At 44.4% G+C, this 72089-nt stretch overlaps 1 protein-coding gene and 1 long non-coding RNA gene across 3 annotated transcripts; one reads left to right on the top strand and one right to left on the bottom strand.

Moving 5' to 3' along the window:
* Nucleotides 1-13129: 13129 nt before the first annotated feature.
* LOC115194709 (E3 ubiquitin-protein ligase TRIM39) lies at nucleotides 13130-40977 on the bottom strand. 2 transcript variants are annotated; one of them, XM_029754611.1, is made up of 14 exons: nucleotides 40838-40977; nucleotides 40562-40715; nucleotides 40244-40362; nucleotides 33489-33665; nucleotides 31110-31201; nucleotides 28288-28383; nucleotides 24546-24779; nucleotides 23938-24085; nucleotides 19194-19235; nucleotides 18878-18904; nucleotides 17860-17924; nucleotides 17572-17682; nucleotides 14546-14761; nucleotides 13130-13651 (listed from the first exon to the last, which is right to left on the bottom strand). In XM_029754611.1, exons 1-14 carry the CDS (start codon nucleotides 40893-40895, stop codon nucleotides 13457-13459), a joined length of 1734 nt encoding a protein of 577 aa, XP_029610471.1. In that variant the 5' UTR covers nucleotides 40896-40977; the 3' UTR covers nucleotides 13130-13456. The 2 variants fall into 2 exon arrangements, with proteins under 2 accessions (XP_029610471.1, XP_029610472.1); XM_029754612.1 differs by lacking the exon at nucleotides 13130-13651 and adding an exon at nucleotides 13988-14288.
* Nucleotides 40798-41082, top strand: LOC115194710 (uncharacterized). The gene is made up of 2 exons (XR_003878458.1): nucleotides 40798-40907; nucleotides 40948-41082. It is a non-coding gene; the product is annotated as an uncharacterized LOC115194710 (long non-coding RNA).
* Nucleotides 41083-72089: the final 31007 nt, after the last annotated feature.

Below are 72089 nucleotides of genomic sequence, written 5' to 3'. Positions count from 1 at the left end.
CCTCCTTCCCTCTCTCTCCATCTGTCTCTCATCTCTCCCCCTCCTTCCCTCTCTCTCCATCTGTACCTGTTACTCTCCCTCCTTCTCTCTCTCTCTCCATCTGTACCTGTTTTCCCCCCTCCTCTCTCCCCTCCGTCTGTACTGTTACTCCCCCCCTCTCTCTCCCTCCATCTGTACCTGTTACTCCCCCCTCTCCTCTCTCCGTCTGTACCTGTTACTCCCCCTCCTCTCTCTCCCTCCGTTGTACCTGTTACTCCCCCCTCCTCTCTCTCTCTCATCTGTACCTGTTACTCCCCCCTCCTCTCTCTCCCTCGTCTGTACCTGTTACTCCTCTTCCTCCTCTCTCCATCTGTACCTGTTATCCCCTTCTCTCTCTCCCTCCGTCTGTACCTGTTACTCTTCTTCTCTCTCCCTCCATCTGTACCTGTTATCTCCTCTCCTTCTCTCTCTCTCTCCATCTGTACTGTTACTCTCCTCTCCTCCTTCTCTCTCTCTCCAATCTGTCCGGTTACTCTCCTCCTCTTCTCTCTCCTCTCCATCTGTACCTGTTTCTCCCCCCTCCTCTCTCTCCCTCCGTCTGTACCTGTTACTCTCCTCTTCCTCTCTTTCCCTCCATCTGTACCTGTTACTCTCCTCTTCCTCTCTCTCTCTCCATCTGTACCTGTTACTCTCCTCCTCCTTCTCTCTCTCTCTCCATCTGTACCTGTTACTCTCCTCTTCCTCTCTCTCTCCCTCCATCTGTACCTGTTACTCTCCTCCTCCTTCTCTCTCCCTCCATCTGTACCTGTTACTCCCCCCTCCTCTCTCTCCCTCCATCTGTACCTGTTACTCTCCTCTTCCTCTCTCTCCCTCCATCTGTACCTGTTACTCTCCTCTTCCTCTCTCTCCCTCCATCTGTACCTGTTACTCCCCTCTTCCTCTCTCTCCCTCCATCTGTACCTGTTACTCTCCTCTTCCTCTCTCTCTCCCTCCATCTGTACCTGTTACTCACCCTCCTCTCCTCCTCTCTCTCCCTCCATCTGTACCTGTTACTCCCCTCTTCTTCTCTCTCCCTCCATCTGTACCTGTTACTCTCCTCTTCCTCTTATGATTGCTTTCTGGAACTCTGGCAAGGCTTTTCTTTAGTGTAAAGATTGACAGTTTATCATACTGTATCTTGATCTTTTTTAATCTACGGGGAATAATCATCACCACATTCTTAACAGTTGCAGGCAGTAAAATATATTTACTGTGGTACATGTCTTTCTGATAAATGTTTATTTATTGAACCTTTATTTATCTAGGCAAGTCAGTTAAGAACAAATTCTTATTTATAATGACGGCCTACACCGGCCAAACCCAGATGACGCTGGGCCAATTGTTTGCTGCCCTATGGGACTCCCAATCACAGCCGGTTGTGATACAGCTTGAAATCGAACCAGGGTCTGTAGTGACGCCTCTAGCACTGAGATGCAGTGCCTTAGACCGCTGCGCCACTCAGGAGCCCCAAAATGATGTATATAAGAGACGATAGTTCTGCCAACACCGCTGCGTGACTTAACTTTACCTGCAAACACAATATCTGTGTGTATAGATTACAATCAGAGTCACCTTGAGCAGGAAGTTCACTTGGTGGTCTTTCTATATATCAATCTGTGCCGGCCCCTTAACTACATACCCTATAGTGGCAGCAACCTCACAGAGAGACAGGAGAAGGATGGAGGGAAGATGGGGAGGAGAGGAGGAAGAGGAGAAGAGGAGGAGGAGAGGAGGGGGAGGAGGGAGGAGAAGGAGGAGGAGAAGGAGGGGAGGAGGAGAGGAGAGGAGGAAGAGGAAGATCCTTCTCCTGTCTCTCTGTGAGGTTGCTGCCAGAGGAGGAGGAGGAGGAGAAGAGGGGGAGGGAGGAGGAGAGGAGAAGAGGGAGAGGGAAGAGGGGGAGGAGAGGAGGAGAGGAGGAGAGGAGAAGGAGAAGAGGGGGAGGAGAGGAGAAGGGGAGGAGGAGAAGAGGGGGAGGAGAGAGAAGAGGGGGAGTAGAGAGAAGAGGGGGAGGAGAAGGAGGGGAGGAAGAGGGGAGTGGAGGAGAAGAGGGGGGGGAGGAGAAGAGGGGGAAAAGAGGAGGAGGAGGAGAGGGGGAAAGGTAAAGAGGAGGAGGAGGAGAGGAGGAGAAGGGGGGAGGAGGAGAAAAGGGGGGAGGAGAAAAGGAGGAGAGGTACACTACAAGCTGAACCTATAGAAGGTGAAGGTAAATAAACAGATAAATATTGGCGGGTTATTTACAATGTCTCTCTCTCTCTCTCTCTCTCAATCCATGCATCCATGATTAGAGTGTGCTTGAAATGTAAACTACACTAGCTAAACACAGTGTGTTATTCCCCAGAGTGCGTCTAGTCATTCAGGTCGAGAGAGAGAGAGAGAGACTATATTATGGGTCTATAATTTGAGTCTAATACGGGGTCTATAATATGGGGGGCCCTCACCTCCTCCCTGTAGGCAGTCTTGTTGTTGTTGGTAATCAAGCCCACTACTGTTGTGTCGTCTGCAGACTTGATGATTGAGTTGGAGGTGTGCATGGCCACGCAGTCATGGGTGAACAGGGAGTACAGAAGGGGGCTGAGGATGCGCCCTGTGGGGCCCAGTGTTGAGGGTCAGCGAAGTCACTGGGGCCGTCAGAAAGTCTAGGACCCAATTGCACAGGGCAGGGTTCAGACCCAGGGTCCTCCAGCTTAATGACGAGTTTGGAGGTGTTAAATGGTGTTAAATGCTGAGCTGTAATCGATGAACAGCATTCTTACATAGGTATCCTCTTGTCCAGATGGGACAGGGCAGTGTGCAGTGTGATGGCGATTGCATCGTCTGTGGATCTATTGGGGCGGTATGCAGATTGGAGTGGGTCTAGGGTGACAGGTAGGGTGGAGGTGATATGATCCTTGACTGGTCTCTCAAAGCACTTCATGATGACGGGAATATAGTATGGGGGAAGAATCAGTGTGGAAAAAGATACAAGGGACAGTTTATTTGTTTTATTCTTGTCGCACAGAAGCATTCCTTTGTGTGTGTGTGTGTGTGTGTGTGTGTCTGTGTCTGTGTCTGTGTCTCTGTCTCTGTGTCTGTGTCTGTGTCTGTGTCTGTGTGTGCGTGTGTCTGTGTCTGTGTGTGCGTGCGTGTCTGTGTGTGTGTGTGCGTGCGTGCGTGCGTGCGTGCGGTGTGTTTGTGTGTGTGTGTGTGTGGTATTCCAGTGGAATCTCAGTGGCTCAGTTCGTTATCCGTTGATACCCGTTGGTCTAGTTCCATCCGGCGAGGGTGACAAAGTGTACGTGTTGTATGCGTGGATGAAAGAGGGTGTGTGTGTGTGTGTGTGTGTGTGTGTGGTGTGTGTGTGTGTGGTGTCACAAGCATTGATTCATAGATGAATGTGACCGTTGTAACTGGGTGACTTTTAGTTTCGTGTTTTTTTTGTTGATGTATCACATTGGAGAGGCCCTAACCGGTTGTCACCCCACCGGACTAAAATAAACACTGAACTCAACCCACGCCACAAGATAGAACGTCCTGAAGTCTTTAATAAATAATAAACTGATTCTACTGGTAGTAGAGGCACAAAGCATCACAGAACTCGGGCTAATCTTTTCTGAGACTGGGCTGGATCAGGGGTCAACAGGGTCAACAGTTCAACAGGTCCAGTGTAGCAGTAGGTACAGTATATATCTGCATCTATAAGTTCCACTTCTACATTGGCAACAAAACCACGTTTCGACTGCAATGCAACTAATCCTTCCAAATTGTTACACGACTGTTCAGAATCTATAGAATATAAAGATCTTCACGGACTGAATTAAGAAAGGTGTCATTCGATTATTTGCAGTATATCGTCATTTCATCCCTCCGTCACACAAACACACGAAGGGGGGACACACAGCAACAGAGTAAAGGATGTTCAAACAGAGTCAAAACAACGACATAATGTGAACCATATTCTCCATTGCAACAGCCTGGCCCTGACACAGTTTTGTAAAGGAAACAAGTGAACATTTGGTCGGTGTCACCAGATCCATATCTGAATGAATCATAGACCTCTAGGCTATGTTTCACAATCACACTACAGTTTAATACAATAGAGTACAGGACAGTACAGTGGAGTAGAGTTGAATTCAGTACAGTACAGTTTAATACAGTACAGTAGAGTACAGTTTAATACAGTAGAGTACAATTTAATACAGTAGAGTACAGTTTAATACAGTACATTAGAGTACAGTTTAATACAGTACATTAGAGTACAGTTTAATACAGTAGAGTAGAGTACAGTTTAATACAGTAGAGTACAGTTTAATTCAGTAGAGTACAGTACAGTTTAATTCAGTACAGTACAGTTTAATACAGTACAGTACAGTTTAATACAGTAGAGTACAGTTTAATTCAGTAGAGTACAGTTTAATTCAGTAGAGTACAGTACAGTTTAATTCAGTACAGTACAGTTTAATACAGTACAGTACAGTTTAATACAGTACAGTTTAATACAGTACAGTACAGTTTAATACAGTACATTAGAGTACAGTTTAATACAGTAGAGTACAGTACATTTTAATTCAGTAGAGTACAGTACAGTTTAATACAGTACAGTACAGTTTAATTCAGTAGAGTACAGTAGAGTTGTATTCAATAGATTATAGTAGAGTACAGTTTAATTCAGTAGAGTACAGTAGAGTTGTATTCAATAGATTATAGTAGAGTACAGTTTAATACAGTAGAGTACAGTAGAGTTGTATTCAATAGATTATAGTAGAGTACAGTTTAATACAGTACAGTACAGTTTAATACAGTACAGTTTAATACAGTACAGTACAGTTTAATACAGTACATTAGAGTACAGTTTAATACAGTAGAGTACAGTTTAATTCAGTAGAGTACAGTACAGTTTAATACAGTACAGTACAGTTTAATACAGTAGAGTACAGTAGAGTTGTATTCAATAGATTATAGTAGAGTACAGTTTAATTCAGTAGAGTACAGTAGAGTTGTATTCAATAGATTATAGTAGAATACAGTTTAATTCAGTACAGTACAGTACAGTTTAATACAGTAGGGTACAGTGTAATTCAGTAGAGTACAGTAGAGTTGTATTCAATAGATTATAGTAGAGTACAGTTTAATTCAGTGGAGTACAGTAGAGTTGTATTAAATAGATTATAGTAGAGTTGTATTCAATAGATTATAGTAGAGTACAGTTTAATTCAGTAGAGTACAGTAGAGTTGTATTCAATAGATTATAGTAGAGTTGTATTCAATAGATTATAGTAGAGTTGTATTCAATAGATTATAGTAGATTTGTATTCAATAGATTATAGTAGAGTTGTATTCAATAGATTATAGTAGATTTGTATTCAATAGATTATAGTAGAGTACAGTTTAATTCAGTAGAGTACAGTAGAGTTGTATTCAATAGATTATAGTAGAGTACAGTTTAATTCAGTAGAGTACAGTAGAGTTGTATTCAATCGATTATAGTAGAGTACAGTTTAATTCAGTACAGTACAGTACAGTTTAATACAGTAGAGTACAGTACAGTTTAATACAGTAGAGTACAGTAGAGTTGTATTCAGTAGATTATAGTAGAGTACAGTTTATTTCAGTAGAGTACAGTAGAGTTGTATTCAATAGATTATAGTAGAGTACAGTTTAATTCGGTACATTACAGTGGTGTTTAATTCAGTAAAATGAAGTACAGTAGAGTTTAGTAGAGTACATTAGAGTAAAGCAGGGTACAATACAGTACACATTACTTTAATGTAGTGTACTCTACTGAGCTGTACTGTAATGTACTCTGCTGTACTGTAATGTACAGTATTCTGCTGTACTGTACTATGCTGTCCAAACATGTGAAACATATGTCTATGTCTATGTTTGGGCCAAATATAGACTGGTCCAGACCGAATGTCTGTGGATGTTAAAATCAAGGCAGGTCCAGACGACACAAAAAAAAGACGTCCCAAAGACGTTGGTAAATGCTTAGTGGGAGGACAAGGTTCAATTGACAATAATGTCTGAAGTCTTGTGAATGAGCAACGTTTCCAAATGAGACTGTACAAAACAGTCTCTCTCCTCTCTATTCAAACCTGTTCTCTAGCAGGGTGGAACACAGACAGACAGACAGGCAGACAGGCAGGCAGGCAGGCAGGCAGGCAGGCAGGCAGGCAGGCAGGCAGGCAGGCAGGCAGACAGACAGACAGACAGACAGACAGACAGACAGACAGACAGACAGACAGACAGACAGACAGACAGACAGACAGACAGAGATGCCTGTCTAGTTTCTGAGTGAAAACCAGGGTGTTTGTAAGAGATGAGAGATGATGCGTGACTTACTTTGCACACAAACATCACATACAGACGCAGACACACAACACGCTGGCTGTGATGCTGTGTGTTTTAGTCAATCCAGGTAGCATTTCAATGTCCTGTCTTTCTGTTAACCATGGCAGCCAGCATTACAAATAAAGACATGTGTAGAAAGATACCAATCCTCTGTTTCTGTGGATCCTTTCCCCTTGGTGGAATTTTCCTGTCAGTCAAGCCAACTTTTTCAACTGATTTCAAGCTCTAGGTGAGCAAAATAAATAGTGTTCTGGACAGACGATAACCAAAGAAGTCAGATAAACAGGGCCAGACGGTTTCTATTCTGTCCTCAGCCATGTTTCCAAGGAAACGTATGTTCTATTGACAACCGTCTGGAACTCGTCGTTGTTTCCCTGTTTGCTACTGAAAGATACAGAATTGTACTTATTATTAAGTCATAGGACCAAATTCACTGCAATATCAAATATATTATCACCAGAGGAGGCTGCTGAGGGGAGGACGGCTCATAATAATGGCTGGAACGGAGCGAATGGAACGGCATCAAACACCATGGAAACCGTACGTTTGATGTATTTGACTCCATTCCACTCCAGCTGTTACCACGAGCCCGTCCTCCCCAATTAAGGTGCCACCAACCTCCTGTGGTCATTATAACTATACAGAACCATCATGGACCCAGTGTAACATGAGAGGCCCATCTCTGCGTAATAATGGTTGCATCGCTGGCGCTTGCCAGATCTCACAACGCCTGGATGGGTATTTTAGGTCTCAGCTAACCACATCATATGTTATAGCAATCTGTCAGTCGATGACACAATTAATGACGTGCCACGCAACCATTGGTTGATACTGTAATGACCTGACTAGATCATGAAGGAACAATTGTCCAGACAGAGGATGGAGTTAACGAATGGACGGTTTATTAACCCAACTTCCCCCAGGCTACTGTTTGGCCGTAGCCCACGCCAAATAAATGAAAGGTACACTACAAACCAACCGTGACCTTCTCTTGTGAAGCCCAGACGTAAGAGAGAGAACAATGGCTAAACCTGGTCTTAACTTCCAATGCTCCATCCCCCTGCCCAACCCCCCTTCACGCCACTCCGCCAACCACCAGGCTGCCCGGGGTCAGAACAATCCAGGCATTCCCGTGATTGGCAGATAGCAGGTTGATTGGCATGACCCCGCGAACACTGGTAAGTACGACACAACCCACTAATAGCCTAACACATAACCCACAACTGTCTGTGCGGGTCGCTACAATACATTCGACGTCTGAGCAGGGGGAACGCGCGACCATAATGTGTCCCATGCAGAAAAACAACCGGGAACTCGGAAATCTCTGACTTCCGACTTCAATGTGTTCAAGACAACTGAGAACTCAGAAAACAAATTGTCTCCGACTGGGGAAAAAAATCGTTTTGAACGGTCATCCATTTCACTCATCTTTCTAGAGCTCCGACTTTTCCGACCTGAAAGATCACCGACGTCATGATTTGTCCCCCCCCCCCCCCGAGGTCTCTATTGTCTTGAAAGCACTACGAGTGCAAGAGCAGCATGCCTAGCTCCATCTACTGGGCCGTGGGTTATCGAGCGCTCTGTCCATCATGCGCGCTCATAACTTATTGTTTCAGCATCTCGAAAAATATCATCAACACGGGCGCGCGCTTTCTCCGGACGGACGGACGGGCAGACTGGGGAGAAAGGCACAACCGGGCGTGTGCGAGCTCTGTACAGGGCAGACCAACTGGACAGGGAAGTGGGAAGCAAACGTAACGACATCACGACGACTTGAGGGGGCAGTGGATTCAGAAAAACAACGACAAACGGTATATATATATTTTTTTATAAACTATACCACTACCCGAAAGAACAATTGGCAAGTGGGAGCTGCAAAGGGGCAGGGCCTCCAGCACAGGCAGACCTCTATCTAAGGCACTGCATCTCAGTGCTAGGGGCGTCACTACAGACACCCTTGTTCGATTCCGGGCTGTATCACAACCGGCCGTGATTGTGAGTCCCATAGGGCAGCGTACAAGAGTTAGGGGTTTGGCCTGGGGTAGGCCGTTATTGTAAAATAAGAATTGGTTGTTAATAACTGACTTGCCTAGTTAAATAAAGGTTCAATAAAAGTGCCTGGCTTTTCATCACTGGAAGCCACCTGCACCCATGCTGTATTTCATCAGATCTATTTCTAAGTGCCTAGTACCCCCTCTAGTGGTCAGGTATCAGTACTGCACATTTCTGCCCGATAGGTTTACTGTTCTCCTTGTCTGTGTCCCTCCCTGCTTTAACTGTTATTCAGAACGTGTTCAGACAGGCTGTAGGATCAGACAGAAATACCGTTCAGAAATCACGGAGGGAGAGCGACTCCCCTTACAGAACAGAAATTGTTGGACACATATATCATGTCAAATCAAATTGATCACATCACATACACATATTTAGCAGATGTTATTGTGGGTGAAGCGAAATGCTTACGTTTGTCTCATCTCAGATGTAAGTAGGAAAGAAGACCTATTGATAACGATATATAGTGAGAGTTTGTGGTTGTGTTAGATTGAAGGCGTGTTTAGTTGTGAAACTGTTCAAGCATACTCTATACTCTATTCATATACTCTATTCATATACACAAAAAGAGAGGGAAAGCAGATAGAGGGATTGTTGTTTCCTTTTCTTTCTAAATCAGTGGAGGGCAAACACGCAGGCACACACACACACGTAGGTGTGTATATTGCGATATGCACACATTGACTGTTAAGCTAATGGTAAACTTATCTTCTACAGTGACTGATTGATGTCTGATCTGTATAGAAAAAAATACATCTATTTGTATGTTTAGTGTGTGTCTAGATGGCCAACAACTTCTTATCTGTGGTGGGGGAGTCTGACATCTAGTGTTCAATAACGTAAAGTGTAGTAGAATTCTCCTCACTTTCCATTGGTATTAGTGCATTATGCTGCATTCATGTCCTAGTTGGAAACTAGGAAACTCGGAAATGTCAAACTTGCTAACTGGCTGTAGTTATACACGTTCAGTTAGCAAGTGTCAGAGTTTCCTAGTTCCCACTAGGACGTGAACTCGGCATAACCGAGGGTGGGCGGGTTTATAAAGAGAAACAATACCTTCCAAAAAAAATGGTTCGATTTATATCTACGTTGAGGTTTTCATTTCATTATTTTAGTCTCTGGCATTTAGTGCATAAAGCCTAAGCTTGTCATAAGCTAGCATGTCACGGTAAAGTCTATACCAGTTGTATTCAATCAATCAATCACATTTATTTATAAAGCCCTTCTTATATCAGCTGATGTCACAAAGTGCTGTACAGAAACCCAGCCTAAAACCACAAACAGCAAGCAATGCAGGTGTAGAAGCACAGTATTCAGCGCATGTGACAAATAACATTTGACTTGATTTGATTTAGGGCCTAACTGTACACAGGCCAAATAACACGCCAATCATCCACAAACAAGTTAATGCCAATCCATGGAGGCCCCAAAAAATAAAGTCTGAGTTTGGATCCCCACTATTCTTCCTGGGGTCCAGCAACATTAAGGCAGTTAAATAAAATAAAAAATATTACATGACATTACATTTCATAACACTTTTCACAACACATTAAATGTGTTCCCTCAGGCCACTACTCTACTACCACTTATCTACACTACAACATCCATGTGTACATGTGTGTAGAGTGAGTGTCTTATCATGTGTACAGTGGCTTGTGAAAGTATTCACCCCTCTTGGCATTTTTCCTACTTTGTTGCCTTACAACCTGGAATGAAAATTGATTTTTTGGGGGTTTGTAATCATTTGATTTACACAACAAGCCTACCACATTGAAGATGCAAAATATTTTTTATTGTGGAACAAGCAAGAAATAACACAAAAAAAACAGAACTTGAGCGTGCATAACTATTCACCACCCCCAAAGTCAATACTTTATAGAGCCACCTTTTGCAGCAGTTACAGTTGCAAGTCTCTTGGGGTATGTCTCTATAAGCTTGGCACATCTAGCCAATGGGATTTTTGCCCATTCTTCAAGGCAAAACTGCTCCAGCTCCTTCAAGTTGGATGGGTTCCGCTGGTGTACAGCAATCGTTAAGACATACCACATATTCTCAATTGGATTGAGGTCTGGGCTTTGACTAGGCCATTCCACGATATTTATATGTTTCCCCTTAAACCACTCGAGTGTTGCTTTAGCAGTATGCTTAGGGTCATTGTCCTGCTGGAAGGTGAACCTCCGTCCCAGTTTCAAATCTCTGAAGACTGAAACAGGTTTCCCTCAAGAATTTCCCTGTATTTAGCGCCATCCATAATTCCTTCAATTCTGACCAGTTTCACATTCCCTGCCAATGGAAAAACATCCCCACAGCATGATGCTGCCACCACCATGCTTCACTGGGGATGATATTCTTGGGGTGATGCGAGGTGTTGGGTTTGCGCCAGACATAGCGTTTTCTTTGATGGCTAAAAAGCAAAATTTTAGTTTCATCTGACCAGAATACCTTCTTCCATATGTTTGGGGAGTCTCCCACATGCCTTTTTTTTCTTTAAGCAATGGCTTTTTTTCTGGCCACTCTTCTGTAAAGCCCAGCTCTGTGGGGTGTACGGCTTAAAGTGGTCCTGTGGACAGATACTCCAATCTCCGCTGTGGAGCTTTGCAGCTCCTTCAGGGTTATCTTTGGTCTCTTTGTTGCCTCTCTGATTACTGCCCTCCTTGTCTGGTCCATGAGTTTTGGTGGGCGGCCCTCTCTTGGCAGGTTTGTTGTGGTGCCGTATTCATTCCATGTGTTAATAATGGATTTAATGGTGCTCCTTAAGATGTTCAAAGTTTTGGATATTTTTTTATAACCCAATCCTGATCTGTACTTCTCCACAACTTTGTCCCTGACCTGTTTGGAGAGCTCCTTGGTCTTCATGGTGCCGCTTGCTTGGTGGTGCCCCTTGCTTAGTGGTGTTGCAGACTCTGAGGCCTTTCAGAACACGTGTATATATACTGAGATCATGTGACAGATCATGTGACACTTAAATTGCACACAGGTGGACTTTATTTAACTAATTATGTGACTTCTGAGGGTAATTGGTTGCACCAGATCTTATTTAGGGGCTTCATAGCAAAGAGGGTGAATACATATGTACGCACCACTTTTCAGTTTAAAAAAAATATATTTATTGAAACAAATTATTTTTTTAATTTCACTTCACCAATTTGGACTATTTTGTGTTTGTCCATTACATGAAATCCAAATAAAAATCCATTTAAATTACAGGTTGTAATGCAACAAAATAGGAAAACGCCAAGGGGAATGAATACATTTGCAAGGCACTGAATGTGTGCCTGTGTGTGTTTCTTCACAGTCCCTGTTGTTCCATAAGGTGTATTTTTATCTGTTTTTTTAAAATCTGATTCTACTGCTTGCATCAGTTACCCGATGTGGAATAGAGTTCCATGTAGTCATGGCTCTATTCAGTACTGTGCTCCTCCCATAGTCTGTTCTGGACTTGGGGACTGCGCAGAGACCTCTGGTGGCATGTCTTGTGGGGTGTGCATGGCTCTCCGAACTGTGTTGTAGGAGTTTAGACAAACAGCTCAGTGCATTCAGCATGTCAATACCTCTCACAAAATCAAGTAGTGATGAAGTCAGTCTCTCCTCCACTTTGAGCTATAAGAGATTGACATGCATGTCATTAATGCTAGCTCTCTGTGTACATTTAAGCGCCAGCCGTGCTGCCCTGTTCTGAGCCAATTGTAATATTCAGAGGTCTCTCTTTGTGGCATCTGACCACACTACTGAACAGTAGTCCAGATGGGACAAAACTAGGGCCTGTAGGACCTGCCTTGTTGATAGTGCTGTTAAGAAGGTAGAGCAACGCTTTATTATGGGCAGACTTCTCCCCATCTTAGCTACTGTTGTATCAATATGTTTTGACCATGACAGTTTACAATCCGGGGTTACTCCAAGCAGATGAATCACCTCAACTTGCTCAATTTCCACATTATTTATTACAAGATTTAGTTGAGGTTTAGTGAGTGTTTTGTCCCAAAGAAAATGCTTTTATTTTTAACTTATTCCTTGCCACCCATTTTTAAACTAACTGCAGCTCTTTGTTAAGTGTTGCAGTGATTTCACTAGCTGTAGTAGCTGACGTGTACAGTGTTGAGTCATCCACATACATAGACACACTAGCTTTACCCAAAGCCAGTGGCATGTCATTAGTAAAGCTTGAAAAAAGTAAGGGGCCTAGACAGCTGCCCTGGGGAATTCCTGATTCTACCTGGATTATGTTGGAGAGGCTTCCATTATAGAACACTCTCTGTGTTCTGTTAGACAGGTAACTCTTTATCCACAATATAGCAGGAGGTGTAAAGCCATAACACATACGTTTTTCCAGCAGCAAGCTATGATCGATAATGTCAAAAGTTTAATTCAATAAGAGAAAAAGGTGTGAAAGGAGAATTGAAAATAAAGAGAAGGGAGGACCAGAAAAGTAATGTTTGGGAAAGATTTGGTGAAGTGGTAAAAGAGGATGATAGCAGTGCTGGATGTGTTGTGATGTGATGTGATGATTGTGAGGCGCTGTACAAATTCAACAGTCACAAGAAGGGGACTGTGACGGGTCAAGGGAACTGTAGCCTACTGTTCAGATGGGTTAAATGGAAAATTAAATCTGGACATTGACTGTAGGTCTATAACCTCTCACATAGCCTTAATAATAACTCCTGCAGAATTAAGCATTTCTTGCAGTAAAATTATTCACCAAATGTAGGCTAAATGTTGACTCGGGGAACAGGAGTGGAGAAATAAGATTTATTTATTTCAGCATCTTGAGAGTTCAGTTAGATACCTTCTATAGAGATGCTTAATTAGCGTCATAAAAGCTGATAGTAATTCAACCACATAAAATATGGATCCAAGACAAACTGAAATCTTAATCATTCATTCTATCGATATATGACATTATTCTGGTGAGCAATGATTTATTTAGTGTTCTAGGGGAAACATAACGACAATACAAAGAAGATAAGCTGCATGTATCTAACGTCGGAAATTATAAACAGAAACATATCTAAATCAGGCAAAAAAAAAACATTTTCTATATTAGTGGGTTAGAGTCAGGGCCTCAGATGTTCACTTCATCACAATCATCGGGCTGTAGTGGATGGGTGTCCATGAGCAGCACTGGCGTGATGACGAGGGCGCCGTCGTTCTTGCCTGACTTGTTGGTGCAGGGACTGAAGAACGGGAACACAGACTCACAGAAGGACGCCAGGAAGGTGTAGATGTGGAGCTTAGCGTCCACGTTGTAGAACGATACCTGAACAGGGGAGAGGAAGGAGAAGTTAGTCCACGTTGTAGAACGATACCTAAACAGGGGAGAGGAAGGGGAAGTTAGTCCACGTTGTAGAACGATACCTAAACAGGGGAGAGGGAGGGGAAGTTAGTCCACGTTGTAGAACGATACCTGAACAGGGGAGAGGGAGGGGAAGTTAGTCCACGTTGTAGAACGATACCTGAACAAGGGAGAGGGAGGGGAAGTTAGTCCACGTTATAGAACGATACCTAAACAGGGGAGAGGGAGGGGAAGTTAGTCCACGTTGTAGAACGATACCTGAACAGGGGAGAGGGAGGGGAAGTTAGTCCACGTTGTAGAACGATACCTGAACAGGGGAGAGGGAGGAGAAGTTAGTCCACGTTGTAGAACGATACCTGAACAGGGGAGAGGAAGGAGAAGTTAGTCCACGTTGTAGAACGATACCTAAACAGGGGAGAGGGAGGGGAAGTTAGTCCACGTTGTAGAACGATACCTGAACAGGGGAGAGGGAGGGGAAGTTAGTCCACGTTGTAGAACGATACCTGAACAGGGGAGAGGGAGGGGAAGTTAGTCCACGTTGTAGAACGATACCTGAACAGGGGAGAGGGAGGGGAAGTTAGTCCACGTTGTAGAACGATACCTGAACAGGGGAGAGGGAGGGGAAGTTAGTCCACGTTATATAGTAAGATAGACAGGGAGAGAAGAAAGAGGTGTGTGTGTGTGTGTGTGTGTGTGTGTGTAGTCAAGGAGGGTTGCACAATTTCCAAGTATTTCAGAAATCCTGGATTTCCTCCTCATTCCCTCTTGATTCCGGGAGTCTTCAACTGGGATTTCTGGAAAACCTTGGAGTTTTTGCAACAACAAAAAACTGACGAGTACGAATGTGTGACATCCTACCTGCCCTTTCTCATAATCCACATACACCCCGATCTTCTGTGGTCTGAGGTTGAGAAGCAGCTCGGTGGTGGGATCTGTCCGGAACGCATAGTTGTGTTTATCTCTGAGGCTGAGGAACCAGTAGCCGTTGCTAGGGGATACCGTTATCTTCCCCTTCCTGTTGATGGAGCGGCTGGCCACGCCCAGATCCCAGTCAGTCTTCCCGCCCACCTCCACCTGTGAAAAGGTGTACTCACTTTTGAGGATACAAGCTCATGTCCATAGTACAAATATGATGAAAATATGGAATATTATATACGGTGTAGTTCCTATTCAACAAAAGTGGATGAACAGGGATTGAACGGATTGATATGCTTTCTAAATATAGTGGCAATCAAATTTTAAAATTACTAACTATAAGATTTTACCTTCCTTATAACTGTAAAATACATACTTGTATGTTTAGTGTTTGAGAAAATTGATCTATTTTCTAAAGCTCTCTCTTGATGAAAACTTCTGCCCCCACCCTTCTGATCATCAGACAGGGCTCTAGCCTGTCTCCCTGAACTCGTACAGGACAGGGCTCTAGCCTGTCTCCCTGAACTCGTACAGGACAGGGCTCTAGCCTGTCTCCCTGAACTCGTACAGGACAGGGCTCTAGCCTGTCTCCCTGAACTCGTACAGGACAGGGCTCTAGCCTGTCTTCCTGAACTCGTACAGGACATTAAACTTGATATCAAACCATTTCTGTTTGTCATAGAACAACCTTCTTAGCTTTCCAGCACTATGCTGCTTGTGAGTCTGTGAAGTGTCCTTCCGTCACAAATTGACAGTCTGACCAGAGAATGAAAGTGTAGGGCCAATGGCTGCTTATATGTAACCCAATACCCCAGGGTCTTCCAAGATGAATTCAATGGCTGTGAACATGTATCTCAATACTGCAGAGTCTTCCGAGACACATTCAATGCGAGCTGGCAAGCAGGGCTCTCAGACAAAACTGTTGTGAATTGAATTGGCTTAAGAGAAGGTGATTTATAAGCAAATTACCTTGATAAAACGAATTATAACAAAACTCTCCAGAATCGGCGAGTTGACATTTAGTTAAGAGTATTATTAAAAAAAGCTTTACAAATAAAATCCTGCCCTATTCTATCCTAAAATAGAACAAGAAATAGACATAAACGGAGAAACTTAAAGGTAAAATTGAAAGATTTTAAACTGCTAAATGATGATCCAGGACCAACACTGCTAAATGAGGATCCAGGATCAACACTGCTAAATGAGGATCCAGGACCAACACGGCTAAATGAGGATCCAGGATCAACACAGTTAAATGAGGATCCAGGATCAACACAGCTAAATGATGATCCAGGATCAACACTGCTAAATGATGATCCAGGACCAACAGCTAAATGATGATCCAGGATCAACACTGCTAAATGAGGATCCAGGATCAACACGGCTAAATGATGATCCAGGATCAACACTGCTAAATGATGATCCAGGATCAACACTGCTAAATGATGATCCAGGACCAACACTGCTACATTTACATTTACATTTAAGTCATTTAGCAGACGCTCTTATCCAGAGCGACTTACAAATCGGTGCATTCACCTTATGATATCCAGTGGAACAACCACATTACAATAGTGCATCTAAATCTTTTTTTTTGGGGGGGGGGGGAGGGGGTTAGAAGGATTACGTTATAGTTTTTTGCTAAATGATGATCCAGGACCAACACTGCTAAATGATGATCCAGGACCAACAGCTAAATGATGATCCAGGATCAACACTGCTAAATGATGATCCAGGACCAACAGCTAAATGATGATCCAGGACCAACACAGTTAAATGAGGATCCAGGATCAACACAGTTAAATGAGGATCCAGGACCAACACTGCTAAATGAGGATCCAGGATCAACACAGTTAAATGAGGATCCAGGATCAACACAGCTAAATGATGATCCAGGATCAACACTGCTAAATGATGATCCAGGACCAACACAGTTAAATGAGGATCCAGGATCAACACAGTTAAATGAGGATCCAGGATTAACACTGCTAAATGAGGATCCAGGATCAACACAGTTAAATGAGGATCCAGGATTAACACTGCTAAATGAGGATCCAGGATCAACACAGTTAAATGAGGATCCAGGATCAACACTGCTAAATGAGGATCCAGGATCAACACAGTTAAATGAGGATCCAGGATTAACACTGCTAAATGAGGATCCAGGATCAACACAGTTAAATGAGGATCCAGGATTAACACTGCTAAATGAGGATCCAGGATCAACACAGTTAAATGAGGATCCAGGATTAACACTGCTAAATGAGGATCCAAGATCAACACTTAAATGATGATCCAGGATCAACACTGCTAAATGATGATCCAGGATCAACACTGCTAAATGATGATCCAGGATCAACAGCTAAATGATGATCCAGGACCAACAGCTAAATGATGATCCAGGATCAACACTGCTAAATGATGATCCAGGATCAACACGGCTAAATGATGATCCAGGATCAACACGGCTAAATGATGATCCAGGACCAACACGGCTCAATGAGGATCCAGGACCAACACGGCTCAATGAGGATCCAGGACCAACACTGCTAAATGATGATCCAGGATCAACACGGCTAAATGATGAGCCAGGATCAACACGGCTAAATGATGATCCAGGATCAACACTGCTAAATGATGATCCAGGATTAACAGCTAAATGATGATCCAGGACCAACAGCTAAATGATGATCCAGGATTGACAGCTAAATGAGGATCCAGGACCAACAGCTAAATGATGATCCAGGACCAACAGCTAAATGATGATCCAGGATCAACACTGCTAAATGATGATCCAGGACCAACACGGCTAAATGAGGATCCAGGATCAACACGGCTAAATGATGATCCAGGATCAACACGGCTAAATGATGATCCAGGATCAACACTGCTAAATGATGATCCAGGATCAACACTGCTAAATGATGATCCAGGATCAACACAATGTTTAAGAAAATGTTTAACCCTACCTCCCAATAGTGTTGACCTGAGGAGAACCCTTCTCGACCCAGAACACACACGACACGGTCAAACCTCTCAGGGTTATGAGGTACCGGCTGGTGACAGTCTCCACATTTGACCTATAGACAGTGAGCAGGTCAATGCTTTTCACAACATTATTTGAGTGAGTCACTAGAATTATCATGAGGTTACTCCTACACCTTGATCATTAGGGCAGTTTGATCAAGGTGTAGGAGTAACACCCCCCCCCCCCCCCCAAAGTAACATCTAATTGAAATATGTGACATATAACTAACCATTTTCCCGTTATCTGAGAGGATGAGCCTGGGGTGGGCGGTGCTTGAGTCCATAGTCACGTCCACTGAAGGAGGGAGAGGAATAGAAATGGAGAGAGGGAGGAACGAGAGGAGAAGAGATGGAGGAGTGGAGAGAGGGAGGCAGAGAGCAGGAGGACAGAGAGGAGAAGAGATGGAGGAGTGGAGAGAGGGGTGGAAAGAGGGAGGACAGAGAGGAGAAGAGATTTTAATTTCACCTTTATTTAACCAGGTAGACTAGTTGAGAACAAGTTCTCATTTACAACTGCGACCTGGCCAAGATAAAGCAAAGCAGTGCGACACATACAACAACACAGAGTAACACATGGAATTAACAAGCGTACAGTCAGTAACACAATAGGGAAAAAAAAGTCTATGGCGATGGAGGGATTGAGAGAGGTTAGGAGAGAGTGAGGACAGAGGAGAAGAGGGAGGGATTGAGAGAGGTTAGGAGAGAGGGAGGACAGAGGAGAAGAGGGAGGGATTGAGAGAGGTTAGGAGAGAGGGAGGACAGAGGAGAAGAGGGAGAGATTGAGAGAGGTTAGGAGAGAGGGAGGACAGAGGAGAAGAGGGAGGGATTGAGAGAGGTTAGGAGAGAGGGAGGACAGAGAGGAGAAGAGGGAGGGATTGAGAGAGGTTAGGAGAGAGGGAGGACAGAGGAGAAGAGGGAGGGATTGAGAGAGGGGTGGAGAGAGGGAGGACAGAGAGGAGAAGAGGGAGGGATTGAGAGAGGTTAGGAGAGAGGGAGGACAGAGGAGAAGAGGGAGGGATTGAGAGAGGTTAGGAGAGAGGGAGGACAGAGGAGAAGAGGGAGGGATTGAGAGAGGTGTGGAGAGAGGGAGGACAGAGAGGAGAAAAGGGAGGGATTGAGAGAGGGAGGACAGAGAGGAAAAGAGGGAGGGATTGAGAGAGGGGTGGAGAGAGGAGAGATAAATGGGAATACAATGATGAGTAACTTTTTAAAGTATACCTTTGTGATGACCTATCTATCTCTACATACCTGCATACTCTTGTACACTCTTCACCTCTTGAATAAAGGAACAGAAGAAACCAAATTAATAAACATCAATATTAGAATTACATTATTCAATTGTAATCTTTATCTCATATACTTATAATCTATGTTATTGTTATTTACTGCTGCTCTTTAATTATTTGTTATTCTTATCTCCTACTTTTAAAAAAAATAATATTTTCTTAAAACCTCATTATTGGTTAAGGGCTTGTAAGGAAGCATTTCACTGTAAAGTCTACCTACACCTGTTGTATTCGGAGCATGTGACAAATACCATTTGATTTGATCTGTAGATACTCACTGGGCTGTGGTATTGGAGATGATTCTAGTGGAAGTTGTACGCCTGTAAAGAAAACACAGGTAAACAGCTCAAACAGGTGAGTAATATCCCACGAATTGACCTGCATTTTAATAACAGCTATTTCATAGATCTGAAAGGGGTAGGAGGTAAACAAATCATGGAACAAAATAAAAAGCCACCTGAAGACCGAAGCATGATTCCTGTGTGAATGGTTCTCTGCTTCTCTACAGGTATCAGGTCAGTGTGAATGGTTCTCTGGTTCTCTACAGGTATCAGGTGTGTGTGAATGGTTCTCTGCTTCTCTACAGGTATCAGGTGGTTCTCTACAGGTATCAGGTGTGTGTGAATGGTTCTCTGCTTCTCTACAGGTATCAGGTGTGTGTGAATGGTTCTCTGCAGGTATCAGGTGTGTGTGAATGGTTCTCTGCTTCTCTACAGGTATCAGGTGTGTGTGAATGGTTCTCTGGTTCTCTACAGGTATCAGGTCAGTGTGAATGGTTCTCTGGTTCTCTACAGGTATCAGGTGTGTGTGAATGGTTCTCTACAGGTATCAGGTGTGTGTGAATGGTTCTCTACAGGTATCAGGTGTGTGTGAATGGTTCTCTACAGGTATCAGGTCTGTGTGAATGGTTCTCTACAGGTATCAGGTGAGTGTGAATGGTTCTCTGGTTCTCTACAGGTATCAGGTGTGTGTGAATGGTTCTCTACAGGTATCAGGTGTGTGTGAATGGTTCTCTGCAGGTATCAGGTGTGTGTGAATGGTTCTCTACAGGTATCAGGTGTGTGTGAATGGTTCTCTGCTTCTCTACAGGTATCAGGTCAGTGTGAATGGTTCTCTGTAGGTATCAGGTGTGTGTGAATGGTTCTCTGGTTCTCTACAGGTATCAGGTGTGTGTGAATGGTTCTCTGCAGGTATCAGGTGTGTGTGAATGGTTCTCTGGTTCTCTACAGGTATCAGGTGTGTGTGAATGGTTCTCTACAGGTATCAGGTGTGTGTGAATGGTTCTTTACAGGTATCAGGTGTGTGTGAATGGTTCTCTACAGGTATCAGGTGTGTGTGAATGGTTCTCTGGTTCTCTACAGGTATCAGGTGTGTGTGAATGCTTCTCTACAGGTATCAGGTGTGTGTGAATGGTTCTCTACAAAAGAGAGATAGAGGATAGAAAGAGAGGAGAGAAAGAAGAGAGAGGAGAGGGGAGAGAAAGAAGGAGAGGAGAGAAAAAGAGGAGAGAAAGAGAGGAGAAAAAGAGAGGAGAGTGTCATGACGTGGCCCTCTTTGGATATAGCAAGCACCAACTCTCTCTCACCACCTCTCTTTTCCCCCTACACCCAGGCTCTGTTATCTCAGGTCGTAAATTCCTGGAGGAGACTCTCTTCCCCCCCGCCATGCAGTATAGAGAGAGGGTCCACAGTAGAACAAAGGAACTTCTACTACCTCACAGAACTTGAGAACTGAACAATATCCATGTTTTGGAGAATGTGTAAACGGTCGGTGGAGAATCCAGCTACGACCCGGTCCGTTTTGTCTAATGTTTGTGACCTCATGAGAGACAATACAGCCACATTACCATAACTCTGTTTATACAAGAGTCTCCGTTATGAGATTTGCATCTAATTATTGTATAAAATGAATGAGTAAAGATGAAACTATTTGTGAAATGATGTAATGTGATTTTAAACTGTTTAATGAAAGATGGTTTAATTTGAAAGGGAATTGGATTAAGTCATTGGCCCGCCCCCTGAGCACAGACATTGATCTGGCGTCATGGGACAGCCCTTTTCTGCTGTTCCGAATATAACCCCCACCTGGAGAAGCCCACTTCAGACCAAGCGTACCTCGATTACCGAGAGGGCTAAGGTTTGAGTAGAGACCATGCATTCCTCGGTTGTTGAATTCCTAACCAAACCACGTGGAGCATTGGCTACACTGGTGGAAATGGTTCAACTCTGAGACTATCGATACCGACAGAATAAGAGCAAATCTTCGATACTAATTACTAATCTGCAGCTACAATTTATGTCGACTGAATGCGAAGACCGACAACCGCCGAAACATCTATTCTATAAGAACATTTCTGAATGGGTCCTCTGAAGTATCCATTCTAACCACGAAAGACTCCAGGGACGCAAAGAGAAGTTCAGATGAACTTTCCAACAGGAAGACGGACCATTCTAACAGAGATCATGACGACACATTGAGCGTAAATATATACACTGCTCAAAAAAATAAAGGGAACACTTAAACAACACAATGTAACTCCAAGTCAATCACACTTCTGTGAAATCAAACTGTCCACTTAGGAAGCAACACTGATTGACAATAAATTTCACATGCTGTTGTGCAAATGGAATAGACAACAGGTGGAAATTATAGGCAATTAGCAAGACACCAACAAATAAAGGAGTGGTTCTGCAGGTGGGGACCACAGACCACTTCTCCGTTCCTATACTTCCTGGCTGATGTTTTGGTCACTTTTGAATGCTGGCGGTGCTTTCACTCTAGTGGTAGCATGAGACGGAGTCTACAACCCACACAAGTGGCTCAGGTAGTGCAGCTCATCCAGGATGGCACATCAATGTGAGCTGTGGCAAGAAGGTTTGCTGTGTCTGTCAGCGTAGTGTCCAGAGCATGGATGCGCTACCAGGAGACAGGCCAGTACATCAGGAGACGTGGAGGAGGCCGTAGGAGGGCAACAACCCAGTAGCAGGACCGCTACCTCCGCCTTTGTGCAAGGAGGAGCAGGAGAAGCACTGCCAGAGCCCTGCAAAATGACCTCCAGCAGGCCACAAATGTGCATGTGTCTGCTCAAACGGTCAGAAACAGACTCCATGAGGGTGGTATGAGGGCCCGACGTCCACAGGTGGGGGTTGTGCTTACAGCCCAACACCGTGCAGGACGTTTGGCATTTGCCAGAGAACACCAAGATTGGCAAATTTGCCACTGGCGCCCTGTGCTCTTCACAGATGAAAGCAGGTTCACACTGAGCACGTGACAGACGTGACAGAGTCTGGAGACGCCGTGGAGAACGTTCTGCTGCCTGCAACATCCTCCAGCATGACCGGTTTGGCGGGTGGGTCAGTCATGGTGTTGGGTGGCATTTCTTTGGGGGGCCGCACAGCCCTCCATGTGCTCGCCAGAGGTAGCCTGACTGCCATTAGGTACCGAGATGAGATCCTCAGACCCCTTGTGAGACCATATGCTGGTGCGGTTGGCCCTGGGTTCCTCCTAATGCAAGACAATGCTAGACCTCATGTGGCTGGAGTGTGTCAGCAGTTCCTGCGAGAGGAAGGCATTGATGCTATGGACTGGCCCGCCCATTCCCCAGACCTGAATCCAATTGAGCACATCTGGGACATCATGTCTCGCTCCATCCACCAACGCCACGTTGCACCACAGACTGTCCAGGAGTTGGCGGATGCTTTAGTCCAGGTCTGGGAGGAGATCCCTCAGGAGACCATCCGCCACCTCATCAGGAGCATGCCCAGGCATTGTAGGGAGGTCATACAGGCACGTGGAGGCCACACACACTACTGAGCCTCATTTTGACTTGTTTTAAGGACATTACATCAAAGTTGGATCAGCCTGTAGTGTGGTTTTCCACTTTAATTTTGAGTGTGACTCCAAATCCAGACCTCCATGGGTTGATAAATTGGATTTCCATTGATTATTTTTGTGTGATTTTGTTGTCAGCACATTCAACTATGTAAAGAAAAAAGTATTTAATAAGATTATTTCTTTCATTCAGATCTAGGATGTGTTGTTTAAGTGTTCCCTTTATTTTTTTGAGCAGTGTATATTGATTGCAATTATTCCCGAATGAGTGAGCGTTCATGTGCAAAGGATTAGCATTTCAATCATTATAATTATCAACTGTGTAGTGTCTTCTCAGTCCACACCCACTTCCCTTATCATTTCCTTGTAACCATATATATTGTTGTTTGTTTATGCATTTCTGTGATTATTTAGTTAGTTAGTAAATAAATGATTAAGACAATTGATGTATGGATGATTCATAGCGAAGACTGGGTTCGTGCAGATAACCAACAACTTTCGACGTTTGGAATGAGACTAACGTGAGGTAAAGAATGATTCATTAATTAGAAGACTAATTGGTCAGATATTAAAATATCTGAAAAGTTATATTAGGAAAATGATAACTTTGTAATCTGAAGATTTTCCTTGGTGCCCCGACTTCCTAGTTAATTACATTTACATGATGAGTTTAATCACGTAATAATAATTACAGAGAATTGATGTGATAAAATAAGTCTTCACTTTAATGATACCAAAGATACGACAAGAGAAAGAGAGAAGAGAAAGAGAGGAGAGAAAGAAAGAAGTGAAAGAGAGGAGAGAGAGAGATACAAGAGTGGAGAGAGAGATGAGAGAGAGATAAGAGAGAGAGTGATGAGAGGGAGAGAAAAAGAGAGAGAGATGAGAGAAAGAGAGAGAGAGAGATGAGAGAGAGAGAGAAGAGAGAGAGGAGAGAAAAAGAGAGAGAGATGAGAGAGAGAGAGAGAAGAGAGAGAGAGGAGAGAAAAAGAGAGAGAAGATGAGAGATAGAGGAGAGAGAGAGAGGAGAGAGAGAGGAGAGAAAAAGAGAGAAGATGAGAGATAGAGAGAGAAGAGAGAGGAGAGAGAGAGAGGAGAGAGAGAGAGATGAGAGAGAGGAGAGAAAAAGAGAGAGAGATGAGAGAGAGAGGAGAGAAAAAGAGAGAGAGATGAGAGAGGAGCAGTACTCACCAAACTGAACCATCTTGCTGATCTGTTCCTGGAAACGTTGGACCAGGACAGACAGCGAAGTATAGATGGGCCTCGTTCCCAGGTCAGGGTTCACCGACACCCCAGACCAGTCTCTGATTGGTGGAGGGGTGCAGAGTGCAGGGTAGCTCTGAGGGTGGGGGCGAGCAAAGAGTGTATGTTTTTCATTGAGTGGAAATAACCGTTCCTGGCTGACTACATTGCAGATTCATGACAGATTTCACAACACCTGAATAATGTGTTATATAATGTGTTATATAATCAAACCACATCATATGATACTGCAGTAGGTGACATGGTGATTATATGATACTGCAGTAGGTGACATGGTGATTATATGATACTGCAGTAGGTGACATGGTGATTATATGATACTGCAGTAGGTGACATGGTGATTATATGATACTGCAGTAGGTGACATGGTGATTATATGATACTGCAGTAGGTGACATGGTGATTATATGATACTGCAGTAGGTGACATGGTGATTATATGATACTGCAGTAGGTAACATAGCGTACAGTGTAATCTGGAATACGACCATCTTAATCTTTAAACGTGTATCCGTTTCCCTCCCTCCATCCTCTCACCTTGATACAATGAACGTAGTCGTCTGATTGGGCCAGCTGGGAGAGGGTGTGGCTTCTCTTCCTGAGCTCAGTCACTTCCTGTTCCAGCTGACGAATCGCAGCGTCCGCTTGGTGCTCTGCCGACCGCTTACTAATCTCAATCACCTCCATGAGCTCAGCCTGCGACCTCTCAACCTCACACACCAACGCACTGAACACACACATAACGCCTGCTGTCTCACGTTCCACTGAAAGCTGGGGAAGGGAGTGAGAGCGCGCGTTAGAGTTTTAGGGCTCTATTTTAACAAACCTAACGCATTGGTCAACCTGTTTGCAGTCCACATTGTTCTCAGTAATTGCATGGCTTCCATGATGAAATATAAACATAGCTATTTCACTGATATCGGGGCTAGGCCTACTGTAAACTGCATTATGGCTGAGCGTGGACACGCCAAACGTTGTCAATCAGCAAGATTACATTCACTGAAAAGAGAGGGAATAATCCGAATCAAATTGTAAACAAAACAAAAGACTATGTCTAAATACGTACATAAATAAATAATAAATAAATTACAGGCACTATAATTGCTTCCCGTGGGCATATAATATTAAAACAACGTAGACTACGGAGGGTTTTTTACGTACATTCAACCTTTTTACAGTAGCTGGAGAATGATCCAATAGGAAGAGAAAGGGAGAATGTCAACTCACTGTTATACTGCTCCCCATTATAATGTTTTAGAGACATGTTGGAACCATTTTACAGATCGCATTCACACTTCTCCAGAAGTTGTATTGTATGCAGACATTCTCCCTATAAAATCATTTTAAGTTTGGTTTTAATAAAATTAAAACGAAAAACAAGCCGTCTTTATTTTTTCTAATATATTTTTTTAACAATAAATAAATGTGAAATATAATGATATCTCCATGATAAAAAAGACCCGACGCATTGCTGTTGAATCAGCCTTCATTATAGTTGGCCTAGGGTAAGGGTAGCCTACGAAGGGCTAGGTTTAAAAAAAATTATAATGAAATGGAAAACAAACAATTGTTACAGGAACATAACTTCTAAATATGAGGTTCACCGGTATTCACCGAGGTTCTCATCTCTTGTTTTATGATGGGCATGGACACATGTAGCCTATAGCTTCTTCGGAAAGTATTCAGACCCCTTCCCTTTTTCCACATTTTGTTACGTTACAGCCTTATTCTAAAATTGATTAAATTATATTTTTTCCTCGTCAATCTACACACAATACACTATAATGGCAAAGCGAAAACAGGTTTTTGGAAATGTTTGCAAATGTTTTAAAAAACACAAATACCTTATTTATTTAGGTATTCAGACACTTTGCTATGAGACTTGAAATTGAGCTCAGGTGCATCCTGTTTCCATTGATCATCCTTGAGATGTTTCTACAACTTTATTGGAGTCCACTTGTGGTAAATTCAATTGATTGGACATGATTTGGAAAGGCACACACCTGTCTATATAAGGTCCTACAGTTGACAGTGCATGTCAGAGCAAAAACCAAGCCATGAGGTCGAAGGAATTGTCCGTAGAGCTCCGAGACAGGATTGTGTCAAGGCACAGACCAAAAAATGACTGCAGCATTGAAGATCCCCAAGAACACTGTGGCCTCCATCATTCTTTTACATTTTTTATTTAACCTTTATTTAACTAGGGAAGTCAGTTAATTAAGAACAAATTCTTAAATGGAAGATGACCAGATCTCTGGTCTGATGAAACCAAGATTGAACTCTTTGGCCTGAATGCCAAGCGTCACATCTGGAGGAAACCTGGCACTATCCCTACGATGAAGCATGGTGGTTGCAGCATCATTCTGTAGGGATGTTTTTTAGCGGCAGGGACTGGGAGACTAGTCAGGATCGAGGGAAAGATGAAAGGAGCAAAGTACAGAGAGATCCTTGATGAAAACCTGCTCCAGAGCGCTCAGGACCTCAGACTGGGGCGAAGGTTCACCTTCCAACAGGACAATGACCCTAAGCACACAGCCAAGACAACGCAGGAGTGGCTTTGGGGCAAGTCTCTGAATGTCCTTGAGTGGCCCAGCCAGAGCCCGGAGACTTGAACCCGATCTAACATTTCTGGAGAGACCTGAAAATAGCTGTGCAGCGACGCTCCCCATCCAACCTGACAGAGCTTGAGAGGATCTGCAGAGAAGATTGGGAGAAACTCTCCAAATCCAAGTGTGACAAGCTTGTAGTGTTATACCCAAAGAAGACTCGAGGCTGTAATCGCTGCCAAAGGTGCTTCAACAAAGTACTGAGTAAAGGGTCTGAATACTTATGTAAATGTGATATGTCAGTTATTTTTTATAATACATCTGCAGAAATGTCTAAAAAACTGTTTTTGCTTTGTCATTATGGGGCATTGTGATGTCATTATGGGGTATTGGTATGTAACCTAGTGGTTAGAGCGTTGGACTAGTAACCGAAAGGTTGCTAGATTAAATCCCCGAGCTGAAAAGGTAAAAATATGTCATCCTGCCCCTGAACAAGGCAGTTAACCCACTGTTCCTAGGCCGTCATTGAAAATAAGATTTTGTTCTTAACTGACTTGCCTAGTTAAATAAATAAAAAAATATTATGGGGTATTGTGATGCCATTATGGGGTATTGTGATGTCATTATGGGGTATTGTGATGTCATTATGGGGTATTGTGATGTCATTATGGGGTATTGTGATGTCATAAAGGGGTATCGTGATGTCATTATGGGGTATTGTGTGTAGATTGATGAAGAGAAAAAACGATTTAACCTAGTTTAGAATAAGGCTGTAATGTAACAAAATGTGTAAAGTCAGAATACTTTCTGAATGCACTGGACATCATGGAGGGGTTTTACTCACGTCCAAAGCATGGCTACAATAATGTAGGTCTGCCTACAATAAATAGATTAAATAGATCACTGTTTTGCCCCTCTCAAACTTTCTATTTTATTAAAGCTTTGGTTAATAAGATTGCTTTCCAAGCGGTCTCACGAGCCAAACACTTTATCAACGGTCTTGACAACTTGATTACATTGAAAAACAGCCTTCTTTAAGAGGAGGGAGGCTTGTTGTTGAAGTCAAATAAAACGAAATGGGGGAAAAAAAAACACATAACCGTTTTATGTTTCTCAAGAATACATGCGACAAAAGCACATTACTGTTGTTCTATTTGGGCAGTGAGTGTCACGGCTGGATAGGCCGCGTTTCCGCTGTCAAACCATAACCAACTGCGCTACCGCTAAAACCAGCTTTTGGTTGATCTTCAATATCCCTATCAGCCTGAAATTAGCACCTTGGATCACATTTTTAAGGACACGTATCAAATATTTCCAGCCCTCCCATCTGAGCGCTGATTGGTGCGTTGGGCTGGAAAATGTTTGTTTTTACATGACAAAATGGAAAACTAAAGTGTGTTTGACAAGAGCGCCACCTTAACGCCGTAAAGAGAGCCCTTAGAGAGAGTTGAGGGTAAACGTTCAGGGTTAAGTTACATCGTTTAAGGTATGTGTTGTAGTAATCAATGGACTTTTGAATGGGGATGGGGGGGGGTGAGGTAGCCAGGGTTAAGGATCAGGGGCTAAAGATCACCGTCCATCCCCAGGGTTAAGGATCAGGGGCTAAAGGTCACTGTCCATCCTCAGGGTTAAGGATCAGGGGCTAAAGGTCACTGTCCATCCTCAGGGTTAAGGGTCAGGGGCTAAAGGTCACTGTCCATCCCCAGGGTTAAGGGTCAGGGGTTAAAGGTCACCTGTAGTTTAGCCAGTGATGACCTTATCTCCTCTAACTTCCTCTGTCTCTGTAGAATCAGCTGATGGATCTCTGCCTCAGACACATGTAGCTGGGTCTGGCGCACACACACACACACACACACACATACACAGAGGAGAGAGGAGGAGAAACAATGTGTGAATACATCTACAAACACAGAAGAACCCAATACTTGCCAAAACGTATCCTGCAGTCCCCTCACCACTTGATGCTGGTGTGGGTTTTTGAGGCAGACACCTTCTATATAACTGGTACCGTCTATAACACCTTACCTCTGATTAGACAGACACCTTCGATACACTGTGTGCACAATTATTAGGCAAGTCAGTATTTTGACCATATCATCATTATTATGCATATTTCCCAACTCCAAGCTGTATAAACTGGAATGCTTATTGGATTTAAGCATATCAGGTGATGTGTATTTGTGTAATGAGGGAGGGTGTGGCCTAAGGAGATCAACACCCTATATCAAGGTGTGTATAATTATTAGGCAGCTTCTTTTCCTCAGGCAAAATGGGCCAAAAAAGAGATTTGACTCTGAAAAGTCAAAAATTGTAAAAAGTATTTCAGAGGAATGCAGCACTCTTGAAATTGCTAAGATATTGGGGCGTGATCACAGAACCATCAAATGTTTTGTTGCAAATAGTCAACGGGGTCGCAAGAACCGTGTTGAGAAAAAAAGATGCAAATTAACTGCCAAAGATTTGAGAAGAATCAAACGTGAAGCTACCAGGAACCCGTTATCCTCCAGTGCTGTCATATTCCAGAACTGCAACCTACCTGGAGTGTTCAGAAGTACAAGGTGTTCAGTGCTCAGAGACATGGCCAAGGTAAGGGAGGCTGAAACCCGACCACCACTGAACAAGACATGTTGAAACGTCAAGACTGGGCCAAGAAATATCTGAAGACATATTTTTCAAAGGTTTTATGGACTGATGAGATGAGAGTGAGTCTTGACGGACCAGATGGACGGACCAGATGGATGGGCCCGATGGATGGGCCTGATGGATGGGCCTGATGGATGGGCCTGATGGATGGGCCTGATGGATGGGCCTGATGGATGGGCCAGATGGACGGGCCAGATGGACGGACCAGATGGACGGGCCAGATGGACGGGCCTGATGGATGGGCCTGATGGATGGGCCTGATGGATGGGCCTGATGGATGGGCCTGATGGACGGGCCTGATGGATGGGCCTGATGGATGGGCCAGATGGACGGGCCAGATGGACGGGCCTGATGGATGGGCCTGATGGATGGGCCAGATGGACGGGCCAGATGGACGGGCCTGATGGACGGGCCTGATGGACGGGCCTGATGGACGGGCCTGATGGACGGGCCAGATGGACGGACCAGATGGACGGACCAGATGGACGGGCCAGATGGACGGGCCAGATGGACGGGCCAGATGGACGGGCCAGATGGACGGACCAGATGGACGGACCAGATGGACGGGCCAGATGGACGGGCCAGATGGACGGGCCAGATGGATGGGCCTGATGGATGGGCCAGATGGATGGGCCAGATGGATGGGCCTGATGGATGGGCCAGATGGACGGGCCAGATGGATGGGCCCGTGGCTGGATCAGTAAAGGGCATGGAGCTCCACTTCGACTCAGACGCCAGCAAGGTGGAGGTGGCGTACTGGTATGGGATGGTATTATTAAAGATGAGCTAGTTGGACCTTTTCGGGTTGGGGATGGACTCAAACTCAACTCCCAAACCTACTGTCAGTTTTTAGAAGACACTTTCTTCAAGCAGTGGTACAGGAAAAAGTCTGCATCTTTCAAGAAGACCATGATTTTTATGCAGGACAATGCTCCATCGCATGATTAGAAGTACTCCACTGCGTGGCTAGCCAGTAAAGGCCTTAAAGATGAAAGAATAATGACATGGCCCCCTTCCTCACCTGACCTAAACCCTATTGAGAACTTGTGGTCCCTTGTTAAACTGAGGAATTACGGTGAAGGAAAACAGTACACCTCTCTGACCAGTGTCTGGGAGGCTGTGGTTGCTGCTGCACAAAAAGAAACTGACAGACTCCATGGATGGAAGGCTTATGACGGTTATTGAAAAGAAGGGTGGCTATATTGGTCACTGAATATTTTTTTTAAATGTCAGAAATGTTTATTAATACATTTTGAGTTGTTTGTTTATTATTCTCACTTTAACAGAAGAAAATAAACAAGTGAGATGGGGAACTTTTCGTTTTTCATTTAGTTGCATAATAATTCTGCACACTAATAGTTGACCAATAATTGTGCACACATAGATATTCTCCAAAGAAAGCCAAAACCTCACTTTTACTTTCTTAAATATTCAGGTTTGAGGTTTATTAACATTTTGGATTGCCCGAGAGCGCTGTAGTTGTTCAATAATAAAATTCATCCTCAAACATACAACTTGCCTAGTAATTGTGCACACAGTGAATAACTGGTAGCATCTATAACACATTACCTCTGATTAGACAGTAACCAGAAAATGAATCAGGTAAAACCTCACCACTTTGATGCATCTCTCTCTCCCTCTCTACCTCTATATCTATCTCCCTTTCTCCCTCTATCTATATCTCTCTGTGTGTGTATATATATATATATATATATATATATATATATATATCCCTCTCTACCTATCTCTCCCTCTACGGCTATATATCGCTCTACCTCTATATCTGTCTCTCTATCCCTCTATATATCTCCCTCTATCTATATCTCTCTGTATTTAAATATATATATATGTGTATATATATATATATATATATATATATATATATATATCTCCCTCCCTCCCTACAACCCACCTTAGTGTCCATCCACTCCCTCTCTATGGTGCTGGGATCCTGATGGTCTGTGTCCTCTCCTCTTCCTCCTCCTCCTCCTTCTCCTCCTCCTCCTAGATTAATATTTACATACAGTTGAAGTCGGAAGTTTACATACAGCTTAGCCAAATACATTTAAACTCAGTTTTTCACAATTCCTGACATTTAATCCTAGTAAAAATTCCCTGTCTTAGGTCAATTAGGATCACCACTTTATTTTAAGAATGTGAAATGTCATAATAATGGTAGAGAGAATGATTTATTTCAGCTTGTATTTCTTTCATCACATTCTCAGTGGGTCAGAAGTTTACATACAATCAATGAGTATTTCGTAGCATTGCCTTTAAGTTGTTTAACCTGAGTCAAATGTTTCAGGTAGCCTTCCACAAGCTTCCCACAATAAGTTGGGTGAATTTTGGCTCATTCCTCGACAGAGCTGGTGTAACTCAGTCAGGTTTGTAGGCCTCCTTGCTCGCACATGTTTTTTCAGTTCTGCCAACAAATTTTCTATAGGATTGAGGTCAGGACTTTGTGATGCCCACTCCAATACCTTGACTTTGTTGTCCTTAAGCCATTTTGGAAGTATGCTTGGGGTCATTGTCCATTTGGAAGACCCATTTGCGACCAAGCTTTAACTTCCTGACTGATGTCTTGAGATGTTGCTTCAATATATCCACATCATTTTCCTTCCTCATGATGCCATCTATTTTGTGAAGTGCACCAGTCCCTCCTGCAGCAAAGCACCCCCACAACATGATGCCACCCCCGTGCTTCACGATTGGGATGGTGTTCTTCAGCTTGCAAGCCTCCTCCTTTTTCCTCCAAACAACTGTTTGGTCGTTATGGCCAAACAGTTCTATTTTTGTTTCATCAGACCAGAGGACATTTCTCCAAAAAGTACGATCTTTGTCCCCATGTGCAGTTGCAAACCGTAGTCTGGCTTTTTTTATGGCGGTTTTGGAGTGGTGGCTTCTTCCTTGCTGAGCGGCCTTTCAGGTTATGTCGATATAGGACTCGTTTTACTGTGGATATAGATACTTTTGTACTTGTTTCCTCCAGCATCTTCACAAGGTCCTTTGCTGTTCTGGGATTGATTTGCACTTTTCGCACCAAAGTACGTTCATCTCTAGGAGACAGAACGCGTCTCCTTCCTGAGCGGTATGACGGCTGCGTGGTCCCATGGTGTTTATACTTGAGTACTATTGTTTGTACAGATGAACGTGGTACCTTCAGGCATTTGGAAATTGCTCCCAAGGATGAACCAGACCTGTGGAGGTCTACAATTTTGTTTCTGAGGTCTTGGCTGATTTTTTGTTTTTTTTCCCATGATGTCAAGCAAAGAGGCGCTGAGTTTGAAGGTAGACCTTGAAATACATCCACAGGTACACCTCCATTTGACTCAAATTATGTCAATTAGCCTATCAGAAGCTTCTAAAGCCATGACATCATTTTCTGGAATTTTCCAAGCTGTTTAAAGGCACAGTCAACTTAGTGTATGTAAACTTCTGACCCACTGGAATTGTGATAAGTGAAATAATCTGTCTGTAAACAATTGTTGAAAAAATTACTTGTGTCATGCGCAAAGATGTCCTAACCAACTTGCCAAAACTATAGTTTGTTAACAAGAAATTTGTGGAGTGGTTGAAAAACAAGTTTTAATGACTCCAACCTAAGTGTAAGTAAACTTCCGACTTCAACTGTACATAAATACAATAATATACAGTATTATAAAGAACAGCACACCTCCATGCTGGTCTAATGGTAGTGCCTGTAGTCCATGTGTCTCTGGAGGCAGCTGTTCCATCCCCTATTACCCCACTCACTTTCTATATAATATCTATCTACCCATCTACATAGAGTATCTACCTATCTACATACAGTATCTATCTGCCCATCTACATACAGTATCTACCCATCTACATACAGTATCTATCTATCTACATAGAGTATATATCTACCCATCTACATACAGTATCTATCTATCTACATAGAGTATATATCTACATACAGTATCTACCCATCTACATACAGTATCTATCTATCTACATACAGTATCTACCTATCTACATACAGTATCTATCTACCCATCTACATACAGTATCTACCTATCTACATACAGTATCTATCTATCTACATACAGTATATATCTACATACAGTATCTACCGTAAAATCATTTGTCATTAAAACTAGAACATTCCCTAATATTTATTTATTTATTTATATATATATATATATATATATATAAATATTAGGGAATGTTCTAGTTTTAATGACAGATGATTTTACAGTATCTACCGTAAAATCATCTGTCATTAAAACTAGAACATTCCCTAATATATATATATATAAAGATAGCCCACCTCCAGCCCCCTGGACACCTCTCCACCTCCCGCTGCCCAACCGAGACACCCCGGACATGGACTTAAACTGCTCTGTGATCTCCCTGAGGGTCCGGTTAATCTGGAGGTCTGGACGTTTCTTAAAGGTCTCTTTGCAGAGGGGACACTGGCAGAGCTTAGCACCGTCCCAGTACCGACCTGGATCAGAGGACAGAATAGAACACATCATTTATTCACCCGTCTGAACATAAATATCATCACCATGACAACATACCACATGTTGAGCCCACTAGGATCATGTAGGGGTCATAGGTAACTTGGAAAGGTCAGCAACATCCCCGCTTGCTCTAAGGTTCACTGGTGTGTGTGTGTGGTAGGAAGCCTAGCGGTTGCTGGTTCGAATCCCCGAGCCAACTGTGTGAAAAATCTGTCGATGTCCCCTTGAACAAGGCACTTAGCCCTAATTGCTCCACTAATGATAATGTCGCCGGAGTAGATGGCTGTCTATTTACGGGCTCCTAACCAATTGTGCTATTGTGTGTGTTTTGTTTTGTAGTTGCGATATTTGTAACTTATTTTATACACAATGTTTCTGCCACCGTCTCTTATGACCAAAAAGAGCTTCTAGATATCAGAGAAGTTATTACTCCCCTCGTACTGAACAAAGATTTCTTTAACGAGTCGGATGTGTCATGACTGTCCTGATCAGGTCAGGGTACAGGAGACCACCACCCTACAGATTATCTCCCAAACCCCCAACAGAGGAGGAGAGATCTAGGGGTCTGAAGATGTGGGGGTTTTATGACACCTCACGCCCATAATAAAACTTAGGCCACAGAGAAATTCCTTTGTCCTAACAATGGAGAACTGGCCTCAGAACATTAAACATGCAATAAAGGGACTTTGGAACAATGGTTTCCGTCAGCCACAATGGTGGTTATGACGAAAAGTGGAATATTAAAATGTATGTAACTTTTGTATTTGTTTTTAAAGGTTAAGAGATGACGTTATTATGAAAACATTGTACCTTTAAGAGTTTTCCCAGTATATGCCTGATGTTTATACATTGTACGCTGTTTGGAAAATATCCAAATCAAACAGAATGTTTTGGTAAAGATGAAATGTGAAGTTAGTGTCTAAAATCGGATTTTTAGCCAAATCTAAGCCTTGCCCCTTTACTTGGTCCGCCCAGAGAATTGCCCTAAAGGCGGTTACACCCACTTCTGACCCGAGGGTATAAGACAGGAGAGTGAAGAATTAACATAGAAGACTATTGACCCCAAGCTGCAGCTAAGGTCTAACAAAGTCGACGAACCCCAAAACGAAACACAAGGTTGAAGACAAAGAAATATTTTTCTACACGAGCTACGGACGAGTAGCTGTGTCTAAGCGGGTGAATTCAAGCCGAACCACCCAGCCTCCACTCTCCATTGAATCGTGGTATCGACACCATTCGAGCCGAAGCTGTGAGCTCTGAGCTACAGAGCTGTCTGTCCTCAGAAGACCCCTTTCCGATCAAGGGTGAGGATCAGACCACTTAGCCAAGAAGGACACTGACATCGTGAGGACAACCAGAGAGTTGCGCCGGAGAAGAAGTGCGTCATTTAGAAGCCTAAACGACCCACGCGGAGCTTCCCACCTGAGAACTCCAACACGTAATTACATCATTATATTCTGACCCATAAGAGCGGCAGTTCGGGGCAAGGCTAATTTTAAATAAGCATGGCTGACAAATGAACCCAAATGTATATTTCTCTCGTGTACTTCCTTTCTTTCTCTCTCTTTAAAATCCCCATTTTGGGTAACAAGCGCCATAGTGTGTTGGCCCGTTATACTAAGTCCTAATCAATAGCTAGACTGTGTTTTGTGTATGTGCATTTTTATCATCATTTTAGCTTGCTAGTAAATAAATAATCAACTAAGATTGGTGTGGTAAATTCAGTGGTAAAGCCCGGGTCCGTGCAGATTCCCGGATTATACGACTTTCAGATTATGAGACTGTAGAGGAAATTGATTAATTTAGCGACTGTTGTAATCGATATTCTGATATCCTTTGAGTTAATTTGGGAAATAGAAACTCAATCAAAACAATGTTCCCATGGTGCCCCAGGTTAATGAGTTAATAATTGCTTGATTCATTGCTTAATTCATTTAATCACGTAATTATAAACCGTTAATCATTCGATGAGCAACAGTCGTCACATTAACTAATACAATGTCACGACAGATGCGAAGGATTTACTTCAGACGCCGGACACCGGCCCAAATCCCTGTTATTCGCATGAAGAAGATACGGCGATACAGCTGGCTGGGTTTGTGGGTAACCCACCTCTACCTTCTGTACTATTAGCCAATCATTGGATAATAAACTGGATGAGCTCCGACCAAGATTATCCTACCAATGGGACATTAAAAACGGTAATATCTTATGTTTCACGGAGTCGTGGCTGAACGACGACATGAATAACATACAGCTGGCTGGGTTTACGCTGCATCGTCAAGATAGAACAGCTGCCTCCGGTAAGACAAGGGGTGGTGGTCTGTATCTATTTGTCAATAACAGCTGGTGCACGAAATCTAACATTAAGGAAGTCTTGAGGTTTTGCTCGCCTGAGGTAGAATATCTCATGATAAGCTGTAGACCACACTATTTACCAAGAGAGTTTTCATCTATATTTTTTGTAGCTGTCTATTTATCACCACAAACCATTGCTGGCACTAAGACCCCACTCAACGAGCTGTATAAGGTCAAACAGGAAAATGCTCATCCAGAGGCGGAGCTCCTAGTGGCCGGGGACTTTAATACAGGGAAACTTAAATCCGTTTTACCTCATTTCTACCAGCATGTTAAATGTGCAACCAGAGGAAAATAAAACTCTAGACCACCTTTACTCCACACACAGAGACCTGTACAAAGCTTTCCCTTGCCCTTCATTTGGCACATCTGACCATAACTCTATCCTCCTGATTCCTGCTAACAAGCAAAAACTAAAGAAGGAAGCACCAGTGACTGGCTCAATATGGAAGTGGTCAGATGAAGCAGATGCTTAGCTACAGGACTGTTTTGCAAGCACACCCTGGAATATGTTCCGGGATTCTTCCGATGGCATTGAGGATTACACCACATCAGTCACTGGCTTCATCATTAAGTGCATCGATGACGTCGTCCCCACAGTGACCGTACGTAAATACCCCAAACAGAAGCCATGGTTTACAGGCGATTCGAGGCAAGCAACACTGAAACATGCATGAGAGCATTAGCTGTTCCGGACGACTGCGTGATCACTCTCTCCACAGCAGATGTGAGTAAGACCTTTAAACAGATCAACCTTCACAGACGGATTACCAGGACGTGTACTCCGAGCATGCGCTGACCAACTGGCAAGTGTCTTCACTGACATTTTCAACCTGTCCCTAACTGAGTCTATAATGCCAACATGTTTCCAGCAGACCACCATAGTCCCTGTGCCCAAGAACACCAAGGTAATCTACCTAAATGACTACCGACCCATAGCACTCACGTCTGTAGTTATGAAGTGCTTTGAAAGGCTGGTCATGGCTCAGATCAATACCATTATCCCAGAAACCCTAGACCCATTCCAATTTGCATACCGCCCCATCAGATCCACAGATGACACAATCTCTATTGCATTCATACTGCCCTTTCCCACCTGGACAAAAGGAACACATACGTGAGAATGCTAAATATTGACTACAGCTCACCGTTCAACACCATAGTGCCCTCAAAGCTCATCACTAAGCTAAGGACCCTGGGACACCTCCATCTGCAACTGAATCCTGTACTTCCTGACGGGCCGCCCCCCAGGTGGTAAGAGTAGTAAGAGTAGGTAACAACACATCTGCCACGCAGATCCTCAACACAGGGGATCCTCAGGGGTGCGTGCTCAGCACTCAGTCCCTTCCTGTACTCCCTGTACTCCCTGTTCACTCATGACTGCACAGCCAGGCATGACTCCAACACCATCATTAAGTTTGCTGATGACACAACAGTGGTAGGCCTAATTACCGACAATGATGAGACAGTCTATAGACAGTCTATAGGGAGAAGGTCAGAGACCTGGCAGTGTGGTGCCAGGATAACAACCTCTCCCTCATCGTGATCAAGACAAAGGAGATGATTGTGGACTACAGGTAAAGGACGGCTGAGCACACCCCCATTCTCATCGAAGGAGCACGTTGAGAGCTTCAGGTTTCTTGATGTCCACATCACCAACAAACTAACATGGTCCGAACACACCAAGACAGTCATGAAGAGGGCACGACAAAACCTATTCCCCCTCAGGAGACTGAAAAGATTTGACATGGGTCCCCAGATCCTCAAAAAGTTCTACAGCTGCACCATCGAAAGCATCCTGACTGGTTGCATCACCGCCTGGTATGGCAACTGCTCGGCCTCCGACCACAAGGCACTACAGAGGGTAGTGCGTACTGCCCAGTACATCATGGGGCCAAGCTTCCTGCCATCCAGGACCTCTATACCAGGCGGTGTCAGATGAAGGCCCTAAAAATTGTCAAATACTCCAGCCACCCTAGTCATAGACTGTTCTCTCTGCTACCGCACGGCAAGCGGTACCGGAGCGCCAAGTCTAGGTCCAAAAGGCTTCTTAACAGCTTCTACCCCCAAGCAATAAGACTCCTGAACAGCTAAACAAAATGGCTGCCCAGACTATTTGCATTGACCCCTTCCCCCATTTTTACACTGCTGCTTCTATCTGTTTATTATCTATGCATAGTCACTTTACCTCTACCTACATGTATATATTACCTAAATTACCTTGACTAACCTGTGCCCACAAACATTTACTTTGTGCAGATACCCCCGTTATATATCTCCGCTACTGTTATTTAATTGTTGTTCTTTAATTATTTATTTTTGTATTTTCTTTTTTCTTTTTCTTTTTTTATTGTTTATTTAGTAAATACTTTCTTAACACTTATTTTTTTCTTAAAACTGGATTGTTGGTTAAAGGCTCGTCAGTAAACATTTCACTGTGAGGTCTACTACACCTGTTGTATTCAGCATTTCACTGTAAGGTCTACTACACCTGTTGTATTCAGCATTTCACTGTGAGGTCTACTACACCTGTTGTATTCAGCATTTCACTGTTAGGTCTACTACACCTGTTGTTTTCAGCATTTCACTGTAAGGTCTACTACACCTGTTGTATTCAGCATTTCACTGTAAGGTCTACTACACCTGTTGTATTCAGCATTTCACTGTAAGGTCTACTACACCTGTTGTATTCAGCATTTCACTGTAAGGTCTACTACACCTGTTGTATTCAGCATTTCACTGTGAGGTCTACTACACCTGTTGTATTCAGCATTTCACTGTGAGGTCTACTACACCTGTTGTATTCAGCATTTCACTGTGAGGTCTACTACACCTGTTGTATTCAGCATTTCACTGTAAGGTCTACTACACCTGTTGTATTCAGCATTTCACTGTGAGGTCTACTACACCTGTTGTATTCAGCATTTCACTGTAAGGTCTACTACACCTGTTGTATTCAGCATTTCACTGTGAGGTCTACTACACCTGTTGTATTCAGCATTTCACTGTAAGGTCTACTACACCTGTTGTATTCAGCATTTCACTGTGAGGTCTACTACACCTGTTGTATTCAGCATTTCACTGTAAGGTCTACTACACCTGTTGTATTCAGCATTTCACTGTAAGGTCTACACCTGTTGTATTCAGCATTTCACTGTAAGGTCTACTACACCTGTTGTATTCAGCATTTCACTGTAAGGTCTACTACACCCGTTGTATTCAGCATTTCACTGTAAGGTCTACTACACCTGTTGTATTCAGCATTTCACTGTGAGGTCTACTACACCTGTTGTATTCAGCATTTCACTGTAAGGTCTACTACACCTGTTGTATTCAGCATTTCACTGTAAGGTCTACTACACCTGTTGTATTCAGCATTTCACTGTAAGATCTACTACACCTGTTGTATTCAGCATTTCACTGTAAGGTCTACTACACCTGTTGTATTCAGCATTTCACTGTGAGGTCTACTACACCTGTTGTATTCAGCATTTCACTGTAAGGTCTACTACACCTGTTGTATTCAGCATTTCACTGTAAGATCTACTACACCTGTTGTATTCAGCATTTCACTGTAAGGTCTACTACACCTGTTGTATTCAGCATTTCACTGTAAGATCTACTACACCTGTTGTATTCAGCATTTCACTGTAAGGTCTACTACACCTGTTGTATTCAGCATTTCACTGTAAGATCTACTACACCTGTTGTATTCAGCATTTCACTGTAAGGTCTACTACACCTGTTGTATTCAGCATTTCACTGTAAGATCTACTACACCTGTTGTATTCAGCATTTCACTGTGAGGTCTACTACACCTGATGTATTCAGCATTTCACTGTAAGATCTACACCTGTTGTATTCAGCATTTCACTGTAAGGTCTACTACACCTGTTGTATTCAGCATTTCACTGTGAGGTCTACTACACCTGTTGTATTCAGCATTTCACTGTTAGGTCTACTACACCTGTTGTATTCAGCATTTCACTGTGAGGTCTACTACACCTGTTGTATTCAGCATTTCACTGTAAGATCTACACCTGTTGTATTCAGCATTTCACTGTAAGATCTACACCTGTTGTATTCAGCATTTCACTGTAAGATCTACACCTGTTGTATTCAGCATTTCACTGTAAGATCTACACCTGTTGTATTTGGTGCATGTGACAAATAAGATTTGATTTGAAGTACAACTACCTACCTATGCAGGCCATGCAGAAGGAGTGTCCACATGGAGTGGAGGCGGGGTTTATGAAGATATCCAGACAGATGGAACAATGGAACTGGTCTTCAGACAGGAAGCTACGAGAGAATGGCATTCTGGAATTGGGGGGGGGGGGGGTGTTAGGGAGAGAGAGAGAGAGAGAGAGGGAAAGAAGGGAGGATGGAGGAGGGTGAAGAGAGAGAGGAAGGTGGAGAGAGAGAGTGTGTAAGTGAAGTGTGTTAGTGTTTGTGTGTAAAGGGCTCCACTCTGCATGTAGTTGTGTTGATGGGTCAGGTAAAACCCAGTTTAACACACCTGCAGTAGACCGTCAGTCCTTGGTTCTGGCTGTCAGCTGCCCCACTCAGGGTGAACCTTCGTCGGGCTAGCGCCGCAGCAAGGCTTGGGGTGGGGAGCGAGGAGGCTACGGAGGAAGTTTGGGGTCGTTCAGCAGACATCGGGATAGGCACTCCTTGAATTAAAGGTATTAGTGTAAAAAACATTATACAACAAGATTTCCTGCATTGGATCTCAGAGGATAACACTTAAAACATGAATTAAAACACATATTTAGTCAAATAAATCATATCTAACCCTGGGGTTCAGATTTCTTTGGGGTCGGGACCCCCGACTTCGAGGACCGTCTTCGCATCTCAGTGAAGAGGTGGCCAGGTAGGCTTACAGGTGGCCAGGTAGGCTTACAGGTGGCCAGGTAGGCTTACAGGTGGCCAGGTAGGCTTACAGGTGGCCAGGTAGGCTTACAGGTCGTCCTGTTTGTCAAACGCTCCTCCTCCTCCTCTTCCTCCTCCTCCTCCTAGATAAATAGATACATACCCCAATACAATACCATACTGTAAAACCAAGGAGACCACACCTCCATGCCGTTTAACAGCACAGAGAACGCATGCACACACACACCTACTTCCTTATCTTCTCTACCATCTCTCTACTCCCTCTATAGTCAGATGAACTGGTTATCCTTACTGACAGATTCTCACTCTACTCCCTCTATAGTCAGATGAACTGGTTATCCTTACTGACAGATTCTCACTCTACTCCCTCTATAGTCAGATGAACTGGTTATCCTTACTGACAGATTCTCACTCTACTCCCTCTATAGTCAGATGAACTGGTTATCCTTACTGACAGATTCTCACTCTACTTCCCTATAGTCAGATGAACTGGTTAACCTTACTGACAGATTCTCACTCTACTTCCCTATAGTCAGATGAACTGGTTAACCTTACTGACAGATTCTCACTCTACTCCCTCTATAGTCAGATGAACTGGTTATCCTTACTGACAGATTCTCACTCTACTTCCCTATAGTCAGATGAACTGGTTAACCTTACTGACAGATTCTCACTCTACTTCCCTATCGTAAGAGGAACTCGTTGATAACATTTTTATGCCTCTGCGTGCAGTATGAGGGAAGTTAGAGGTACTTTCGTGAGACAATACTAACTAGCATTACTAACTTACTAGTATTACTAACTAACTAGCATTACTAACTAACTAGCATTACTAACTGACAAGCATTACTAACTAACTAGCATTACTAACTGACAAGCATTACTAACTAACTAGCATTACTAACTGACAAGCATTACTAACTAACTAGCATTACTAACTGACAAGCATTACTAACTAAGTAGCATTACTAACTGACAAGCATTACTAACTAAGTAGCATTACTAACTGACTAGCATTACTAACTAACTTGCATTACTAACTGACTAGCATTACTAACTGACAAGCATTACTAACTAACTAGCATTACTAACTAACTAGCATTACTAACTGACTAGCATTACTAACTGACTAGCATTACTAACTGACTAGCATTACTAACTGAAAAGCATTACTAACTAACTAGCATTACTAACTGACTAGCATTACTAACTGACTAGCATTACTAACTGACTAGCATTACTAACTAACTACCATTACTAACTGACAAGCATTACTAACTAACTAGCATTACTAACTGACTAGCATTACTAACTGACTAGCATTACTAACTAACTAGCATTACTAACTGACTAGCATTAGCACAATGACTGAAAGTCTACGTTAAAAATCAATGATCATATATGACCATAATCAATATTTTGAAAAACAGCTTTACCTGTGCCGTACTCAATCACAACCAATCATGTTTTTATCTTATGTAATAGGAAATAACACCTCTCTCTTTCTCTATCTCTCTCCACCTCTCTCTTTCTCTCTCTCCACCCCTCTCTCTCCACCCCCTCTCTCCATCTCTCTCTCTACCTCTCTCTCTCAATTCAGTTCTATTTCATTTCAATATAAGGGCTTTATTGACATGGGAAACATATGTTAATATTGCCAAAGCAAGTGAAGTAGATAATAAACACAAGTGAAATAAACAATAAAAATGAACAGTAAACATTACACTCACAGAAGTTACAAAAGAATAAAGAAATTACAAATGTCATATTATGTGAAAATAGTTAAAGTACAAAAGGGAAAATAAATAAACATAAATATGGGTTGTATTTACAATGGTGTTTGTTCTTCACTGGTTGACCTTTTCTTGTGGCAACAGGTCACACATCTTGCTGCTGTGACGGCACACTGTGATATTTCACCCAATAGGTACGAGAGTTTATCAAAATTGGGTTTGTTTTCAAATTCTTTGTGGATCTGTGTAATCTGAGGGAAAATATGTGTCTCTAATATGGTCATACATTTGGCAGGAGGTTAGGAAGTGCAGCTCAGTTTCCACCTCATTTTGTGGGCAGTGTGTACATAGCCTGTCTTCTCTTGAGAGCCATGTCTGCCTTCGGAGGCCTTTCTCAACAGCAAGGCTATGCTCACTGAATCTGTACATAGTCAAATCTTTCCTTAATTTTGGGTCAGTCACCGTGGTCAGGTATTCTGCCACTGTGTACTCTCTGTTTAGGGCCAAATAGCATTCTAGTTTGCTCTGCTTTTTTGTGTCAAGTAATTACTTGACACATTGGAAATAATTATCATTTTGTTTTCTCGTGATTTGGTTGGATCTAATTGTGTTGCTGTCCTGGGACTCTGTGGGGTGTGTTTGTGTTTGTGAACAGAGCCCCAGGACCAGCTTGCTTAGGGGGCTCTTCTCCAGGTTCATCTCTCTGTAAGTGATGGCTTTGTTATATTGTAGAAGGTTTGGAAATTGCTTCCTTTTAGTTGGTTGTAGAATTTATGGGCTCTTTTCTGGATTTTGATAATTAGTGGTTATCAGCCTAATTCTGCTCTGCAGGCATTATTTGGTGTTCTACAAAAATATACTTTGTGTACAACGTAGAATTCTGCATGCAGAGTCTCAATTTGGTGTTTGTCCCATTTTGTGAATTCTTGGTTGGTGAGCAGACCCCAGACCTCACAACCATAAAGGGCAATGAGTTCTATAACTGATTCAAGTATTTTTAGCCAGATCCTAATTGGTATGTCGAATTGTATGTTCCTTTTGATGGCATATAAGGCCCTTCTTGCCTTGTCTCTCAGATCGTTAACAGCTTTGTGGAAGTTACCTGTGGCGCTGATGTTTAGGCCAAGGTATGTATAGTTTTTTTGTGTGCTCTAGAGCAACAGTGTCTAGATGGAATTTGTATTTGTTGTCCTGGCGACTGGACAGAATCTGTGCAGAATATCTAGGTGCTTCTGTAGGCCCTCCTTGGTTGGGGTCAGAAGTACCAGATCATCAGTAAACAGTAGACATTTGACTTCAGATTCTAGTAGGGTGAGGCCGGGTGCTGCAGACTGTTCTAGTGGCCTCACCAATTCACTGACATACTGTATATGTTGAAGAGGGTGAGGCTCAAGCTGCATCCCTGTCTCACCCCACAGCCCTGTGGAAAGAAATGTGTCTTTTGCCTATTTTAACCACTTGTTGTTTGTGTACATGGATTTTTTAATGTATGTTTTTCCCCCAACACCACTTTCCATCAATTTGTATAGCAGGCCCTCATGCCAGATTGAGTCAACAAAGCATGAGAAGACTTTGCCTTTGTTTTGTTTGTTTGTCAATTGGGGTGTGCAGGGTGCATACGTGGTCTGTCGTACGGTAATTTGGTAAAAAGCCAATTTGACATTTGCTCAGTACATTGTTTACATATTTTATCATTTAATTGAGGATCCCATCAACGCCACAGGCTTTTTTGGGTTGTATTTTGTCATGTAGTTGAAGAATCCAGTGGGTTCTGGCCATCTTTAATAGTTGATTCTAAGATTTGTATTTGATCATTTGCATGTTTTTGCTGTTTGTTCTTTGTTACAGGGCCAAAGAGATTAGAGAAGTGGTTTACCCATACATCTCCGTTTTGGATAGATAACTCTGATAGGGGTGTCACTTACCTCAACCCAGAGTCTCTCAGAGCATTCACAGTGGTATGCTTGCTCTCTCTCTCTCTCTCTCTCTCTCTCTCTCTCTCTCTCTCTCTCTCTCTCTCATTTCAATTCAATTTAAGGCTTTTATTGGTATGGGAAATATATGTTTACATTGCCAAAGCAAGTGAAATAGATAGATCCATCTCTCTCGCTCCCTACTCATTTGAAGCTCTGGTGCAGGTAATGTAAGTTCTGAAAACTCCAGTCCAATCACCCCCAGGATAGAAAACAGTCTCATCTTTGGAGAGGTAGAACATTGGCTATGAAAAGTCAACTGACATTTACTCCTGAGGTGCTGACCTGTTGCACCCTCTACAATTATTTGACCCTGCTGGTCATCTATGAACATTTGAACATCTTGGCCATGTTCTGTTATAATCTCCACCCGGCACAGCCAAAATAGGACTGGCCACCCCTCAGAGCCTGGTTTCTCTCTAGGTTTCTTCCTAGGTTCCTGCCTTTCCAGGGAGTTTTTCCTAGCCACCGTGCTTCTACATCTGCATTGCTTCCTGTTTGTGGTTTTAGGCTGGGTTTCTGTACAGCACTTTGTAACATTGGCTGATGTAAAAAGGGCTTTATAAATACATTTTATTTATCTTTTTTTTATTCTGTAACAATTCTGAAACTCAAATTGTAGAATTAGATTACCTGCAAGGCCAGTTAAGTTGTTCAGCTGTTGGTAGGTTGGTTGTTCTGTTGTTGGTAGGTTGGTTGTTCTGTTGTTGGTAGTTCTCCCTCTCTCTGTCTTTCTCTTCTTGTCTGTCTATCTCTCACCTCTCCATTCAGGTTTATGGACAACTGAGTGTGTGTGTGCTGCACGCTGTTCTGCTTTACCTCCCTACCCAACCTTCTGCCCCACCCACTTACCTGTCCACACCCCCGCCCCCTTAAATGTGGCCTAACCTGTTTGACCAGGGCTGAAGTTCACGTGTGTGTGTGTGTGTGTGTGTGTGTGTGTGTGTGTGTACTCTGGGGGTTACCTTTGACCTAAAGGAAATGAATGGAATTAAATTGAAGGAACCATAACAATTATGGCTAATATGTAAATCTAATATGAATATATTATAGACATGAAATAAACACAAAATATGTTTTTATATGACAAGTATAAATTCCATATCAACAAGTGGTGGGTCAATGACTTGGTTCCCACAGGGAACAGAGCCAGGACCTTGGGAAGCTGCTCTCTGTCTGGGTACAGATGTCTACCTGAGTCTTTACGTAACAGTTGGTAAACTTATCTCTCTTCCTGAAACTGCTGGGTCATTAGTAGGGAGGTATGTCAGAAGTTAACAATGAGAGAGAGAGTGAGAGAGAGAGAGAGAGAGAGAGAGAGAGAGAGAGAGAGAGAGAGAGAGAGAGAGAGAGAGAGAGAGAGTGAGAGAGAGAGAGTGAGAGAGAGAGAGAGAGTAGATGTACCAACTGGTTGCCCTCTAGGTTACAGAGAGCTGGTAGTCCCATCCACCACACTACCAGGTGGTATAGAGGAGATGGACCCACTGGTTGCCCTCTAGGTTACAGAGAGCTGGTAGTCCCATCCACCAAACTACCAGGAGGTATAGAGGAGATGGACCCACTGGTTGCCCTCTAGGTTACAGAGAGCTGGTAGTCCCATCCACCACACTACCAGGTGGTATAGAGGAGATGGACCCACTGGTTACCCTCTAGGTTACAGAGAGCTGGTAGTACCATCCACCACACTACCAGGTGGTATAGAGGAGACGGACCCACTGGTTACCCTCTAGGTTACAGAGAGCTGGTAGTACCATCCACCACACTACCAGGTGTGAAACAGGGAAGGGACTCAGGGGGTTTGCTAATTTGGTATAGAGCAGACCTAATTCACTCTATTCAATTAATCAAAACAGGAACATTTTACATTTGTCTAGAAATGAATAAGGAAATGATCTCAGCAGAGATAAATGTCCTCCTGTGTGCTACCTATATCCCCCCACTAGAATCCCCATACTTTAATGAAGACAGCTTCTCCATCCTATAGGGGGAAATCAATCATTTCCAGGCCCAGGGACATGTACTAGTCTGTGGCGACCTAAATACCAGAACTGGACAAGAACCGGACACTCAGTACACAGGGGGACAAACACCTACCTGGAGGTGACAGCATTCCCTCCCCCATATGCTCCCCTAGACACAACTACGACAACATAACCAACAAAAACGGGTCACAACTCCTGCAGCTCTGTTAGATGCTGGGTCTGTACATAGTCAATGGTAGGCTTCAAGGAGACTCCTATAGTAGGTACACCTATAGCTCATCTGTTGGCATTAGTACTGTAGACTATCACTGACCTCAACCCAGAGTCTCTCAGAGCGTTCACAGTCAGCACACTGACACCCCTATCAGAACACAGCAAAATCACAGTCTACCTGAACAGAGCAATACTCAATCATGAAATGATAAAATATACAGACAACAAATTCCAATTGGCTATACTAAAACTCTTTAACATCCTCTTTAGCTCTGGCATCTTCCCCAATATTTGTAACCAAGGACTGATCCCCCCCCCCCCCCCCCCCCCCCATCCACAAAAGTGGAGACAAATTTGACCCCAATAACTACGGTGGGATATGCGTCAACAGCAACCTTGGGGAAATCCTCTGCATTATCATTAACAGCAGACTCGTACATTTCCTCAGTGAAAATAATGTACTGAGCAAATGTCAAATTGGCTTTTTACCAAATTATCGTACGACAGACCACGTATTCATCCTGCACACCCTAACTGACAAACAAACAAACCAAAACAAAGGCAAAGTCTTCTCATGCTTTGTTGATTTAAAAAAAACCTTAGACTCAATTTGGCATGAGGGTCTGCTATACAAATTGATGGAAAGTGGTGTTGGGGGGAAAAACTTACGACATTATAAAATCCATGCACACAATCAACAAGTGTGTGGTTTAAATTGGCAAAAAAACACACACGTCTTTCCACAAGGCCGTGGGGTGAGACAGGGATGCAGCTTAAGCCCCACCCTCTTCAACATATATATCAATGAATTGGCGAGGGCATTCAAAGTCTGCAGCGCCCGGCCTCACCCTACTAGAATCTGAAGTCAAATGTCTACTGTTTGCTGATGATCTGGTGCTTCTGTCATCAACCAAGGAGGGCCTACAGCAGCACCTAGATCTTCTGCACAGATTCTGTCCAGTCCCCAGGACCACAAATACAAATTCCATCTAGACACCGTTGCTCTAGAGCACACAAAAAACTATACATACCTTGGCCTAAACATTAGTGCCACAGGTAACTTCCACAATGCTGTGAACGGTCTGAGAGACAAGGCAAGAAGGGCTTTCTATGTGTAACGGTTGGTAGTCGTGGTGAAGGAATGAGGCACAGGAAGCAGCAAGCACAGGGTAGTGGCGTGTTTAATTTACACTCACACACCAAACAAATAGTCCCAATCACAGGGGAGAAAACACACACGGCGTAACACAGCGCCGACACGAACATGAGCAAAGGTAATAACATTAGCCATAAGCAACAAAACACGGAAGCGGACCAGCTAATATGAATAGCCCCGCTAATTAACCAAACTAACCACAGGTGCACAAAACCAAAACAAGGGAAAACCAAAAAAGGGAATCAGTGGCAGCTAATAGGCCGGTGACGAAGACCGCCGAGCGCCACCCGAGCAGGAGGGGGCGCCACCGTCGGTGGGAATCGTGACACTATGCCATCAAAAGGAACATACAATTTGCCATACCAATTAGGATCTGGCTAAAAATACTTGAATCAGTTATAGAACCCATTGCCCTTTATGGTTGTGAGGTCTGGGGTCCGCTCACCAACCAAGAATTCACAAAATGGGACAAACACCAAATTGAGACTGCATGCAGAATTCTGCAAAAATATCCTCTGTGTATAACGTAGAACACCAAATAATGCACGCAGAGCAGAATTAGGCCGATACCCGCTAATTATCAAAATCCAGAAAAGAGACGTTAAATTCTACAACCACCTAAAAGGAAGCGATTCCCAAACCTTCCATAACAAAGCCATCACCTACAGACAGATGCACCTGGAGAAGAGTCCCCTAAGCAAGCTGGTCCTGGGGCTCTGTTCACAAACACACTCCACAGAGCCCCAGGACAGCAACACAATTAGACCCAACCAAATCATGAGAAAACAAAAAGATAATTACTTGACACATTGGAAAGAATTAACAAAAAAACTGAGCAAACTAGAATGCTATTTGGCCCTAAACAGAGAGTACACAGTGGCAGAATACATGACCACTGTGACTGACCCAAACTTAAGGGAAGCTTTGACTATGTACAGACTCAGTGAGCATAGCCTTGCTGTTGAGAAAGGCCGCTGTAGGCAGACATGGCTCTCAAGAGAAGACAGGCTATGTGCACACTGCCCACAAAATGAGGTGGAAACTGAGCTGCACTTCCTTACCTCCTGCCAAATATATGACCATATTAGAGACACATATTTCCATCAGATTACACAGATCCACAAAGAATTTGAAAACAAACCCAATTTTGATAAACTCCCATAACTATGGGGTGAAATACCACAGTGTGCAATCACAGCAGCAAGATTTGTGACCTGTTGCTACAAGAAAAGGTCAATCAGTGAAGAACAAACGCCATTGTTGTCACGACTTCCACCGAAGTTGGTCCCTCTCCTTGTTCGGGCGGCGTTCGGCGGTCAAAGTCACCGACCTTCTAACCATCTCTGATCCTCTTTTCATTTTCCTTTGGTTTTGTCTTGTCTTCCATCACACCTGGTTCCAATCCCATCAATTACATGTTGTGTATTTAACCCTCTGTTCCCCCTCATGTCCTTGTCGGTGATTGTTTATTGTAAGTGCTTGTGCACGTCTGTCCTGGTGTGCGTCGGGTTATAGACCCATTATTTGATTGTTCTGTGGGTTTTTTGTTATTAAACTGCAACGTTTGGAAACACCGTTTTTGCTCTCCTGCGTTTGACTTCTCTGACGCCAGTACGCACCCCTTACAATTGTAAATACAACCCATATTTATGTTTATTTATTTTCCCTTTTGTACTTGAACTATTTGTACATCGTTACGACAGTGTATATATACATAATATGACATTTTTAATGTCTTTATTCTTTTGGAACTTCTGTGAGTGTAATGTTTACTGTTCATTTTTATTGTTTATTTCACTTTTGTATATTATCTACTTCACTTGCTTTGGCAATGTAAACATATGTTTCCCATGTCAATAAAGCCCATTGAATTGAATTGATTTGACTTGATAAAGAGAGAGAGAGAGAGAGAGAGAGAGAGAGAGAGAGAGAGAGAGAGAGAGAGAGAGAGAGAGAGAGAGAGAGGGAGAGAGAGAGCGAGAGAGAGAGAGAGAGAGAGAGAGAGAGAGAGAGAGTGAGAGAGAGAGTGTGTTTATGTGTGTGCATCAGGGCTCTTCTGTCACGTACATAGAGTTCCAAGATGCATTTGCCAAAGCGGGTCAACCCTAGGCATTGTGCCACATGATTGATGATGTCCTACTTCTCACGAATGCATATGACACATATAATCGACAACAGGAACTTCCATATATGGGCATTGCCTTCCGTATTGGAACTCCATATTTTGTATCTCATCCCTAAATATCGAATAGATGTCGAACAGATCTAAGCCCAACGCCGTAACAATAGACTGATGACACCACTGTCCCACATGCTGCTGCATGGAACGCTCAGATCTGACGACCCCCTCCACACCCCCTCCCCAAATCTCCACCCCTCAGAGCCACCATCCCTGTCCAACCCAACCAAACAACTACCCACACAATTTGCCAACGACCAATAAGAAAGAACAGAGAAAAAAAAGACAAGAACAAAGAAAAAACAAAATAACAATTAAAACAGCAAGTTTGTGTGTGTGTGTGTGTGTGTGTGTGTGTGTGTGTGTGTGTGTGTGTGTGTGTGGCATCAGCCTCAGGCAAGTATGCGTTGTTTATTTTCTTTATGTCGTATTATTTGTTAATTATTTGTTCATTTCTTTTTACCGCTGATTCAGCAACTTCACTCCCACTGATCTCCAGTTCCACATTCCAACCCTGGGTTTCCCTCAGCCCATCCCACCTCTCTCTGCTGGCCACCCTCTGCTGATTTCTACGGCCTTTGACACCACGTATCGAGACGCCATGGCAAATGACACTAAGGCTGCAGTCCTCCCTACACCCCATCCTCTCTCAACCTGGAGATTAAGAGATAGAGGGTGAGAGTGGGATAGAGGGGGAGAGAGAGAGCGAGAGAGAGAGCAAGAGAGAGAGGGAGAGATGGGGAAAGAGGGAGCGAGAAAGAAAGAAAGGAACACAGCACAGAAAAAAATGTATGAAATTGTATGAAATGTATGCATTCACTACTGTAAGTCGCTCTGGATAAGAGCGTCTGCTAAAATGACTAAAATGTAACATCAGGACTCATCTGTCACGTAGCAGTTCAACCCAGAGCTGTTTCTGTACAGACAGAGCTATATATCTAGCTGTGACAGCAGTTCAACTGCGTTTGATGCTATAGATCATTGTCAACCGTCTGGAGAGGTGGGTGGGAATCTCTGGCGTCGCCCTTTTGAATGGTTCAGGTCATATTTATGTGGCAGACGTTTCTCTGTGAGCACGGGTATTTCAGTATCATCTCCAGGACCTATTTCACATGAAATAAACACAAAATATATTTTTCTCCAGCACTTATTCACTATGGTGTCCCTCAGGGGTCAATTTTTCTTGGCCTCATCCTTTTTTCCCAGTACATACTTCCCCTAGGTGACATCATCCGTAATCATCATTTTCACTGCTATGAGGATGACACACAGCTTCATTTACAGAGAGAAAAAGAGAGAGAGAGAGATAGGGAGGAAGAGAGAGAGACGATTTATGTGTGTGCATCAGGGCTCTTCTGTCACGTACAGTACAGGTCAACCCTAAAGTCAACACTAGATGTTTTACTTGATTTGTTCAAAAGAAGATGATGGCATTGTGCCACAGGATTGATGGCTTTTGAAGATTGGAGTGGCAGGTAGCTTAGTGGTTAGAGTGTTGAGCCAGTAACTGAAAGGTTACTTTAACTGGATCAAATCCCTGAGCTGACAAGGTAAAAATCTGTCTGTTCCCTGGTTCCCTGGTAGGGTGTCATTGTAAATAAGAATTTGTTCTTAACTGACTTGCCTAGTTAATTAAAGGTTACATTTTGTTTTAAATTTAGTGTGTGTGTGTGTGTGTGTGTGTGTGTGTGTGTGTGTGTGTGTGTGTGTGTGTGTGTGTGTGTGTGTGTGTGTGTGTGTGTGTGTGTGTGTGTGTGTGTGTGTGTGTGGTGTTCAAAGTATTCCAACCTACAGAATAAACCAACAAACCACAGCAACTACAATAACATATATATTCTTTTAAGCAGTCCTCTCAGCGCTAGACACATCTAATCCACAAAACGTCCATATATGGGCATTGTCTTCCGTTTTGGAATTCCATACATGGGCACGGACATTCTTATTGGAACATGGCCCTGGAGCAGGAACTCCATATATGGGCTCAGTGACATATTGGAACGCAAAACTCTTAGCAATAAACTCCATAGACGGACATTTTGCTCACTTGCAACGTCCTCGAGTTTTGGAGTCGCCGCGATTCACACCTCCCAGTTCGGATGAGATTCACACCTCCCAGTTCGGATGAGATTCACACCTCCCAGTTCGGATGAGATTCAACTCATTCACCGGAAAAGAGGAAGGCATTGTGGGGTAGGAAAGGAAAAGGGGGGATACCTAGTTGTACAACTGAAATGTGTTTCCTGCATTTTAACCCAACCCCACTGAATCAAAGAGGTGCGGGGGGCTGCCATAATCAACATCCATGTCTTTGGCACCCAGGGAACAGTGGGTTAACTGCCTTGCTCAGAATGACAGATGTTTACCTCATCAGCTCAGGGATTTGATCCCAGCAACCTTTACGGTTACTGGCGCAACACTCTAACCAGTAGGCTGCCTGCCAGGCTAAGGAGGTGTCAACACAGAACACCTCTACCCTCAATCATGTTCTCAAATATGCAGTCACTGTGTCCCATACGCACATATGTATGGTTATATTTTTTATGTTTCATTTCATTTGTTATTTTATGGGGTCATCCCTTTGTATCATTTTCTAGGCCTATTTGCATTTAAATGAATGTGTGTGAGTACTGCCATTAGGGGGAGCTGTGACGCCAAATGGGAGCGTTAGTGAGATCTTGGAGGCTTCTTCGAGAACGCCTAGTACTGAACACCACTAACGTTTCTCCGTCTCATAATTCTATCCTGTTAATTCAGGTATGTAATGTGCAAAAGTGCAATTTGACTCTCAAAATGTTGAGTTAACACGGTTAATTACATAGTCCATGAGTTTGGTGACGTTTGAAGGCAATTGGAGGGAGTTTATAATCGAGTGGAAAACATGCTGGTATTTTACCCCATTGTAAGTAATGGAGATTGGCTAGGTTGCTAATGGTTTCCCCCATTGTAAGTAATGGAGATTGGCTAGGTTGCTAATGGTTTCCCCCATTGTAAGTAATGGAGATGGCTAGGTTGCTAATGGTTTACATGTAAGAGAAGGGATTAAGATGGTGTCCAAACTTTTTATAATTTGTAAAATTACCTTTTTTCAACAACGTTTTTGCTCAATTTTGTTTCATTTTCTATGAACGAAGGCTCAGTTTAGTTTAAGTGTAACAGTGTAGGTTCCGTCCCTCTCTTCGCCCCAACCCGGGCTCGAACCAGGGACCCTTACACACATCAACAACTGACACCCCACGAAGCATCGTTACCCATCGCGCCACAAGAGCCGCGGCCCTTGCAACGCAAGGGGAAACCCTACTTCAAGTCTCAGAGCGAGTGACGTCACTGATTGAAACGCTATTAGCGCGCACCACCACTAACTAACTAGCCATTTCACATCGGTTACATAAGTAATATATGTAAATGTGGCGATAAAATGTATTAAAGTGTTAATATTTGCACAAAAAAATAACGTTTAACAGTTTGCTAGCTTGATGCTAACCAAATGTAGCTTGTCTGGGCACTAGCTAGCTCTAGACTAGTTGGTTTCGGTCACTGTTAGCTTACATGTTGGTGGTTTATAGTGTAACGGTTGTATCATTGTCTAGCACAGGCCTCCAGTAATTTACAACTTTTTCGAAATTGACACGCATACAAGGCCCTCCCTCATCGTCCCTTCGGCAAATCTGACCCTGACTCAATTTCCTGCTTCCTGCTTACAAACAAAAGCTCAAACAGGAGTACCAGTGATGTGCACAATAAGGAAGTGTTCAGATGAAGCAGATGAAGACTGTTTTGATGGTACAGACTGGGATATGTTTCGGGATTTATCCAATAGCATTGAGGTGTTTACTATAACTGTCACGGGCTTTGATAAGTGCATAGACGATATCGTCCCCACCGTATCTACACAAACGTATACAAAACAACAACCATGGATTACAGGCAATATCCGCGCTGGGCTAAACGCTATAGCTACCACTCAAACACTTACAAGGAACTGGACACGGACTTGGCCCGCTACGACCTCTGATGAGACATCAAACATGCAAAAGGACAATATACTGTAGGAAGAAGGTGGAATCCTACTACTACGCTGGCTCCGACGCTCGTTGTATGTGTCAAGGCTTGCAGACTATAACGGATTACAAAAGGGAATCCCAGCCAAGTTGCCCAGTGAAGCAGAACTCCCAAACATGTTAAGTACCTTTTTACACTTGCTTCAAGGAATACAACACTGTGTCTTTGTGGCCGATGTGAGCAAAACGTTTAAACAGGTTAAAAAAAAAATCCCAAGGCCAACGGGCACCAGACGGAATACCAGGGCACGTTCTCAAAGCATGCGCTGACCAACTGGCACTCCAATTCGCATATCGCCGCCACAGATCAACAGATGACGCTATCTCAATTGCACTTTACATAACTATGTGATGAATGCTGTTCATAGACTACAGCTCAGCGTTCAACACCATAGTCCCCTCCAAGCTCATCCCCAAGTTGGGGACTCTGGGACTAAACACGTCCCTCTGCAACTGGATCCTGTACTTCCTTACAGGCCGGGCCAAGGTGGTGAGGTTGGTAACAACATCTCCGCCACGCTGACGCTCAACAAGGGGGCTACTCAGGTGTGTGCTTAGTCCCCTCCTGTACTCCCTGTTTTCCCACGACTGCTTAGCCACGCACGATCAACACCATCATCAAGTTTGCTGACGACTTGACAATGGTAGGCCTGATCACCAACGGTGATGAGACAGGGAGGAGGTCAGAGACTTAGCAGTGTGGTGCCAGTGTGGGGGCGACAGGTAGCCTAATGGTTAAGAGCGTTGGTGCCAGTAACCAAAAGGTTGCTGGTTTGAAATCTGTCGCTGTTCACTTGAGCAAGGCACTTTACCCTAATTGCTCTTATAAGACATTCTGGCTAAGAGCATCTGCTAAATGACTCAAATGGTGCCAGGATAACAACCTCTCCCTCAACATTAGTAAGACCAAGGAAATGATCATCGACTTTAGGAGAAAGAGGGGAGAGCATGTCCTCACCCACGTCGAAGGGGCTGTAGTAAAACGGGTTGAGAGCTTCAAGTTCCTTGGCGTCCACATCACTGAGGACTTAACATGGTCTACACACACTCACCATGAAGAGGACACGACAGCTATACACTATATACACACCCACACATAACACGCATACTGACACAAACACACAAATACACGCACATGCACACATTTTACTAATCATTTGCTTCTGCTACTCTGTTCTTTATTTTATACTTATTATTATCTATCCTGATGTCTAGTCACTTTACCCTGACTTCATGTACATATCTACCTCTAATACCTTATTATTATCTATCCTGATGTCTAGTCACTTTACCCTGCCTCCATGTACATATCTACCTCAAATACCTTATTATTATCTATCCTGATGCCTAGTCACTTTACCCTGCCTTCATGTACATATCTACCTCTAATACCTTTTTATTATCTATCCTGATGTCTAGTCACTTTACCCTGCCTTCATGTACATATCTACCTCTAATACCTTATTATTATCTATCCTGATGCCTAGTCACTATACCCTGCCTTCATGTACATATCTACCTCTAATACCTTATTATTATCTATCCTGATGTCTAGTCACTTTACCCTGCCTTCATGTACACATCTACCTCTAATACCTTATTATTATCTATCCTGATGTCTAGTCACTTTACCCTGCCTTCATGTACATATCTACCTCTAATACCTTATTATTATCTATCCTGATGTCTAGTCACTTTACCCTGCCTTCATGTACATATCTACCTCAAATACCTTATTATTATCTATCCTGATGCCTAGTCACTTTACCCTGCCTTCATGTACATATCTACCTCTAATACCTTTTTATTATCTATCCTGATGTCTAGTCACTTTACCCTGCCTTCATGTACACATCTACCTCTAATACCTTATTATTATCTATCCTGATGCCTAGTCACTATACCCTTGTATTCAAGAACAACATTTACCTCAAATACCTTATTATTATCAATCCTGAAGCCTACCCTGCCTTCAAGAACAATATTTACCTCAAATACCATAATATTAGGGCTCCTGAGTGGCGCAGCGGTCCAAGGCACTGCATCTCAGTGCTAGAGGCGTCACTACAGACTCCCTGGTTCAAATCTAGGCTGCATCACAGGCTGTAGGCAGTCATTGTAAATAAGAATTTGTTCTTAACTGACTTGCCTAGTTAAATAAAAGTTTTAAAAATGATGATCTATCCTGAAGCCTACCCTGCCTTCATGAGCAATATTTACGTCAAATACCTTGAACCTCTGCAGATTGATCTGCTACTGGTACTTCCTGTATATAGCTCCACATTGATCTGGTACTCCCTGTATATAGCTCCACATTGATCTGGTACTTCCTGTATATAGCTCCACATTGATCTGGTACTCCCTGTATATAGCTCCACATTGATCTGGTACTTCCTGTATATAGCTCCACATTGATCTGGTACTTCCTGTATATAGCTCCACATTGATCTGGTACTCCCTGTATATAGCTCCACATTGATCTGGTACTTCCTGTATATAGCTCCACATTGATCTGGTACTCCCTGTATATAGCTCCACATTGATCTGGTACTCCCTGTATATAGCTCCACATTGATCTGGGACTGGTACTTTCTGTATATAGCTCCACATTGATCTGGGACTGGTACTCCCTGTATATAGCTCCACATTGATCTGGTACTTTCTGTATATAGCTCCAAATTGATCTGGCACTTGTACTGCCGTGGAAATTCAGTACTGAGAGAGACTTGGCCATTTATTCAAACAATCATCTTTATTTAATAATGATTAATTATTGCAGTAACGAAACCAGTCGGCCCAACAGTCTTGACTGTTGGACCAAGTGCTTGTAAATTTGGTCACCATAACCCACCCTGGGTTCATCCTGTCGTTTATTTACAGGGGAGGTGGGGGGGGGGGATTATTCTAACCCTCCAGGCTAAGTTTCCCAGATCCCAAACACTGAAATGTTTGTTCTATTCCTCCAGGCTATCTCTATCTCGGGGACACATACAATCTCACCTATAGAATGCAGGCCCAGTTAGACTGGAGACATAAGTCTCACATGCACCACTAATGATAGACTGGAATGTGTCTGTTTGGTTTTTTTTATCACCGAGACATCAATCAATTGTCAGCTTCAAGCTATCTCCAGGAAAACCCATGTCCTCGACACCCAGACTAGCTGCAGGGAGCTAGAGTGGAAGCCATAAAACTCAGCATTAGCAGGACAGAAATATCTTACTGTTTGTTAAGTTAATCATTGTTAAATATCCAACAAATCAGGCAAGTATGTACATTTTCTATCACAGTACTCCCTGCATATAGCTCCACATTAATTTGCTACTGGTACTCCCTGTATATACAGTTGAAGTCGAAAGTTTACATGCACTTAGGTTGGAGTCATTAAAACTAGTTTTTCAACCACTCCACAAATGTCTTGTTAACAAACTATAGTTTTGGCAAGTCGGTTAAGACATCTACTTTGTGGATGACACAAGTAATTTTTTCAACAATTGTTTACAGACAGATTATTTCACTTATAATTGTAACGGCTGTCGTCTGAAGAAGTGGACCAAGGTGCAGCGGAGTTAGTGTTCATTATTAGAATTTAATATCAACAACATGAACACTATACAAAACAAGAAAAGAGTAAACCGACAGCAAACAGTCCTGTCTGGAACAAAACACTGACAGAAACAATTACCCACAAACCCAAAGGAAAAACATGCTCCTTATGTGTGACTCCCAATCAGCAGCAACGAGCTTCAGCTGTGCCTGATTGGGAGCCACACACACGGCCCAAAACAAAGAAATACAAAAACATAGAAAAAGGAACATAGAACGCCCACCCAATGTAACACCCTGGCCTAACCAAAATAAAGAACAAAAACCCCTCTCTATGGCCAGGGCGTTACAGTACCCCCCCCAAAGGTGCGGACTCCGGCCGCAAAACCTGACTCTGAAGGGGAGGGTCCGGGTGGGCCTTCTTACGGCGGCGGCTCAGGTGCGGGACGTGGCCTCTGCTCCACCCTTAACGTCGCCCTCTTAGGTGGCGCACCTGGCCGCGCCGAAGATCTGGTGGGCGACGCTGACTGCGCCCGGCTGGCGGGCGGCGATGGTTGCGCCCGGCTGGCGGGCGACCCTTGTTGCGCCCGGCTGACGGCCGGCGATGGTTGCGCCCGGCTGGCGGGCGACCCTGGCTGCGCCCGGCTGGCGGGCGGCGATGGTTGCGCCCGGCTGGCGGGCGACCCTGGCTGCTCCGACGGCACTGACCCAGGATTCACCAGGCTGGGGAGACATGACAGAGGCCTGTCCCTAGGCGTAGGCACAGGACTCACCGGGCTGGCGGGCGTCCCTGGCCACTCTGGCAGTTCGGGGCAGTCTGGCCACTCCGGCAGTTCGGGGCAGTCTGGCCACTCCGGCAGTTCGGGGCAGTCTGGCCACTCCGGCAGTTCGGGGCAGTCTGGCCACTCCGGCAGTTCGGGGCAGTCTGGCCACTCCGGCAGTTCGGGGCAGTCTGGCCACTCCGGCAGTTCGGGGCAGTCTGGCCACTCCGGCAGTTCGGGGCAGTCTGGCCACTCCGGCAGTTCGGGGCAGTCTGGCCACTCCGGCAGTTCGGGGCAGTCTGGCCACTCCGGCAGTTCGGGGCAGTCTGGCCACTCCGGCAGTTCAGCGCAGTCTGACCACTCTGGCAGTTCAGCGCAGTCTGACCTCTCTGGCGACTGTTGACTGGCGGGCAGCTCTGACGACTGTTGACTGGCGGGCAGCTCTGACGACTGTTGACTGGCGGGCAGCTCTGACGACTGTTGACTGGCGGGCAGCTCTGACGACTGTTGACTGGCGGGCAGCTCCGACGACTGTTGACTGGCGGGCAGCTCCGACGACTGTTGACTGGCGGGCAGCTCCGACGACTGTTGACTGGCGGGCAGCTCTGACGACTGCTGACTGGCAGGGCTGGGGACACGCACCTTGGGCTTGGTGCGGGGAGCAGGGACGGACCGGACAGGACTGGGGACATGCACTGTGGACTTGGTGCGGGGAGCAGGGACGGGCCAGACAGGACTGTGAACACGCACTGGTGAACTGAAGCGTGGAGCCGGTTTTGCCACTCGTCCTGGCTGGATGCCCTTCCTAGCACGGCATGTGCTGGGCATGTCCACCGGACGCACCGGGCTGTGCGGACGCACTGGCGACACAGCGCGTAACTCCGCATCCCATGGCTCCTCCTCCAGATCTTCCTTCAGCAGGTCCTCAATAAACCACCTCATCTCCGTCTCCTCCTCTGCCATCATCCCCCACGAGAGCAGTGGTCTGGGCTCCTCCTCTGCCCTTCCGGACCACCCCATTAGCCCCCCCAAAAATTTTCTTGGGGGTGTCTTCCGGGCTTCCTCGACCGACGCCAGTGACCCCGTCTGCTGGCCGGCGTCTCCTCCATTGCCCGGACCTCCCTCTTCCGCTGCTTGGTCCCTTGGTGGTGGGTAATTCTGTAACGGCTGTCGTCTGAAGAAGTGGACCAAGGTGCAGCGGAGTTAGTGTTCATTATTAGAATTTAATATCAACAACATGAACACTATACAAAACAAGAAAAGAGTAAACCGACAGCAAACAGTCCTGTCTGGAACAAAACACTGACAGAAACAATTACCCACAAACCCAAAGGAAAAACATGCTCCTTATGTGTGACTCCCAATCAGCAGCAACGAGCTTCAGCTGTGCCTGATTGGGAGCCACACACACGGCCCAAAACAAAGAAATACAAAAACATAGAAAAAGGAACATAGAACGCCCACCCAATGTAACACCCTGGCCTAACCAAAATAAAGAACAAAAACCCCTCTCTATGGCCAGGGCGTTACAATAATTCACTGTATCATGATTCCAGTGGGTCATAAGTTTACATACACTAAGTTGACTGTGCCTTTAAACAGCTTGGAAAATTCCAGAAAATGATGTCATGGCTTTAGAAGCTTCTGATAGGCTAATTGACATCATCTGAGTCAATTGGAGGTGTACCTGTGGATGTATTTCAAGGCCTACCTTCAAACTCAGTGCCTCTTTGCTTGACGTCATGGGAAAATCAAAAGAAATCAGCCAAGACCTCAGAAAACAAATTGTAGACCTCCACAGGTCTGGTTCATCCTTGGGAGCAATTTCCAAACGCCTGAAGGTATCACGTTCATCTGTACAAACAATAGTCCGCAAGTATAAACACCATGGGACCACGCAGCCGTCATACTGCTCAGGAAGGAGACGCGTTCTGTCTCCTAGAGATGAACGTACTTTGGTGCGAAAAGTGCAAATCAATCCCAGAACAACAGCAAAGGACCTTGTGAAGATGCTGGAGGATACAGGTACAAAAGTATCTATATCCACAGTAAAACGAGTCCTATATCAACATAACCTGAAAGGCCGCTCAGCCAGGAAGAAGCCACCACTCCAAAACCGCCATAAAAAAGCCAGACTACGGTTTGCAACTGCACATGGGGACAAAAATCATACTTTGTGGAGAAATGTCCTCTGGTCTGATGAAACAAATATTGAACTGTTTGGCCATAATGACCATCGTTATGTTTGGAGGAAAAAGTGGGAGGCTTGCAAGCAGAAGAACACTATCCCAACCGTGAAGCACGGGGGTGGCAGCATCATGTTGTGGCGGTGCTTTGCTGCAGGAGAGACTGGTGCACTTCACAAAATAGATTGCATCATGAGGGAGGGAAATTGTGGATATGTTGAAGCGACATCTCAAGACATCAGTCAGGAAGTTAAAGCTTGGTCGCAAATGGGTATTCCAAATGGACAATGACCCCAAGCATACTTCCAAAGTTGTGGCAAAATGGCTCAAGGACAACAAAGTCAAGGTATTGGAGTGGCTGTCACAAAGCCCTGACCTCAATCCTATAGAACATTTGTGGGCAGAACTGAAAAAGTGTGTGCGAGCAAGGAGGCCTACAAACCTGACTGAGTTACACCAGCTCTGTCATGAGGAATGGGCCAAAATTCACCCAACTTATTGTGGAAGCTTGTGGAAGGCTACCCGAAACGTTTGACCCAAGTTAAATAATTTAAAGACAATGCTACCAAATACTAATTGAGTGTATGTAAACTTCTGACCCCCTGGGAATGTGATGAAATAAATAACATCTGAAAAATAATTTTCTCTGCTATTATTCTGACATTTCACATTCTTAAAATAAAGTGGTGATCCTAACTGACCTAAGACAGGGAATTTTTACTAGGATTAATTATCAGGAATTGTGAAAAACTGAGTTAAAATGTATTTGGCTAAAGTGTATGTAAACTTCCGACTTCAACTGTACACTGCTGGTCAAAAGTTTTAGAACACCTACTCATTCAAGTTTTTTATTTTTACTATTTTCTACATTGTAGAATAATAGTGAAGACATCAAAACTATGAAATAATCATGTAGTAACCTAAAAAAGTGTTAAACAAATCAAAATACATTTTATATTTGAGATTCTTCAAAGTAACCACCCTTTGCCTTGATGACAGCTTTGCACACTCTTAGCATTCTTTCAATCAGCTTCACCTGGAATGCTTTTCAAACAGTCTTGAAGGAGTTCCCACATATGCTGAGCACTTGTTGGCTGCTTTTCCTTCACTCTGCGGTCTGACTCATCCCAAACCATCTCAATTGGGTTGAGTTCGGGGGAATGTGGAGGACAGGTCATCTGATGCAGCACTCCATCACTCTAATTCTGGGTAAAATACCCTTACACAGCCTGGAGGTGTGTTGGGTCATTGTCCTGTTGAAAAACAAATGATCGTCCCATAAATATTGATAGTCCCACTAAGCCCAAACCAAATGGGATGGCATATCACTGCAGAATGCTGTAGGAGTCATGCTGGTTAAGTGTGCCTTGAATTCTGGAGAAGAACACTTGTAAAGTAGTCAACATCATTGAAAATTGTCCAAAATACAACAAAATCAAACTGATCATGCAAATGATTTAGAATTGTGAAATAAGCTCGGTTAACATTACAGAAGTAACTCATCCTAGCACAATGTCTAAACAAAAAAATCCTTGACGTGGCACAACGTGAACCCCCGGCATTCTGCTTTGCAGCTATATTATTTTATACATTTTTCTATGTATATGTATATATAGTGGTACTATTTTATTTGTTATTTTTATTGTTATTTTTAAACTGCATCGTTGGGAAGCAAGCATTTCACATTAAAATCATTCAAGTCTACACAAGTTGTATTCGGCGCATGTGACAAATCAAATTTGATTGTGATTTGATTGATGTCAAGACAGAAGAGCAGCTATTTATCACGAAGAGACTTCTCTACATCTTAACTATAGTTGCATCAATATGTTTTGACCATGTCAGTTTACAATCCGGGGTCACTCAAAGCAGTTTAGTCTCCTCAACAATATTTTGTTGAGGTTCATGGTTTGTCCCAAATACAATGCTTTTAGTTTTTTCATATATTTTGGACTAGCTTTTTACTTGCCAACCATTCTAAAACTGACTGCAGCTTTTTGTTAAGTGGTGCAGTGATTTCAATTGCTGTGGTAGCTGACATGTATAATGTTGAGTCATGAGCATACATAGAAACACACTGGCTTACCTCTGTGCTAGTGGTAGGTCATTATTAAAAATAGAAAAATAGGGGCCAAGACAGCTGCCTTGAGGTATGCGAAACACTTCCTGCGTTATGTTAGAGAGGCATCCATTAAAGAAGGCTTAGATTGAAGATATGGCAAATAGGAATGGCAATATAGTCCACTACCATGTTTGTTATTGTCCTGTCATGCATAAGGCCTAGATTCAATCAGATCAAGCTTTAACCAGCGATAGCCGACACCCGTATTGATTATTTTTTGGAGGTGTAACTGTGGTGTCGGAGGTGTAACTGTGGTATCGGAGGTGTAACTGTGGTATCGGAGGTGTAACTGTGGTGTCGGAGGTGTAACTGTGGTGTCGGAGGTGTAACTGTGGTATCGGAGGTGTAACTTGTGTATCGGAGGTGTAACTGTGGTGTCGGAGGTGTAACTGTGGTATCGGAGGTGTAACTGTGGTATCGGAGGTGTAACTGTGGTGTCGGAAGTGTAACTGTGGTGTCGGAGGTGTAACTGTGGTGTCGGAGGTGTAACTGCGGTGTCGGAGGTGTAACTGCGGTGTCGGAAGTGTAACTGCGGCGTCGGAAGTGTAACTGTGGTGTCGGAGGTGTAACTGTGGTGTCGGAGGTGTAACTGTGGTGTCGGAGGTGTAACTGGGGTGTCGGAGGTGTAACTGTGGTGTCGGAGGTATAACTGTGGTATCGGAGGTGTAACTGTGGTGTCGGAGGTGTAACTGCGGTGTCGGAGGTGTAACTGAGGTGTCGGAGGTGTAACTGTGGTGTCGGAGGTGTAACTGTGGTGTCGGAGGTGTAACTGTGGTGTCGGAGGTGTAACTGTGGTATCGGAGGTGTAACTGTGGTGTCGGAGGTGTAACTGCGGTGTCGGACGTGTAACTGCGGTGTCGGAGGTGTAACTGTGGTGTCGGAGGTGTAACTGTGGTATCGGAGGTGTAACTGTGGTATCGGAGGTGTAACTGTGGTGTCAGAGGTGTAACTGTGGTGTCGGAGGTGTAACTGCGGTGTCGGAGGTGTAACTGCGGTGTCGGAGGTGTAACTGCGGTGTCGGAGGTGTAACTGTGGTGTCGGAGGTGTAACTGTGGTGTCGGAGGTGTAACTGTGGTGTCGGAGGTGTATCTGTGGTGTAACTGCGGTGTCGGAGGTGTAACTGTGGTATCGGAGGTGTAACTGTGGTGTCGGAGGTGTAACTGGGGTGTCGGAGGTGTAACTGTGGTGTCGGAGGTATAACTGTGGTATCGGAGGTGTAACTGTGGTAACGGAGGTGTAACTGTGGTGTCGGAGGTGTAACTGTGGTGTCGGAGGTGTAACTGTGGTGTCGGAAGTGTAACTGTGGTGTTGGAGGTGTAACTGTGGTGTCGGAGGTGTAACTGTGGTGTCGGAGGTGTAACTGTGGTGTCGGAGGTGTAACTGTGGTATCGGAGGTGTAACTGTGGTGTCAGAGGTGTAACTGTGGTGTCGGAGGTGTAACTGCGGTGTCGGAGGTGTAACTGCGGTGTTGGAGGTGTAACTGCGGTGTCGGAGGTGTAACTGTGGTGTCGGAGGTGTAACTGTGGTGTCGGAGGTGTAACTGTGGTGTCGGAGGTGTATCTGTGGTGTAACTGCGGTGTCGGAGGTGTAACTGTGGTATCGGAGGTGTAACTGTGGTGTCGGAGGTGTAACTGGGGTGTCGGAGGTGTAACTGTGGTGTCGGAGGTATAACTGTGGTATCGGAGGTGTAACTGTGGTAACGGAGGTGTAACTGTGGTGTCGGAGGTGTAACTGTGGTGTCGGAGGTGTAACTGTGGTGTCGGAAGTGTAACTGTGGTGTTGGAGGTGTAACTGTGGTGTCGGAGGTGTAACTGTGGTGTCGGAGGTGTAACTGTGGTGTCGGAGGTGTAACTGTGGTGTCAGAGGTGTAACTGCGGTGTCGGAGGTGTAACTGCGGTGTCGGAGGTGTAACTGTGGTGTCAGAGGTGTAACTGCGGTGTCGGAGGTGTAACTGTGGTGTCAGAGGTGTAACTGCGGTGTCGGAGGTGTAACTGCGGTGTCGGAGGTGTAACTGTGGTGTCGGAGGTGTAACTGTGGTGTCGGAGGTGTAACTGTGGTGTCGGAGGTGTAACTGTGGTGTCGGAGGTGTAACTGTGGTATCGGAGGTGTAACTGTGGTATCGGAGGTGTAACTGTGGTATCGGAGGTGTAACTGTGGTGTCGGAGGTGTAACTGCGGTGTCGGAGGTGTAACTGTGTTGTCGGAGGTGTAACTGTGGTGTCGGAGGTGTAACTGTGGTATCGGAGGTGTAACTGCGGTGTCGGAGGTGTAACTGCGGCGTCAGAAGTGTAACTGTGGTGTTGGAGGTGTAACTGTGGTATCGGAGGTGTAACTGCGGTGTCGGAGGTGTAACTGTGGTGTCGGAGATGCAACTGTGGTGTCGGAGGTGTAACTGTGGTGTCGGAGGTGTATCTGTGGTGTAACTGCGGTGTCGGATGTGTAACAGTGGTGTCGGAGGTGTAACTGGGGTGTCGGAGGTGTAACTGTGGTGTCGGAGGTATAACTGTGGTATCGGAGGTGTAACTGTGGTGTCGGAGGTGTAACTGCGGTGTCGGAGGTGTAACTGAGGTGTCGGAGGTGTAACTGTGGTGTCGGAGGTGTAACTGTGGTGTCGGAGGTGTAACTGTGGTATCGGAGGTGTAACTGTGGTGTCGGAGGTGTAACTGTGGTATCGGAGGTGTAACTGTGGTGTCGGAGGTGTAACTGCGGTGTCGGACGTGTAACTGTGGTGTCGGAGGTGTAACTGTGGTGTCGGAGGTGTAACTGTGGTATCGGAGGTGTAACTGTGGTATCGGAGGTGTAACTGTGGTGTCAGAGGTGTAACTGTGGTGTCGGAGGTGTAACTGCGGTGTCGGAGGTGTAACTGCGGTGTCGGAGGTGTAACTGCGGTGTCGGAGGTGTAACTGTGGTATCGGAGGTGTAACTGTGGTATCGGAGGTGTAACTGTGGTATCGGAGGTGTAACTGTGGTGTCGGAGGTGTAACTGCGGTGTCGGAGGTGTAACTGCGGTGTCGGAGGTGTAACTGCGGTGTCGGAGGTGTAACTGTGGTGTCGGAGGTGTAACTGTGATGTCGGAGGTGTAACTGTGGTGTCGGAGGTGTATCTGTGGTGTAACTGCGGTGTCGGAGGTGTAACTGTGGTATCGGAGGTGTAACTGTGGTGTCGGAGGTGTAACTGGGGTGTCGGAGGTGTAACTGTGGTGTCGGAGGTATAACTGTGGTATCGGAGGTGTAACTGTGGTATCGGAGGTGTAACTGTGGTGTCGGAGGTGTAACTGTGGTGTCGGAGGTGTAACTGTGGTGTCGGAAGTGTAACTGTGGTGTTGGAGGTGTAACTGTGGTGTCGGAGGTGTAACTGTGGTGTCGGAGGTGTAACTGTGGTGTCGGAGGTGTAACTGTGGTGTCGGAGGTGTAACTGCGGTGTCGGAGGTGTAACTGCGGTGTCGGAGGTGTAACTGTGGTGTCGGAGGTGTAACTGTGGTGTCGGAGGTGTAACTGTGGTGTCGAAGGTGTAACTGTGGTGTCGGAGGTGTAACTGTGGTATCGGAGGTGTAACTGTGGTATCGGAGGTGTAACTGTGGTATCGGAGGTGTAACTGCGGTGTCGGAGGTGTAACTGTGTTGTCGGAGGTGTAACTGTGGTGTCGGAGGTGTAACTGTGGTATCGGAGGTGTAACTGCGGTGTCGGAGGTGTAACTGCGGCGTCAGAAGTGTAACTGTGGTGTTGGAGGTGTAACTGTGGTGTTGGAGGTGTAACTGTGGTGTCGGAGGTGTAACTGTGGTGTCGGAGGTGTAACTGTGGTATCGGAGGTGTAACTGTGGTGTCGGAGGTGTAACTGCGGTGTCGGAGGTGTAACTGCGGTGTCGGAGGTGTAACTGTGGTGTCGGAGTTGTAACTGTGGTGTCGGAGGTGTAACTGTGGTATCGGAGGTGTAACTGTGGTATCGGAGGTGTAACTGTGGTGTCGGAGGTGTAACTGTGGTATCGGAGGTGTAACTGCGGTGTCGGAGGTGTAACTATGGTGTCGGAGGTGTAACTGTGGTGTCGGAGGTGTAACTGTGGTGTCGTAGGTGTAACTGTGGTGTAACTGCGGTGTCGGAGGTGTAACTGTGGTATCGGAGGTGTAACTGTGGTGTCGGAGGTGTAACTGGGGTGTCGGAGGTGTAACTGTAGTGTCGGAGGTATAACTGTGGTATCGGAGGTGTAACTGTGGTGTCGGAGGTGTAACTGTGGTATCGGAGGTGTAACTCCGGTGTCGGAGGTGTACCTGCGGTGTCGGAGGTGTAACTGGGGTGTCGGAGGTGTAACTGTGGTGTCGGAGGTGTAACTGTGGTGTCGGAGGTGTAACTGTGGTGTCGGAAGTGTAACTGCGTTGTCGGAGGTGTAACTGTGGTGTCGGAGGTGTATCTGTGGTGTAACTGCGGTGTTGGAGGTGTAACTGTGGTGTCGGAGGTGTAACTGTGGTGTCGGAAGTGTAACTGTGGTGTCGGAGGTGTAACTGTGGTGTCGGAGGTGTAACTGTGGTATCGGAGGTGTAACTGCGGTGTCGGAGGTGTAACTGTGGTGTCGGAGGTGTAACTGTGGTGTCGGAGATGTAACTGTGGTGTCGAAGTGTAACTGCTGTGTCGGAGGTGTAACTGTGGTGTCAGAGGTGTATCTGTGGTGTAACTGCGGTGTCGGAGGTGTAACTGTGGTATCGGAGGTGTAACTGTGGTGTCGGAGGTGTAACTGTGGTGTCGGAGGTGTATCTGTGGTGTAACTGCGGTGTCGGAGGTGTAACTGTGGTATCGGAGGTGTAACTGTGGTGTCGGAGGTGTAACTGTGGTGTCGGAGGTGTAACTGTGGTGTCGGAGGTGTAACTGCGGTGTCGGAGGTGTAACTGTGGTGTCGGAGGTGTATCTGTGGTGTCGGAGGTGTAACTGCGGTGTCTGAGGTGTAACTGCGGTGTCGGAGGTGTAACTGCGGTGTCGGAGGTGTAACTGCGGTGTCGGAGGTGTAACTGTGGTGTCGGAGGTGTAACTGTGGTATCGGAGGTGTAACTGTGGTGTCGGAGGTGTAACTACCTTGGAGCTTTCAAATCGGTGAGCAGCTGCTCTTGATCAGTGGTGGAGAAAGTAATCAATTGTCATACTTGAGTAAAAGTAAAGATACCTTAACAGAAAATGACCCAAGTAAAAGTGAAAATCACTGAATAAAATACTAGTTGAGTAAAAGTATAAAAGTATTTGGGTTTTAAATATACTTAAGTATCAAAAGTAAATGTAAATTGCATGTTCTACTTTTTTCTTTTCTTTACAGATAGCCCGGTGCTCAATCCAACACTCAGACATAATTTACAAACAAAGCATGTGTTTAGTGAGTCCGCCAGATCAGAGGTAGTAGACGACTAGGGATGTTCTCTTGATAAGTGTGTGAATAGACCATTTTCCTGTCCTGCTAAGCACTCAAAATGTAACGAGTACTTTTGGGTGTTAGAGAAAATTTATGGAGTAAAAAGTATATCATTTTCCTTAGGAATGAAGTAAAGTAAAAGTAAAAATGGTCAAAAATATAAATAGTAAAGGAACAGATACCCCCAAAAACGACTTAAGTAGTACTTGAAAGTATTTTTACTTAAGTACTTTACACCACTGCTCTTGATCATTTTGTAAAATAAATTTCACCTTTATTTAACCAGGTAGGCCAGTTGATAACAAGTTCTCATTTACAAATGCGACCTGGCCAAGATAAAGCAAAGCAGTGTGACACAGACAACAACACAGAGTTACACATGGAGTAAACAATAAACAAGCCAATAACACAATAAACAAGTCAATGATACAGTAGAAAAAAAGAAAGTCTATATACAGTGTGTGCAAAAGGCATGAGGAGGTAGGCAATAAATAGGCCATAGGAGCGAATAATTACAATTTAGCAGATTAACACTGGAGTGTTAAATGAGCATATGATGATGTGCAAGTAGAAATACTGGTGTGCAAAAGAGCAGAAAAGTAAAGTAAATAAAAACAGTATGGGGATGAGGTAGGTAGATTGGGTGGGCAATTTACAGATGGACTATGTACAGCTGCAGCAATCGGTTAGCAGCTCACGTAGCTGATGTTTAAAGTTGGTGAGGGAAATAAAAGTCTCCAACTTCAGCAATTCGTTCCAGTCACTGGCAGCAGAGAACTGGAAGGAAAGGCGGCCAAATGAGGTGTTGGCTTTGGGGATGATCAGTGAGATATACCTGCTGGAATGTGTGCTACGGGTGGGTGTTGTTATCGTGACCAGTGAACTGAGATAAGGTGGAGCTTTACCTAGCATAGACTTATAGATGACCTGGAGCCAGTGGGTCTGGCGACGAATATGTAGCGAGGGCCAGCCGACTAGAGCATACAGGTCGCAGTGGTGGGTGGTATAAGGTGTTTTGGTAACAAAGCGGATGGCACTGTGATAGACTACATCCAGTTTGCTGAGTTGAGTAATGGAAGCTATTTTGTAGATGACATCGCCGATGTCGAGGATCGGTAGGATAGTCAGTTTTACTAGGATAAGTTTGGCGGCGTGAGTGAAGGAGGCTTTGTTGCGAAATAGAAATCCGATTCTAGATTTGATTTTGGATTGGAGATGTTTAATATGAGTCTGGAAGGAGAGTTTACAGTCTAACCAGACACCTAGGTATTTATAGTTGTTCACATATTCTAGGTCGGAACCGTCCAGGGTGGTAATGCTAGCCGGGTGGGCAGGTGTGGGCAGCGAACAGTTGAAAAGCATGCATTTGGTTTTACTAGCGTTAAGAGCAGTTGGAGGCCACGGAAGGAGTGTTGTATGGCATTGAAGCTCGTTTGGAGGTTTGTTAGCACAGTGTCCAAGGAAGGGCCAGAAGTATACAGAATGGTGTCAACTGCGTAGAGGTGGATCAGGGAATCGCCCGCAGCAAGAGCGACATCATTGATATATACAGAGAAAAGAGTCGGCCTGAGAACTGAACCCTGTGGTACCCCCATAGAGACTGCCAGAGGTCCGGACAACATGCCCTCCGATTTGACACATTGAACTCTGTCTGCAAAGTAGTTGGTGACCCAGGCAAGGCAGTCATTAGAAAACCAAGGCTATTGAGTCTGCCGATAAGAATACGGTGATTGACAGAGTCGAAAGCCTTGGCCAGGTCGATGAAGACGGCTGCCCAGTACTGTCTTTTATCGATGGCGGTTATGATACCGTTTAGTACCTTGAGTGTGGCTGAGGTTCACCCGTGACCGGCTCGGAAACCGGATTGCACAGTGGAGAAGGTACGGTGGGATTCGAAATGGTCAGTGATCTGTTTATTAACTGGGCTTTCGAAGACTTTAGATAGGCAGGGCAGGATGGAAACAGGTCTGTAACAGTTTGGGTCTAGGGTGATAACCGCGGCAGATTTCCAATCTTTAGGGATCTCGGACGATACGAAAGAGAGGTTGAACAGGCTGGTAACAGGGGTTGCAACAATGGCGGCGGATAGTTTTAGAAAGAGAGGGTCCAGATTGTCTAGCCCAGCTGATTTGTACAGGTCCAGGTTTTGCAGCTCTTTCAGAACATCTGCTATCTGGATTTGGATGAAGGAGAAGCTGGGGAGGCTTGGGCAAGTTGCTGTGGGGGGTGCAGTGCTGTTGACCGGGGTAGGGATAGCCTGGTGGAAAGCATGGCCAGCCGTAGAAAAATGCTTATTGAAATTCTCGATTATTGTGGATTTATCAGTGGTGACAGTGTTTCCTAGCCTCAGTGCAGTGGGCAGCTGGGAGGAGGTGCTCTTATTCTCCATGGACTTTACAGTGTCCCAAAACTTTTTGGAGTTAGAGCTACAGGATGCAAATTTCTGCTTGAAAAAGTTAGCCTTTGCTTTCCTGACTGACTGCGTGTATTGGTTCCTGACCTCCATGAACAGTTGCATATCGCGGGGACTATTCGATGCTATTGCAGTCCGCCACAGGATGTTTTTGTGCTGGTCGAGGGCAGTCAGGTCTGGAGTGAACCAAGGGCTATATCTGTTCTTAGTTCTACATTTTTTGAAAGGGGCATGCTTATTTAAGATGGTGAGGAAATTACTTTTAAAGAACGACCAGGCATCCTCTACTGACGGGATGAGGTTAATATCCTTCCAGGATACCCGGGCCAGGTCGATTAGAAAGGCCTGCTCGCAGAAGTGTTTTAGGGAGCATTTGACAGTGATGAGGGGTGGTCGTTTGACCGCAGACCCATAGCGGATACAGGCAATGAGGCAGTGATCGCTGAGATCCTGATTGAAAACAGCAGAGGTGTATTTGGAGGGCAAGTTGGTCAGGATAATGTCTATGAGGGTGCCCATGTTTACGGATTTATGGTTGTACATGGTGGGTTCCTTGATGATTTGTGTGAGATTGAGGGCATCTAGCTTAGATTGTAGGACTGCCGGGGTGTTAAGCATATCCCAGTTTAGGTCACCTAACAGAACGAACTCTGAGGCTAGATGGGAGGCGATCAATTCACAAATGGTGTCCAGGGCACAGCTGGGAGCGGAGGGGGAGTCGATAGCAGGCGGCAACAGTGAGAGACTTATTTCTGGAGAGATTAATTTTTTAAATTAGAAGTTCGAACTGTTTGGGTATAGACCTGGAAAGTATGACAGAACTTTGCAGGCTCTCTCTGCAGTAGATTGCAACTCCTCCCCCTTTGGCAGTTCTATCTTGACGGAAAAAGTTGTAGTTGGGTATGGAAATCTCAGAATTTTTGGTGGCCTTCGTAAGCCAGGATTCAGACATGGCAAGGACATCAGGGTTGGCGGAGTGTGCTAAAGCAGTGAGTAAAACAAACTTAGGGAGGAGGCTTCTGATGTTGACAAGCATGAAACCAAGGCTTTTTCGATCACAGAAGTCAACAAATGAGGGTGCCTGGGGACACGCAGGGCCATTGCCACAATGCCACACCCCTACGACTCGCAATAGAAGTTCAGAACGAGAGTATAGAAATAATGCATTCACCAAAATAATGAGGATTTATATCAGCCTAATCGAGTTGTAGATTACATCTCACATTCCAGTGTTCGAAATTGTAAACAAGGCAGCGTGGGATATCGTGCAGACAATGGCCAGGTCCGCATTAGGTACAATTCCAGGAGAAGCTTGAGAATTTGACAGCTCTAACACAGTTCTACCTCCGACACCGTCAAAACAACCGCTATGCAGATGTTGGCTGAAGCGGATCTGATTGCTAATCTTTAAAATCATTAAAAGGATCAAACCCTTTTTTTTCTT

The sequence above is a fragment of the Salmo trutta genome, chromosome 5 (genome assembly GCF_901001165.1).
Source record: "Salmo trutta chromosome 5, fSalTru1.1, whole genome shotgun sequence".
NCBI classification, from domain to species: Eukaryota; Metazoa; Chordata; class Actinopteri; order Salmoniformes; family Salmonidae; genus Salmo; species Salmo trutta.
This window is presented reverse-complemented; position numbering and strand designations above follow the sequence as displayed.

Bases quoted from the DNA above. Each gene is read 5' to 3' on its own strand.
- LOC115194709 (XM_029754611.1), bottom strand. From the start codon at position 40,895: ATGCGAAGACGGTCCTCGAAGTCGGGGGTCCCGACCCCAAAGAAATCT. The intron at 17,683-17,859 runs GTTAGTTATATG...CACTGTCTATAG, and splicing joins TCTCAGATAACGGGAAAATG to GTCAAATGTGGAGACTGTCA. The intron at 14,762-17,571 runs GTAGGGTTAAAC...ACCTTTTCACAG, and splicing joins CAGGTCAACACTATTGGGAG to GTGGAGGTGGGCGGGAAGAC.